The 53,097-nt window shown below is 41.8% G+C and overlaps 1 long non-coding RNA gene across 1 annotated transcript; it reads right to left on the reverse strand.

The window, feature by feature from the left end:
- Positions 1–17,729: 17,729 nt before the first annotated feature.
- On the reverse strand, positions 17,730–49,261 carry LOC139028251 (uncharacterized). The gene is made up of 3 exons (XR_011480450.1): positions 49,013–49,261; positions 48,703–48,909; positions 17,730–19,114 (listed from the first exon to the last, which is right to left on the reverse strand). It is a non-coding gene; the product is annotated as an uncharacterized lncRNA (long non-coding RNA).
- Positions 49,262–53,097: the final 3,836 nt, after the last annotated feature.

Below are 53,097 nucleotides of genomic sequence, written 5' to 3' on the forward strand. Positions count from 1 at the left end.
ATTCTCACTTACAGCAACGACCTGGGGAATAATGACGGGGGAGAGGAGGGGGGGATGAATGAGCCAATTGTAAGCTGGGGATGATTAGTTGACCATGATGGTATGAGAGCCAGATTGGGAATTTAGCCAGGACAACGCGGTTAACACCCCTACTCTTACAATAAGTGCCATGGGATCTTTAGTGACCACAGAGAGTCAGGACACCCGTTTAACGTAACATTCGAAAGACGGCACCCTATACAAGGCAATCATTGCCCTGGGGCATTGGYATATTTTTTTTAAACCAGAGCAAAGGGTGCCTCCTACTGGCCCTCCAACACCACTTCCAGCAGCACCTGGTCTCAATAACAACTTTGAAACATTGTGATCAGAAAGTAGCAATAACAACTGATTTGAGGATTTTTGTCATAACAGAATAAAATACAAATATAAGAATAGGTAGCCCCTTAACTGACACACTATGCCAGCATTTTGAATGAGAAAATAGCTTGACAAATCAATTTATGACTATGTATTTAACAATTTCCTTAATGCTAGGATACATTTACCAATGGCGACAGTTGTTGTACCTCAAGTCAACAAATAAAATGCTCTCGTCCCTCACCTTCTCTTTGTAAGGGACCCTTACAAAAAAATGCTCTCGTCCCTCTTTGTAAGGGAAAATATTCTTCCTACCGTACTTTAAGGAAACAGAAAGAGAGGCAAAGACTGCTTTAAACAGCTCAAGCCACGTGCAGTGACTAAACAACGACACGCCGTCGTTGTTGTTTATTCTTTACATTTCCCCACTGAGCGCTTGCGTGGATGTAACCCCCAAAGTGTTTGGTGCGTGTGTCCCGTGGCAATATTTCAGAGTGTTTGACTGATGGCGCATTGAGGCGGGACAGATGGACGTGCGGTGACAGATTGCCTGTGCCAGGGCCTGACACAAAGCCATTCAGCCCATGGAAATGATAGATGCTGAAGCTAATTTTAAACACCATTAACTAAATTAACGCCGTCAGAGCCGCCGTTTGCTAACTGGGACACAGTTGGTGGGTTAAGATAACACCTGCGGTCACCTCTGCCCGCCTGTGTCTCACAGCCCATCCACATACATTCAATAATGTTAGTATACCATGATCGGTATCCATCATTAAGCATATGTAGTGTTCCGAGACAGACGTTTAGGACGCATTAGGACATAATCGTTTTGGTGTTGGCGACACATTCTTTGTTTGGACAGCTAGCCTCCTATATACTGTATCAGGTTTAATTGCTCCAGCTCTAATGGTGCATGGTATAGAGCAGGTGTTTCTCAATCCCTTCCTGGGGCATAGGTCAGCCTACAGCTCTTCCTCTTACTGAAACAACACGTCTTCAAAATCAAAACTTTTCCATCCCATTCTCGCCACCACTGCAGGTTTGACAGAGTTGATGGTACGCCAACAGCAACCAACGATCTGGGTGCTTGATCCCACTTAACCATAAACGGAGTATGAATTGTTACAATGTCTCTGCACAAAAAAACGCACCCCTTCACGGGTCTATTATGGGCTAAATCTGAGAAGGAGACAGAGAGGGGAAGATACGTATCTTTCTGCTCGACTCTTTCATCACACCATGGATGATAAGAGTTTGAGCCTTTTCACACTATTGAGCAGAGCTAGGGCAAACCGACCAGAGCTGTACTGTGCTGGGCTGGCTGTTTTGACAATAGGTAGAATGTAAAACTATGAAACAGTTATAGCTAATGAATTGAAGTACCATTGATCCTGAGTTTCAGTCTGCTTTTCCAAAACTTTCTGAGTCGGGTATTGATGCTCTCTCTCTCTCTCTCTCTCTCTGCCTTGGGACTCTATGCAAACCAGTTATCCAATGCCTCATTATCCCACAAATCAATGGGCTCTCAGATGTTGATTGGTGTCTGTGACTTTGTTATCCATTCCATGAAAATCCCCATTGGCTTCTGAGGTTGGTCCATGCATGCTAATCTATGATAGAGGAATAGCAAACTGGATGGAAGTACATTGCAGACTATCAGCTTTGAACAGGACCTTATACTTTGCTACTTCTTGATAACATTTGATACAAAGCAGCTTGTATCAAACAAAACTGCAGATGGTGATTGAGTTAGTGTCTTTAGGATGTACTTTTTGACACAGCATATAAAGTCCTTATTAAAGGGTACTTATAGTCGAGTTGTTCAGTAGCATAACCTGGATATTACATTGACTTGGAAGTGTAACTACATTCAACCTTGTGTTAAGGTCACACACAGGCTGCTGATGTTTATTGATGTTGCTAATTTAGTTTCCGTGATGAAGGGACAACCTCCTGTGCTCTGTAGGCAGCTGACAGAGAGGCGGCACTGCATGACAAATGACTGAGACAAAATGTCTGGCAGCTCTGTAATTACTCTCATCTTCCGCTGATTAAAAACAAATATGGCTACTTTAAAGCTAACTTGGGGGCTGATGTTACTCATACGCTTGAGTAAATATTATTACAACCCTGGGTAACCTTAAAGATGCACTCCGGGATCTTAAGCACAATCGATTTTTTAACATAGTGCACACATTGCCAAATTCATATATTCTAGGAATTGCAAAATTCGTAACATATCACACGAATTGGTTGACTTAGTACACAACTTGAGAGTGCATCTGTAAAATGAAATGATAAAAACACAATGGTTTTAAATGGGCATAGCAATAATATACAATATACACCATCACCATAAAGCATAATAATGTACACCATCACCACAACGCATGATAATATACACTATCACCATAAAGAATAATAATATACACCATCACCATAAAGCATAATAATATACACCATCACCATAAGCATTAATAATATAACCACTCACCACAAAGCAAAATAATATACACCATCACCATAAACACATAGTAATATAACCCATCACCATAAAACATAAATATTAACCATCTCCATAAAGCATAATATATTACACCATCACCATAAAACATAATAATATACACCATCTCCATAAAGCATATAATATACACCATCTCCATAAGCATAAATATATACACCATCACCATAAAGCATAATAATGTCACGACTTCGACCGAGGCAGGCTCACCTTCCGTGCGGGTGGCGTTCGGCGGTCGTCGTCACCGGCTTTAGCTGCCCACTGATCTTTTTCTCCCCTCCCTATGTGTTATTGGGTGCACCTGTGTGTATTAGGGTTAATTAGTTGGGCTTATTAGTCACCGGCCCGCACGTTTCTTTGTGCGGGATTGTTTGCTTGTAAGTAGTGGTGTTGATTGTGTGCTACGTGTTTTCTGGACTGTGTTCCTTTTCCCCGTGTCTGGGGTTGGTTAGATAGTACACCCGAGTGTGTTAACAGGGTGGACTAGATGGTCCGTGTTCATTAAAGAACATTTTGTATTTGGCACCTGCTGTTTCCTGCGTGTTGACTCCACACTCCGACACCAGGCCTTACAATTAATATACACCATCACCATAATCATAATAATATACACCATCACCAACAAACATAATAATGTACACCATCACCACAAGCATAATAATATACACCATCACCATAAAACATAATAATATACACCATCACCAAAAGCATAGTAAATAACACCATCACCATAAAACATAATAATATACACCATCTCCAAAAGCATATATATACACCACTCACCATAAAGCATAATAATTCACCATCACCATAAAGCATAATAATTCACCATCACCACAAACATATAATGTACACCATCACCACAAAGCATATATATATCACCATCACCACAAAGCATAATAATATACACCATCACCATAAAGCATAATAATATACACCATCACCATAAAGCAATAGTAATAATACACCATACCATAAAGCATAATAAATATACACCATCACCATAAAACATAATAATATACAGCATCACCATAAAACATAATAATATACACCATCACCATAAAACTATATAATAAACACCATCACCATAAAACATAATAATATACACCATCACCATAAAGCATAATAATAATACACCATCACACAAGCATAATAATATACACCATCACCATAAAAACATAGTAAAATACACCATCACCAATAAAACATAGTAAAATACACCATCTCCATAAAGCATAGTAATATAACATCACCATAAAAACATAATAATATACACCATCAAAATAAAACATAATACTATACACCATCACCATAAAGCAAATACTATCACACATCACCATAAAACATAATAATATACCACATCTCCATAAAACATAATAATATACACCATCACCATAAAGCTAACTATACACCATCTCCATAAAGCATAGTAATATACACCATCTCCATAAGCATAGTAATATACACCATCACCATAAAACATAATAATATACACCATCACCATAAAACATAGTAATATACACCATCACCATAAAACATAATAATATACACCTCACCATAAAGCATAATACTATACACCATCACCATAAAACATAATAATACACCATCACCATAAAGCATAGTAATATACCATCAACACATAAAATAATAATAACACCATCACCATAAAGCATAATACTATACACCATCTCCATAAAGCATAGTAATATACACCATCACCATAAACATAATAATATACACCATCACCATAAAGCATAGTAAATTATACACCATCACCATAAAACATAATAATATACACCCACACATAAAGCAAAATACTATACACCATCTCCATAAAGCATAGTAATATACACCATCACCATAACATAATAATATACACCATCACCATAAAGCATAATACTATACACCATCACCATAAAGCATAGTAATATACACCATCAACATAAAGCATAGACTCAAAATGTTACTGAGGCATTACCCCCTACATGAGTATGCCCATGTATTTTATTGTACAAACATTTTTGTGTACATGACTTTGAGGGAGGTCACAGAACAATAACAAGGAGAAATGCATTCAGGAAATCAATGGCTCCATTGACACCGGCATTATTATGCTACTGTGAATCTGTGGCATTTCATACATCACAGCAATCGATCATGCTGTCTCGAAATAGTGGTGGGTGGCTCGGTGGATGTTGAAGGAGCTCTCACTTCCTCCATAACCAATACATTTTCTATTGCAAAACAGCACTTTCAATGTATTGTTTGAACTGTGTTTAAATACAGCCCCTGGGACAAAAAAGTAATTTATGATTGAATGTGATATTGCCTCCTCATATATTTTTACGATCAATAGCCAAGTCGTATCAAGTGCTTTGCTATTTGTTTGCAGGTTGGCATTTATTGGGATGAATCACGTACTGGAGGCAGATCTGCAGGGTGATCACTAGCTGGCAAAGCCAATAAGTCACAAAATCTGATTTTTAACCTAACCATAACCTTAAATAAAACGCTAATCACACTGCTAACCTTATGCCTAACTCTAACCCAAAATGAAGACCAGACAGCTAATTATTGTTTATCTTATTTTTTTTTATATACAGTAACAGTTAAAAGTTTGGACATACCTACTCTATCCAAGGGTTCTTTATTTTTATATTCCTACATCAAATCAATCAAATGTATTTATAAGCCCTTCTTACATCAGCTGATATCTCAAAGTGCTGTACAGAATCCCAGCCTAAAACCCAAACGCAAGCAATGCAGGTGTAGAAGCACGGTGGCTAGGAAAAACTCCCAGAAAGGCCAAAACTAGGAAGAACCTAGAGAAGAACCGATTAAGAGGGGTGGCCAGTCTTCTTCTGGCTGTGCCGGGTGGAGATTATAACAGAACATGGCCAAGATGTTCAAATGTTCATAGATGACCAGCAGGGTCAAATATAATAATCACAGTATTGTCGAGGGTGCAACAGGTCAGCACCTCAGGAGTAAATGTCAGTTGGCTTTTCATAGCCGATCATTGAGAGTATCTCTACCGCTCCTGCTGTCTCTAGAGAGTTGAAAACAGCAGGTCTGGGACAGGTAGCACGTCCGGTACAAGGTCAGGGTTCATAGCCGCAGGCAGAACAGTTGAAACTGGAGCAGCAGCACGGCCAGGTGGACTGGGGACAGCAAGGAGTCGTCATGCCAGGTAGTCTTGAGGCATGGTCCTAGGGCTCAGGTCCTCCGAGGAGGAAAGAAAGAGAGAGAGAGAATTAGAGAGAGCATACTTAAATTCACACAGGACATACCGATAAGACAGGAGAAATACTCCAGATATAACAGACTGACCCTAGCCCCCCGACACATAAACTACTGCAGCATAAATACTGAAGGCTGAGACAGGAGGGGTCAGGAGACACTGTGGTCCCATCCGATGATACCCCCGGACAGGTCCAAACAGGCAGGATATAACCCAACCCACTTTGCCAAAGCACAGCCCCACACCACTAGAGATATATCTTCAACCACCAACTTACCATCCTGAGACAAGGTCGAGTATAGCACACAAAGATCTCCGCCACGGCACAACCCAAGGGGGGGCGCCAAACCAGACAGGAAGACCACGTCAGTAACTCAACCCACTCAAGTGACGCACCCCTCCTAGGGACGGCATGGAAGAACACCAGTAAGCCAGTGACTTAGCCCCTGTAATAGGGTTAGAGGCAGAGAATCCCAGTGGAGAGAAGGGAACCGGCCAGGCAAAGACAGCAAGGGCGGTTCGTTGCTCCAGTGCCTTTCCGTTGACCTTTACACTCCTGGGCCAGACTACACTCAATCATAGGACCTACTGAAGAGATGAGTCTTCAATAAAGACTTAACTTCTTATGGCTGCAGGGGCAGTATTGAGTAGCTTGGATGAAAGGTGCACAGAGGTTCCCATAGTAAACTGCCTGCTCTTCAGTCCCAGTTGCTAATATATGCATATTATTATTCATATTGGATAGAAAACACTCTGAAGTTTCTAAAACTGTTTGAATTATGTCTGTGAGTATAACAGAACTCATATGGCAGGCAGAAACCTGAGAAGTTCCACTTTCTGTTTGAATTTTTTCTGAAGTGGCAGATATTCCCAACTAGTGAATGTAACGCGCCAATGTAAACTCAGATTTTTTGTTATAAATATGAACTTTATCAAACAAAACATGCATGTATTGTGTAACATGAAGTCCTATGAGTGTCATCTGATGAAGATAATCAAAGGTTAGTTATTCATTTTATCTCTATTTCTGCTTTCTGTGAAAGCTATCTTTCGCTGGAAAAATGGCTGTGCTTATTGTGGTTTGGTGGTGACCTAACATAATCGTTTGTAGTGCTTTCGCTTAAAAGCATATTTGAAATCGGACACTTTGGTGGGATTAACAACAAGATTACCTTTAAAATGYTATYAYARACATGTATGTTTGAGTAATTTTAATTATGAGATTTCTGTTGTTTGAATTTGGCACCCTGCACTTTCACTGGCTGTTGTCATATCGATCCCGGTAGCGGGATACAGCCATAAGAATTAAAGGTTGAGACCGAGTCTGCGTCTCTCACATGGGTAGGCAGACCATTCCATAAAATTCTAGGGACAATTAGGAGGCCTGCGTCTTGTTACCGTAGCGCACGTGTAGGTATGTATGTCAGGACCAAATCGTAAAGATAGGTAGGAGCAAGCTCATGTAATGCTTTGTAGGTTAGCAGTAAAACCTTGAAATCAGCCCTTGCCTTAACAGGAAGCCAGTATAGGGAGGCTAGCACTGGAGTAATATGATCAAATGTTTTGGTTCTAGTCAGGATTCTAGCAGCCGTATTTAGCACTAACTGAAGTTTATTTAGTGCTTTATCCGGGTGGCCGGAAAGTAGAGCATTGCAGTAGTCTAACCTACAAATAACAAAAGCATGGATTCATTTTTCTGCATAATTTTTGGACAGAAAATTTCGGATTTTTGCAATGTTACGTAGATGGAAAAAAGCTGTCCTTGAAACAGTCTTGATATGTTCGTCAAAAGAGAGATCATGGTCAAGAATAACGCCGAACTTGTCACGCCCTGAACATAGTAAGCTGTTTTTTCTCTGTGTTGGTTGGGGCGTGATGGTGACTTGGGTGGGTTATCTAGGTGTATTTTTATGTCTATGGTGGCCTGATATGGTTCCCAATCAGAGGCAGCTGTTTATCGTTGTCTCTGATTGGGGATCATATTTAGGCAGCCATTTCCCTTTTGTGTTTGTGGGATCTTGTCAATGTTTAGTTGCCTGTCTGCACTATTTGTATAGCCTCTCGTTTCGTCCGTTGATTTTGTTGTTTTTGTTAAGTGTTCATTCATTAAAAGAGAATGTACGTATACCACGCTGCGACTTGGTCTCTCTCATACGACGATCGTGACAGACGTCCTTCACAGGTTACTACATGATTCCATATGTGTTATTTCATAGTTTTGATGTCTTCACTATTATTCTACAATGTAGAAAATTGTAAAAAATAAAGAAAAACCATGCAATGAGTAAGTGTGTAAAAACTTTTGACTGGTTCTGTAGCTAATTTTACATTTACGGCTGGCCAATCTAGTTGAAACCACTCAGATCTGCCTCCAGGACAAGATTCATCCCAATAACCGTCAACCTGCTATTTGTGTAGCCACAGACTCACAATGAATACAAATTGATTTGTTTGGTAGACAGCAAACTATGTCTGTCTGCACTCCATTCAAACCACCACAAACTGCATTTTCCCATTCTCTAACTTCAGATGGGCTTCTAACATCCAGCCCGGTTTCAGTTCTGAAAACAGGTATGACAGAATATTAGTACTATGTAGCCTCCACGGTAATTACACTGTACCTGCTTATGTCACTAACTTAAGTAAACACATAGGTATTAGTGACACCTTGGAAAGTGGGATGTTCGGGTTTCTTTGAGTTTGCTTACTCTTTCTTGTAGTTATTTGGATCAAAGTTTAAAAATAAATAAATATAAACTCAGCAAAAAAAGAAATGTCCCTTTTTCAGGATCCTGTCTTTCAAAGATAATTAATAAAAATCCAAATAACTTCACAGATCTTCATTGTAAAGGGTTTAAACACTGTTTCCCATGCTTGTTCAATGAACCATAAACAATTAATGAACACGCACCTGTGGAACGATCGTTAAGACGGTCGTTAACAGCTTACAGACGGTAGGCCATTAAGGTCACAGTTAAGAAAACGTAGGACACTAAAGAGGCCTTTCTACMGACTCTGAAAAACACCAAAAGAAAGATGCCCAGGGTCCCTGCTCATCTGTGTGAATGTGCCTTAGGCATGCTGCAAGGAGGCATGAAGACTGCAGATGTGGCCAGGGCAATAAATTGCAATGTCCGTACTGTGAGATGCCTAATAGGCTGACCACACCGCTCACTTCGCGTGCGCGAGCGTTGCAAAATAAATGTAGAAATCTAGGTTATTCAATTATTGCACCCACACTGCTCGCGCACGTCAACGAGCGTCTGCGTTCGCTACATTTTCAGATATTACACATTTCTAATTTTGGCAGAAAGTCGGTACCATTTGAAGTTAGTGTACTGTTAGCTAGCTAGCAACAGCAAGCTAGCTAAATAGGACAAATTYGCTAGCAAGCTAACTAGCTAAATTTCCATAAATGTTTAATACTTTTCGACCTGTTTCCAAATGAATGTAATTGGTTCAGAGTTTGTTTTGATCTTTTAATCTGCGTGTCGTGATCACGTTTGGTGTAAAATACAAAATACATTTATGGGACAAAATACATTTATGCACGATGGCGCACGATGGCACACACTCGCAGCCGGTTTGGGTTCCGTGTAAGACAGTGCTACAGGGAGACAGGACAGACAGCTGATCGTCCTCGCAGTGGCAGACCACATGTAACAACCCCTCCACAGGATAGGTACATCCGAACATCACACCTGCGGGACAGGTACAGATGGCAACAACAACTGCCTGAGTTACACCAGGAACGCACAATTCCTCCATCAGTGCTCRGACTGTCTGCGATAGGCTGAGAGATGCTGGACTGAGGACTTGTAGGCCTGTTGTAAGGCAGGTCCTCACTGGACATCACTGGCAACAACGTCGCCAGACAGGACTGGCAGAAAGTGCTCTTCACTGACGAGTCATGGTTTTGTCTCACCAGGGGTGATGGTCAAATTTGCATTTATCGTCAAAGGAATGAGCGTTACACCGAGGCCTGTACTCTGAAGTGGGATCGATTTGGAGGTGGAGGGTCCGTCATGGTCTGGGGCGGTATGTCACAGCATCATCGGACTGAGCTTGTTGTCATTGCAGACAATCTCAATGCTGTGCGTTACAGGGAAGACATCCTCCTCCCTCATGTGGTACCCTTCCTGCAGGCTCATCGTGAAATGACCCTCTAGCATGACAATGCCACCAGCCATACTGCTCGTTATGTGCGTGATTTGCTGCAAGACAGGAATGTCAGTGTTCTGCTATGGCCAGCGGAGAGCCCAGATCTCAATCCCATTGAGCACGTCTGGGACCTGTTGGATCGGAGGGTGAAGGCTATTCCCCCCATAAATGTCCGGGAACTTGCAGGTGCATTGGTAGAAGAGTGGGGTAACATCTCACAGCAAGAACTGGCAAATCTGGTGCAGTCCATGAGGAGGAGATGCACTGTAGTACTTATCGCAGCTGGTGGCCACACCAGATACTGACTGTTACTTTAGATTTTGACCCCCCCCCCTTTGTTCAGGGACACATTATTCAATTTCTGTTAGTCACATGTCTGTGGAACTTCTTCAGTTTATGTCTCAGTTGTTGAATCTTGTTATGTTCATACAAATATTTACACATATTAATTTTGCTGAAAATAAATGCAGTAGACAATGAGAGGGCATTTCTTTTTTTGCTGAGTCTCCAGATTACATCTTTAAACTAAGGGCAACCATGGCATCCAAGACAGAGAGATGCGTCCATCCATGATGTATATGGGTAAGATAGTCTAGCTAGCTACATTTTCAGATATTACACATTTCTAATTTTGGCAGAAAGTCGGTATCATTTCAAGTTAGTGTACTGTTAGCTAGCTAGCTAACATTAGCTGGCTGGCTCGCTAGCTAACGTTACGTGTATGATCTTATTATTCGTATCTCAGAGCCATTTGCTTTGCTAGTTATAGCATAATGTTAGCTAGCTTACATTGCACCTGTTTGGTTAGCTACCTGCAGATTCATGCAGGGTAYTAATGTCATGAGTTGGGATTATGTTTCATTGTTTACCTAGCTAGGTAGCTACATGTCTTAACAAAAGACTCCACTATGCAAGTAAACATTTCAATAGAATGTCACTGCGACAACTGTTGATAGACATAGCTGGTAAATTCGCTGTGGCTATCTACTCAGATTTCAGAGTACTCTCGTCTGAGTGTGCCAGAGCGCAGGATAACTGACAAATTTAGAAACGCTCAACACCCGTTGAATATGGCAGGTGTCAGTAAACGTTGCCAAACAGGCGTAACTTGTTGCCAGAAGCACAGTTGCAGTCACCAACGCTCTGGATAACATAAAAACAGCATAACCAGCTCTGCTAGGTCAAGTAAAATGGTCAGTGAGCTGTTCTCTCGTTTGTGTCTGGAAGTAGCTAGCAAGCTAGCCAATGTTAGCCAGTTACAGTGGCTTGCGAAAGTATTCACCCCCTTGGCATTTTTCCTATTTTGTTGCCTTACAACCTGGAATTAAAATAGATTATTTTGGGGGGGTTTGTATCATTTGATTTACACAACAGCAATTACAAATGCAAGTCTATTGGGGTATGTCTCTATAAGCTTGGTACATCTAGCCATTGGGATTTTTTCCCATTCTTCWAGGCAAAACTGCACCAGCTCCTTCAAGTTGGATGGGTTCTGCTGGTGTACAGCAATCTGTAAGTCATACCACAGATTCTCAATTGGATTGAGGTCTGGGCTTTGACTAGGCCATTCCATGTTTCCCCTTAAACCACGTGAGTTTTGCTTTAGCAGTATGCTTAGGGTCATTGTCCTGCTGGAAGGTTAACCTCCGTCCCAGTCTCAAATCTCTGGAAGACTGAAACAGATTTCCCTCAAGAATTTCCCTGTATTTAGCGCCATCCGTCATTCCTTCAATTCTGATCAGTTTCCCAGTCCCTGCCGATGATAAACATCCCCACAGCATGATGCTGCCACCACCATGCTTCACTGTGGGGATGGTGTTCTCAGCGTGATGAGAYGTGTTGGGTTTGCACCAGACGTAGCGTTTTCCTTGATGACCAAAAAGCTACATTTTTATCTCATCTGACCAGAGTACCTTCTTCCATATGTTTGGAGAGTCTGCCATATGCCTTTTGGCAAACACCAAACGTGTTTGCTTAATTTTCTCTTTAAGCACTGGGTTTTTTCTGGCCACTCTGTGGACTGTATGCCTTAAAGTGGTCCTATGGACAGATACTCCAATCTCCGCTGTGGAGCTTTGCAGCTCCTTCAGGGTTATCTTTGGTCTCTTTTGTTGTGGTGCCGTATTCTTTCCATTTTTTAATCATGGATTTACTGGTGCTCTGTGGGATGTTCAAAGTTTAGGATATGTTTTTATAACCCAACCCTGATCTGTACTTCTCCACAACCTTGTTCCTGACCTGTTTGGAGAGCTTCTTGGTCTTAATGGTGCCACTTGCTTGGTGGTGCCCCTTGCTTAGTGGTGTTGCAGACTCTGGGGCCTTTTCAGAACAGGTGTGCATTTTTAAATTATATTTGGTCTCTCTGTTATTTAACTAGGCAAGTCATGGGAGCCAGTTTCATCATAGCACTTGATGATTTTTGTGACTGCACTTGAAGAAACTTTTAAAGTTCTTTAAATGTTCAGCATTGACTGACCTTCATGTCTTAAAGTAATGATGTATTGTTGTTTTTCTTTGCTTATATGAGCTGTTCTTGCAATAATATGGACTTGGTCTTTTACCAAATAGGGCAATATTCTGTATACAACCCCTACCATTTGAGCCAATCAGCACAACTGATTGGCTCAAATGAACTTTTAACAATGCACACCTGTCACATATACTCCCTCTCCGGCCTCTAGGTCATCAGGCTGCTGATTATCCCGCACACCTGTCACCATCGTCTCGCGCACCTGCGCCTCTTGACAATCACTTGGACTCCTTCATCTCCTTGATTATCTTCCCTGTATCTGTCACTCCCCTTGGTTATTTCCTCATGTGTTCTTGATTCTGTTTTCATGTCGGTGCATTATTTGTGTTTCGTGTTTATTTTCTTTATTAAAACACTCACTCCCTGAACTTGCTTCCCGACTCTCAGCACACATCGTTACAACACCTGTTAATTGATATGCATTCCAGGTGACTACATCATGAAGCTGGTTGAGAGAATGCCAAGAGTGTGCATAGCTGTCATCTAGTCAAAGGGTGGCTACTTTGAAGAATCTCAAATATATAATATATTTAGATTTGTTCAACACTTTTTTGGTTACTACATGTTTCCATATGTGTTATCTTCACACCCTGATATATTTCACGTGTCTTTTTGCTTGTCTCCACCCCCTCCAGGTGTTGCCCATCTTCCCATTATCCCCTGTGTATTTATACCTGTGTTCTCTGTTTGTCTGTTGCCAGTTCATCTTGTCTTGTCAGTTCTTACCAGCGTTCTTTCCTGCCTTCCTGTTTCTCTAGTTCTGTTTCCTAGTTTTACCCGGTTCTGACCATTCTGCCTGCCCTGACCCCGAGCCTGCCTGCCTCTGACCTGATCATGAATCTCTGCCTGCCCTCGACCTGCCCTTTGCCTGCCCCGTGTTTCTAATAAATCATCTGAGAACTGTACTATCCGCCTCCCGTGTCTAAATCTGGGTCAAATCCTGAGTCGTGATAGTTATTTCATAGTTTTGATGTTTTCGCTATTATTGTAAAGATAAAGAAATGTTTGACTGGAACTGTATGTATTCATGTTCACTTACAATCCAGATTTTTCAGGGGGTGCCGCAGCACCCTCAGCACCCCTACTTCCTGCGGCTATACTGCTCCTAGAACAGCAACATCAAGATAGTATAGTTATGCTCTTAGAGCAGCAGAATAACCAGTTGACTCCAACGTGTCTTAGACCAGTATAATCAAGTTGAAACAGTTATGTTTTAAGAGCATCCATGCTCCGCTTTTCCTCGTGCTGCTCCTAAAACAGGAACATCAGGATAACATCGTACAGACTGATGTGTCTCCCCTGTTTAAATAAAGGTGAAATAAAATAAAGCATTAGTGGTACACTAAATAAATGTTAAATAAAAACATCATGGAGTGACACATTATTGAGTTCTTCCTCTATACACAAATTCAGTGTTGTAAGGCCATAAGGATGTAGTGACATTACAATGAGATGAACATGACGACACAAAGTATTCACAAATCACCAAACATTTATTTCAAAAGGTACAGTATGTGAAAACTTATGTTAACCAAAAACATGTGCCTTAAAGGCCATGTTAGTCCACTGTATTTAAAGTTGCTCTGACAGCATTTTCAGACCACTACAATGATGCTCTGAGGACAGTATGACTACAGTCTATAATCCTGCCCTGAGGATAGTGGTTTAAGGCTACCTTTCATGGGTGTCGGATTTACTTTGATGTCTTCTCTATTATTCTACAATGTAGAGAATAATAAAAATAAAGAAAATGGATGGTCCGGATGGTGGTCCTGGGTGATTTAGTGGTCCTCGTGGGGGTAGCCCCTCACACCCTTGTTTCCCCTCTGTTGCTCCTGCCCCAAGTCGCTGTTGTGGGGGTAGCCCTTCACCCCCTTGTTGCCACTGTCACGTCCATTCCTACTCCCCCTCTCAACGTCGCCTGTCTACTAACCACCTGTCCTGGCAACACATCCTTACACATAACAGGCAACCTTCATCACGCACACCTGCGCCTCATTAGGCACACCTGGACTTCATTACCTCCCTGATTACTTGCCCTTTATATAGCACTATGTAGTTATCACCCACAAGGCAATATTGGTTATGTTCCCTGGTTTAGACGCTTTTCTTGTTTTGTATTGTTCTATGTTCTTTGTCATTAAACTCACTAACTGCACGTGTTTCCTGCCTCCCTGCATCTACGTTACAGCCCCTCTGTTCCTCCTGCCCCCGACTGAGTTTACTGCTGTGTCTCTTTTTTAAGTTATGCTGCAAATGTTGTTGAAATGCTGGGGGGTCGTCGTTCCCTTTCTATTGGTCGCTGCAGCTATTTGATCCTGTGTCCCTCTCTTTTCCCATGGTYCCACCTGGACACCTCTACTCCTGCGTGGATACCGTGTCTGTCTCCCCTTATCTATCCTTGTCTCTCTAAGTAAAATGTTCTGGTAATTGATGACAGAGTGACAATTTTCAGATGAATCACATGAATCATGCCAAAGTGTCCTGCATGATTATGGCAAAGGGAGTTTTAATGTTGCTGTTTTCCTGGGTGATAGACAACACCTTCCCCCTAACCCTCCCACGTACGCTAGCACACCACAAGCAGAGAGCAGCGCCTCATTTTATTAATCTTTGAATCATACCTTGCAGAAAAGTCTGCTATGGGCTCGGGGTGTCCCATCCAAAATCTTGCTCATTGTCTGGGATGTCATCGCCAACACGTTATGCTAATGCTTAATAAGAGACATGAATGACATTTGAGAGCAAAGCCGTTTTGCATACATACCGGACCCTCTAGGGCAAAGAAGGCATCCTTGACCTATAAAGTCAAATATAATTATGTTAATAGGTTTGATATAAGGTTACAGGAGACCTGTGGCATTTCAAAACACCAATAGCATTTTTGCGCAGGTCTGCTCAATAGTTTAGTCATAGAAGTTGCGTGGCCATAATTTCCCGATGAGGGTGCCAGGCACAGACACCCTCATGATCTGCAGGAATTCTGTTTGAAAACGGTATACAGTAGTTAGTTCCCACAGCAGAACATCAGCATTAGATTACGCTTGGTCTCTCTCTACATTACCCGATGATACAAAATCAGAGGCCGGCAAAAAGTAGTCATTGTCATTCAATAATAAGAGCGGACATGAAAAAAGGGAATGGACATTATCTCTGCCCCAACTATACTGTTTGTCCAGTGCACATCCACTCCTCACCCGTTACACCTATTTAGGGCGACAGGTAGCCTAGCAGTTAGAGCATTGGGCCAACAAGGTGAAAAATCTGTCAATGTGCTCTTGAGCAACGCACTTCACCCTAATTGCTCCAGGGTTGCCGTTGATAATAGCAGACCCCGGCCGGCAGTGACTCCACTCTCCGAGGGTGTCCTCTCCGAGGGTGTCCTCTCCGAGGGTGTCTCAGGGAGAGTGGGATATACAAAAACCACATTTCTAATTCGCACATGCGTAATAATACACACTTGTACATGTCTGAAATAGGACAAATATAAGCACCCACAAAATGATTGTTATTATTACAACACCAAACAGAATACATATCTAACCATCAGAAACAAACAGCTGTCTAATGGCTAATGATTAAAAAAGGCTGCACATTGGTTGTATTTTATCATGCAGAACCATCCATAATCTGTTGTTTGGCAATGGACAAATACATAATGAATACATAAGGAGAATTGTCATTCTACACTACTAAATGAGTATTTCTCTGCAATTTGACATGCATTGTGCAAATTATAGATATTATAATGCAAGGTTTCCCAACTGGCTGCCCGTGGGCTGAATTTGGCACCCGGGTAATTTATTTGGACCCCCAAGTTTTCTGAGCAAAAAATAGAAAATATGTATTTTTTATTGTTGGACATAAAAGACTGTAAAAACAACAACAAATCACACATAATAGAGATATGTGATCGTACACAAACGCAAGCAAGGTTTGAAATGATTGTTTTAGTCAAATATTATATCTGTTTGGGCTTCTGGCAGTCAATTCGCAGTCTACAAATTATTTGAAATTACGTTCCAGCTCCCTGACCATCCGCTCAAGAAAAAATTGTCCCGTGGCTGAATCTAGTTGATGATCCCTGTTATAATACATGTGATAGGCCAGAGTAACAGGCTATAATCAATGTGCGATTTGTGAAAGATACTGTACAGAGGGGGGATCAATTAATAGGCCCTATGTGGTAGGTTATACAGCTGTAAGCAATGATCGGAAGCTTTATCTGCGGATTATATGTATAATTAACAGAAATCCCACACCATCTGCCACAGCTATAGTAGGCAGTAGTTCTTATGTTTTAAATTTATGCTAGTAAGTAATGTATATTGGCCAACAAAATCTCCCACCCACCATTTAAGCAGATACAATTATTATCTCTTGTAATACCAGCAGACATCTGGATGGTGAACTACAAAAAAAGACCATGTGTTAATTAGGGAAAGGGAAGGGAAAGGGGAATAACTAGACAGTTGTACAACTGAATGTATTCAACTGGAATTGCATTTGTCCAAAATATTTAGCTGTGTTCCCCTTGTCAAAAAATCGGAACAGTCAGAATGTCAGTTACTTGAAATGCACGGGCAGGGATGAATTTAATTGTATGGGATTAATTGAATTACAAGTAACATCTACTGACTTGAGGCAGAATAGCGGTTGTCCTGAGGGAACTCTTGGCTCCAGCAAAGCAGTCAGTCTAAATGTAAATAGCTAGCTAATACTTTTGTGCAGTGGTCTGTGACACAGAACTCGATGTCTAGTAACTCACTATCTAGCTGCTAAAAATAACAATTAGTTTTAGAATCAGGTTCACAGAACATGCTACTTCTAGGTAGTTTATTCAATCTAGATTAAGTTATAGCTTGCTAGCTGGCCAGTTAACACGTTTCTAATGCCGCTAGCATCACCATTATCCTTGTCTACTATATATTCATGTGACTGGTAAACATGCTTCTCGGACAAAACTTGCTATCTTGTTACATCGCTAGCTAAGCTAACATTAGCTAGCTAGATTCCCAATGTAGCCTAGCCATACCCCCCCATCCAAAAACAATTAGTTAAATATGCTTCTTCAAAGTAAATCTAGCGAGTTAGCAAGCTCGCAATCAAGAGGAATTGGTTTAATTTATTTATAGAAAAATTCTCATCTGCTTATTGTGATGACGGTCAGACTTGTGAAAAAAACCTAGCGTAAAACATGCCTCTTGACCTTTTCGCAACAACCAATGATAACGCTTCTGCCCTAAGAATAGAGTTCGCTACACTTTATGTCAATCTGCGTTTTGCGAGTGACCAGCATATGCTGGTATGCTGGTGACCAATTTATGCTGGTCACCAGTGTCCAGAACACAGCAAAAGCCTTTGTTGTGTTTTTGCTGGTGACCAGCCTTCGCTGTGTTTTCGTTGGACACCAGCAAGAACACAGCGAAGGCTGGTGTCCAACAAAAACACAGCGAAGGCTGGTGTCCAATGAAAACACAGCGAAGGCTGGTCACCAGCGAAAACACAACAAAGTCTGGTCACCAGCGAAAACACAACGAGGGCTGGCCACCATCCTATGCTGGTCAATTCTGTTTTTTTCCCAGCAGGGGTTATGCGTGCATTTGTAGCCGGTGTGAAATGGCTAACTAGTTCAATCGGTGACGTCACTCGCTCTGAAACCTTGAAGTGGTTGTTTCCCTTGTTCTGCAAGGGCCACAGCTTTTGTGAACTAACAGGTAACAATGTTTTGTGAGTGACTTGTTGTTGTGTTCAGAGGAACCCTGGTTCAAGCCCAGGTTGGGGCAAGGAGAAGCAATACGTTTGCACATACATTTTTACGTATGGGTGGTCCCGGGAATCGAACCTACTATCCTGGCATTGCAATGCTCTACCAACATGCATGATAAGGTTATAAGTGTTTGGTGAAGCCTAAATTTAATATGATTTATGAAGCCTTTATTAAGCAGTGCTTAATTTAATTTAATTTAATTTAAAGCGGGACCGTAATTTCTTCTGGATTGTCTCTGCAGGGTAGTCCATGGGGACCTGGACCAGCAGTTAAAAGTCTATTCACGCTATTAGCACATGCAGTGTGAACACACCATCATTAGAGCAAGCGTTTTGCACAGGTGGTCTTCAACTGCATCCCCGCTTTTAGCAGCCTGTGGCATTTCCACACAGTGGGTGATGATTGCAGCAGACTGCTTTTTAATCTACAACCACTTTTAATCAGTCTCTCACCTTCTTCTCTTTCTCCTTTCCACTTCTTACTTTTCTTCAACCTCACGCTAGTCACTTCCTTGTAGTGGCCAGCCTTCTGCAAKAAAACAACAACATTCAGTGGCAGTTCGTGGTAAACTTGGCCATTTACGTTGTAGACAGCAACAGGGGGAAGTATACTCTATAATAAGGGAAAACATCACCTCATCTAATACCTTCTTCTTGCCATTTCACCTTCCTAGACTGCCTCAGTCTCCGTTATGCATTTCTCTGCAGTTCATTACTCCTCACTTGACTTCAGAATCCTTATGGTTCAACCAAGGGAATGACACATACTCTTTCAAAGACATTCCCCTGTTCATTTCCCCCTCTTCCCTTTGATCTAGAACAGGCCTCAATCCAGGAATGCAATGACAAATCAARGCAAGTCGTGGTAACACCATTCAATACCTTGAAAAGTATGCAAATTGAAATTCAAAGTTATTCAAATCGCTTTTACAGGTAGAGAAGCAGACCCTCTCCGAAAGAGGTGTAGCCTGCTGTGGAATAATGAATGGAGAAATGAGAGGAAAAGAGAGAGATGGAATATCTGTGCACACGGCCACCTGACAAGCACCATCATCCTTACTGAAAGATAATGGGATTTTAAAATGACCTAGAATCATGCATTTCTACCTGAAGTTTCATGCCTGTTCTCCAGCATCCCTAAATGGGAGATCCAACTCAGTGTTCCTAAAAGTAGGAATGTCGAGACAAACAATTTGGATTGTGTTTTACAGCTTGCTGAAATTTCCAATCGTGGTGAATGGTGTCGTGATATCATGTAATGATCATGGCTAGTGAGGATCTCGAAATGATGTGTAAGTATCAACGTGCGTAAGTATCAAAATGAGAATACTAGAAGCGATGGTGTAAAGTGCAGAGAAGTTCAGAAATGAAAGGTGAAAAAACAAAAGACCAATGTGTTATAGGCCCCAATCCTTCCATTCCATAAATGCAGTTGCGTGGTTACACACAAATACATACACACACAAGCACGCAATCAGATACAATTGTATTTGTCACATGCTTCATAAACAACAGGTGTAGACTAAAAGTGAAATGCTTACTTATGGGCAATGCAGAGAGAAATAATAGAAAAATAACACGAGGAATAAATACACAATGAGTAATGATAACTTGGCTGTATACACGGGGTACCAGAACCAAGTCAATGTACAGGCGTATGAGGTAATTGAGGTAGATATGTACATATAGGTAGGGGTAAAGTGACTAAGCAACAGGGTATACTGTATGATAAACAGTAGCAGCGCATATGTGACTTTGAATAAAGTTCAATGCAGAAAAAAAGAAAGTGTCAATGCAGATAGTCCAGGTAGCTATTTGGTTAACTATTTAGCAGTCTTATGACTTGGGTGTAGAAGCAGTTCAGGTTCCTGGTTTCAGAGTTATTGCACCGGTACCGCTTGACCATTTTTAGGGCCTTCCTCTGGAACTGCCTGGTATAGACGTCCACGCAGGGTGGAAGTAACAAATTACAAATACTCTCCTTACTTTCATTGAGTAGCTTTTCTGAGTACTTGTACTTCGAGTATTTTTCAAAGTCAGTCATTTTACTCTTAGGTATGTTTTGAATAAAGTACTGTACTTCGCTACCTTTTTAAAACCATCCGTTACAGAGTACAATTTTGTAGGATATCTATAAGAATACATCATGTGGGCATGGAAAGTTTGCGAGAGCTCATCGGAGACAGACAAAAATTGCTCATCGTTGTTTAGTCAGTGACCAATTCAATCAAATTTCACGCATCGAGCCAATACAGCTCAATCAAATCAAGCTGTGCATACAAACTGAACGATTATGGTCGGAATATTAAAAAAAAGCTAKAAAAAAGTTTAGTTCGAGACATATAGTGAAAGAGAGAAAACGTGTATAAGCGATGTGTGAAAACAATGGAGACGGAGGAGACTGTGACCTGTTCTCCTTCAAGCACAGGAGAGGCAACGCAATGCAAGCTTTGCTTACCCAGGATGGCGGAGGTGGCAGCTTACACTAACTCTGCCTCAAACTTGAGGAACATTGTAGAGGTAAGATAACTAGCTAGCTATAAATGCTAAAACATTTAACTATGGATGGCTTTAGCAGCTAGTATAGCTAGCTATCTAAAAGTATAATTTACGTTAGATACGTTAGCATTAGCCTAGTTGTCCAGTGTGCTAACATTATCAAGCTATCCTTGCAGCTAAGTTAGCTATCTAGTTAGCTACATGGCTAACCCCCACCCGATGATGATAGTTGTTATGGCTAGCACGCCAATGTCGCTATGTGTGGTGGTGGCTAGCTAACTAGCCATGTAAGTTATCTGAGCTAGCTAACAACATTAGGCTAACATCACAGATAAAACAGATATTTCACCCAATGTAAAAATGTGAAGCATCCGGTTGGCGTTCCATTCACTACCAAATATAGTGATGAGAGGAAGCCCAGTGCCTGGCAGTGGGAGAAGATGGAACAAGATGGATTTTGGCCGACATTCTGCATATTTTCTCATCAATGAAACATTTGATCTCCATACAGTTTTCTGTTTCCAAAACTAAAATCTGTAACAATCAGAGGGGACTGAGTTTTGTAGACTACCCTTTGCCAAAATCACAGAAAATGTAGTTGTTTAGAAGGAGTGCAAGGGTGAATGGAGTAATTGCACACGCGCACTTCACAGATTAGGCACACTCTAACGGAAATATGCAAATAAATGCTAGAAGGCGCCAATAGAAACTCACTAGCTCGTGCTTGGCTCTGCCCACCTTGCTTGTTCTGCCCACTATGATTAATTTTATCCCATTGGAAACAACAGGCTATGGTCTACCTTGGGTTAGTTATACAAATCTTTGCTAACATCAACAAGTGAGCTAGAGTGAATTAGCTAGCTAGCTCACGTTAGCGTGCTTGGTGATGACAATATTTAACTTGGGAAAGGCGTGCCGCTAGCGGGACAACTCGACAACATCCGGTGAAATTGCAGAGCGTGAAATTCAAACTACAGTATTATAAATATCTAACTTTCATAAAATCGCAAGTGTAACACATCAAAATAAAGCTTCACTTCTTGTTAATCCAGCCGCTTTGTCAGATTTCAAAAAGGCTTGACGGCGAAAGCACACCATGCAACTATCTGAGGACAGCGCCCCGTAAACAAAACAATGAAAAACACATTTCAACCAGGCAGGTGCGACATGAAAGTCAGAACTAGCGATATAATAAATGCCTTACCTTTGATTATCTTCTTCTGTTGGCACTCCAAAAGGTCCCAGTTACATCACAAATGGTCCTTTTGTTTGATAATGTCCTTCTTTATATCCATAAAAACTCAGTTTAGCTGGCGCGCTTCAGTCAATAATCCACCCAGTTTCCCTCCATCAAAATGCATACAAAATGAATCCCAAACGTTACTAATAAACTTTTCCAAACAAGTCAAACAACGTTTATAATCAAACCTTAGGTACCCTAATARGTAAATAAACTATAAATTTAAGACGGAGAATTGTTATTGTCTTTACCGGAGAAAAATACCAAAGAACGCGCTCTCATTCACGCGCTTGGAAACACTACAACCAAAATGGGATCCACCTAGAAAAACAACAATTTCTGGCTAATTTTTCCAAAAACCAGCCTGAAACTCTTTCTAAAGACTATTGACATCTAGTGGAAGCCACAGGAACTGCAATCTGGGAGGACTTCGCCTTATAATAAAAGTAACAGCCATTGAAAATAGTGATAGGCTGAAAAAAAACATTTTGAATTTTGGGATGGTTTGTCCTCAGTTCTGTTATACTCACAAACATTATTTTAACAGTTTTAGAAATTTTAGAGTGTTTTATATCCAAATCTATGCATATTATATGCATATCCTAGCTTCTGGGCCTGAGTAACAAGCAGTTTACTTTGGGCACGTTTTTCATCCGCACGTCAAAATACTGCCTCCTATCTCAAACAAGTTTTAAAGAGACCTAGGATTTTAAGCTATGTATTGTACTTTGTATGTGTAAATTACAATAACATCAATCTAAAAGCCAGAGACTCTATAAGTCTAACTGTGCATATAACTGTGTGAGTCTACACAATAGGTACAGCTAGACATCGACTAAATTCAACATTAGACAACTTTTCAGGTCTGACAACATCTGACAATCTCACTTCAGTCTCAGAAGCTGAGTATGGAAAATGTGTTTTTGGGCTCAAGTAATGTTACTGATATGATAAACTAAGTTGCCACATAAAGCAGAATTTGCAGAAATATTCAATATGTGTATGTTGTGAATTTGCCACTATACAGGTTTGGTCTACCTGAAGCATCATCTTGACATAATGTCAGAGGATGAGACAGAGTAACAGAGGCAGCATTCATCTGAAATGCAGAATTAATCTTTTCTTCTCATCACTGATGCGCAAAAACGTCACAAGGTACAGGGGAGCTGGATGGGTACCTTGCTTGTGAGTCAGACAAGATGGACTTGCTTCATTCCTTTCCATACATGGAAACTGTCCTTCAAACTGAACACAGGCCTGTCTGCCTCTGCCGCCTGTGAGCGTCTTTTTAGCTAGGTTGGAATGCTCTTCACTGCAAAGCAAGCCAGGATAGACTCGATTCCTTTTAAAATCAGCTCCTACTAAAATTAAACAGCACGTTCAGAGAGAAGTGAAGGCTTTAGAACAGAACTCCTTGGTTTTTGCTCAAGGAACACCACAATACCTAATGTACTCTGTTGTTGCCTCCACAGCTAATTTGACATCAAATAATTTTGTTTCCTACAGAGCTAATTTGATATCAAATCCTTTAGTTATTTCCAGTGTTCCCTGGCACTCCCCATTTGTGACTGAAGAGCTCAAATTGGTCTTATGTCGTAAGATTTGAAATTGTGTTTTTTTWATTTTTACAATGGATAAAAGTAGAGACTCAAAGCTACACAATGTTATATCATATACTACAGTTAAGGAACAATGGGAAAGTAATTCTGCTTTCAAAGTTGATAAACTTGTAAACTCACTTTTGAGAAAAAGTCCTTTGGATGTTTTGGTACTACTACTGGAGAGCCCCTCGTTGTCTACACCCATTCAGCATCATTCACACCCTTTTAAGCTTTAGCCCCACCCATCTCTTTAAGGGTTGATCRGAGCATTCTGTACTAACAACACCGTCAAGCACCCAAGCTAACTTGCTAGCTACTTCCAGACAGAAATTTGAGAACAGCTCACTGAACATTACTCACCCTAGCAGAGCAGGTTAGGCTGTTATGTTATTCAGAGTGTTGGTGAATGCCACTGTGCTGTCATATTGTCTGCTCGTAAATTCAGAGCATTTCACTCTCAGAGCGTTCTGAGCACACACTGGGCACTCTGGACGATGAGTAGGGTTGATCCGAATGTTCTGACCTCACAACGGCAGTCAAGCACCCAAGCTAACTGGCTAACATTGGCTAGCTTGCTAGCTACATCCAGACACAAATGAGAGAACACCCCACTCTGACCATTTTACTCGCCCTAGCAGAGCTAGTTAGGCTATGTTCATGTCATCCAGAGCGTTGATGACTTTAACTGTGCTGCTGGCAAAAATGTTATTACGCTTTTCTGCCGACGTTTACTGACACCGGCCATATTCAACTGACACCGGCCATATTCAACGGGTGTTGAGCATTCGTAAATTCAGCAGTTATTCTGTGCTCTGGTGTACTCAGACGAGAGTGATCATCGGAGTAGATGGCCAGACTGAATTTACGAACGCAACCGAAATGGTTACGTGCATAGTGGAGTCTTTTGTTAAGACATGTAGCTAGCTAGCTAGGTAAACAATTAACTACAATCCCAACTCATGATGTTACTACCCTGCATGAATCTGCATCTGCAGGTATCTAACCAACCAGGTTCAATGTTAGCTAGCTAACATTAGGCTATAACTAGCTAAGCAATGGCTCTGAGATACGAATAATAAGATCATACACATAACTAGCTAGCTAACAGTACACTTTAACTTAAAWWSAAAAGATATTCTGCCAAAATTTGAAATGTGAAATATCTGAAAATGTAGCTAGCTAGACTATCTTACCCCTCAAAAGATAGTCATCATGGATGGACGTGTCTCCTGTCGGATGCCATGGTTGCCCTTAGTTTGAAGATGTAATCCGAAGACAGGTGTTTTCTCCATCTCCTTAGCTATCATACTCGAATTCTACTGATTTCAAAACTRGGTTCTCTAGAAAGTGGAGAGCAACACTTATYGAGTTWAAAWWWTMTTTTAAGTCGCGTTAGACAGGATTACCTAGACCTACTGARCAGCTGAAATAGACAGAAGCGTGCTATATGGCAGATCAATCCAAAATCATCTRTCGCCATGTCCAGCCTACTCATTATCTCAACCYTTCATGGCTAGRGGGATGGTTGCTGACTTTTTCTGTGGCTAAACCAACTAGGCTCGTAATTTAACAATTTTATTCTTATTTACAGATGGCATGCACGTTTGTTATTCAGGCACATGAAAGTTCACATGTTTGGGAAGGCATTTCTGGCAAATTTTTTATTTTTATTTAAAAGAAAAGTTTACATTCAAACAGCTCTCCTGTGAGATAGTGACCCATGAGATAGGCCTAGTTTCCTGAAACGGGTCACATTTGTCCTTGTATGGGTGACTGAGTGAATGAGTGAGGGAATAAGGGAAAGAGTTGGTTTGTGAGTTTATGTTCTTTATTATGTATTTCTTATAATTCATCAATACATTTTAACTGCTTTGAATGTTTAATCTATTTTCAAAAATTAATAGTATTGACAAATCTTTCTTTTTCTATATACAGATGTGCCTTGCTGCAACTCAAACAATAAATTAACTTAGCAATTAACTTGCTGTACATTCATTTCCTCTCTACCTTTATCAATGTATTGCATGGAATAGATCATGTGTACCAACGTTCAGGTAACCTTAAGGTCAATGTTTTTATTTTAAAAAGTAACTAAATGACTGAGTACTTTTTAAATMAGCTACATTTAACTTTTACTTGAGTCCTTTTTTACACCTGTATTTTTACTTCCACTTGAGTAAAATGTCATTAAAGTACCAGTACTTCTACTTCTGTAACATATTTCAGTACTCTATCCACCCCTGCTCACACGCATGCACTCACACACACACACACACTCTCTCTATATGTTTTATCCCTCTCCTAAAATCCCCTAAAAGAAAACTAAAAGTTGCCACACTTGGATAGTAGAGAGGATGGAAAGAGGGTAAAAGTGGAGTCTTTATTCCGCAGTCAGCCAAAACCTCAAGCACATAGGCTGTGTTCCGTTGGCTCAGCTTCAGTCTTCCAACAGATGGGTTTTTATTACACTGTTTCATGTTCAGCAGTGCCAGACTGGCCCAATGAACTGGCATCCTCTCCAACCCCTCTAGCCAAACCCTCTAGGGGATTAATGTGTCGTTTGAAAAACAAGGGCCTATGTGATGTGCCAAGCTCTAAAAATTAATCACGGGAAAGGAGATATGGTATGCTGCGGTATGGCCCAGCTTTCTAAAAAACATAAAAAAGGAACGGCAGTTGCAGAGGCCAAAGTCTTGAAATCAAGAAATCAATAGTTTTTTCCACTCCAGGTGTAACTTTTTTTTCAGGAACACATGGCTCCAAACTCCAATGGTAGGCTATGAGTAGTTATTGCATGCAAGAAGTTCTGCTCTACTCTTGTGAATTAAGACGTTTATTTTTTATTCTGCTGGCAGAATAGCTCTCTATTTTACCATGTTGAAGACTTTCTCAAAAATCTCTATTTGACCACGTGTGATTATATTATAGGATTTCTTTGTAGGATTTTATTTCTGTTATGTACTGTAAAACCTACAAGCTCTCACAGTCTCATGTCAGAGTTAGACATGTTTCTCAAAATTCTAATTTCAAATATCAAATTTCAAAGTGTTTAAGGTTAAGTTTAAGTATTAACTCCGAATTTTTAAGGTTAGGGCTAAGTTTAGGCATTAACTCCAAATCCTTAAGATGAGGTATTAACTACAAATGGTTAAAGTAAGGGTTAAGGTTCGGGATAGGCTTAAAACTAAAATATCACAAACAACTTTCTATCTCTAGATTCGAATATGCAACCTTTGGAATCAGAGGCAGATGCTTCTGATTACAAAGGTTGCCTTTTTGAATCCAGCGATAGAAAGTTGTTTTTGATAATTTTCGTTTTTAAGTCTATACCAAACCTTTACCCTTACCTTAACCAAAAATATCAAAAACATCTTTCTATCACTGGATTCAAACATGCAACCTTTGGAATCAGAGGCAGACGCTTAATCCGCCATCCACGTCTATTTGCATTTGAAACCTTTGGAGTCAGAGGCAGATGCTTACGCCCATCTGCCATCCTCGTCCACAACGCCCTAGCAAAACTGAAACCTACTTGAAGGTAACAGCGTTCACGGTTGCCCCTAGTGGTCGGTTTCCACATCATCTCCCAACGTACCTCAGACATGGATAGACGTCGAATACTGACTTATATCACGGGTGACCTGGCTGTGTTAATCAACAAATGATGAAGCCTGGCTGTGGCAAAGGTAATCTTTCCAGTGTCTGCTGTCAGCTGTATGTGGGCAGGCTTAATGAACACAACCATGGCTGAGGGCAAAAACAGGAGGTACAGAGACATGAGGCACCATTAGCATGGAGAGTCTTTGCTGTCCACCCACTCAAAGCCCTTCTGCTTCTGAGTCATACTTTCTGATCCAATAGCACTTTGATAGACACATTTCATGCAGATCGGTGGGGATTTGTGATTTCAGTATCTGGACGGCTACATTTGCACTTACACACTCACACACACACACATTCACACAACCACACGCGCAGCATTCATCAAGAGATTGTGCGTATACACGTGTCGCTGTCCAAGTGCTGAATGTATGTGTATCGTATGTGTATGTCACTGTCCAGCTGCTGAAATTACAGTCACTTCTCTCTTGGCTGGCTGTGTGATCTCATGCAGCTCCTCTCTGTTACAGAGTTGGCAGTGGTAGCCCCACTAGGGACAGTTTGTCCACATCTAACAGGGACATTGCACTTGGCATTTCTCAGGTCCCGTAATTCTGAGGTCCTGTAACAGTGGGACACAGTGCTTTCTCTTCAGGATGAAAGTAGTAGGTTGCTGAGCTCATTATGGGTGAAAGGCCCCAGGTTGGGAGTGGGAGGCCCCGGTGCACAACTGAGCAAGAGGACAAGTACATTAGAGTGTCTAGTTTGAGAAAGTCCTCAACTGGCAGCTTCATTAAATAGTACCCGCAAAACACCAGTCTCAACGTCAACAGTGGAGAGGCTACTCTGAGAAATGAAGGCAATTCTGTTAGTCTGCATAAATGCATGCAATGCTTTATTATAAAGGTGATTTTTTTCTGCCCTTCAATACTCCCTACTCAAAAAAACTTCCCACGGTTATGACGCTAACCACTGGCCAAACCATTTGACTAGAAATCTTGAATGTAGGGCAAACAGTTTACGACTATATAAATGCTTACACATCATGTTGTTTGCTTCAATGTGTCACTTTTTCTCAATGGGAGGAACTTTATGAAAGGCAATCTTCTAAATAAGGTTATTTCCATAGAGTGAGAGTGATGGAGGAAAGAGAAACGCTATACAGACAACCTGAAAACAATCCTCAAAAGATGCAACACACACTGAACTGGGAGTAACTAGGTAATGGAAATAACCATCTGTGTCATGCCCTGACCTTAGAGAGCTTTTTTATTTCTCTATTTGGTAAAGTCGGGGTGTGATTTGGGTGGGCATTCTAGTTTTTCTATTTCTTTGTTGGCTGGGTATTGTTCCCAATCAGAGGCAGCTGTCTATCGTTGTCTCTGATTGTGGATCATACTTAGACAGCCTTTTTTCCACCTTTAGTTTGTGGGATCTTGTTTGTGTGTAGTTGCTTTCTGCACTGCATGTAGCTTTACGTTCGTTTTTGTATTTTGTTGTTTTTTCGGTGTCATTTAATTTAGGAGAATAAGAACAATCCAAAATGTATTTTTGAAACTCTCGCTAAGCTAACTAAAAAGCAGTGATAAATTCATGAACTTCTTTGACGAAAAGATTATGATTATTAGAAAGCAAATTACGGATTCCTCTTTAAATCTGCGTATTTCTCCAAAACTCAGTTATCCTGAGTATGCACAACACTGCCAGGACCTAGGATCAAGGGAGACACTCAAGTTTTTTAGTACTATATCTCTTGACACATTGATGAAAATAGTAATGGCCTCTAAACTTTCAAGATGCATACTGGACCCTATTCCAACTAAACTACTGAAAGAGCTGCTTCCTGTACTTCGCCCTCCTATGTTGAACATAATAAACGGCTCCCTATCCACATGATGTGTACCAAACTCACTTAAAATGGCAGTAATAAAGCCTCTCTTGAAATAGCCAAACCTTGACCCAGAAAATGTAAAAAACTATCGGCCTATATCGAATCTCCCATTTCTCTCCCCAAAAAATGAAAAAGCTGTTGCGCAGCAACTCATTGCCTTCCTGAAGACAAACAATGTATATGAAATGCTTCAGTCTGGTTTTAGACCCCATCATAGCACTGAGACTGCACTCGTGAAAGTGGTAAATTACCTTCTAATGGCGTCAGACCGAGGCTCTGCATCTGTCCTTGTGCTCCTAGACCTTAGCGCTGCTTTTGATACCGTCGATCACCACATTCTTTTGGAGAGATTGGAAACCCAAATTAGTCTACACGGACAAGTTCTGGCCTGGTTTAGATCTTATTTGACGGAAAGATATCAGTTTGTCTCTGTGGATGGTTTGTCCTCTGACAAATCAACTGTACATTTCGGTGTTCCTCAAGGTTCCATTTTAGGACCACTATTGTTTCACTATAAATTTTACCTCTTGGTGATGTCATTCGGAAACACAATGTTACTTCATGTTTTCGGACGATACACAGCTGTACATTTCGATGAAAACATGGTGAAGCCCCCAAAATTGCCCTCCTTGAAGCCTGTGGTTCAGACGTAAGGAAGTGGAATGGCGGAAAATGTTTTACTTTTAAACTCGGACAAAACAGAGATGCCTAGTCTAGGTCCCAAGAAACAAAGAGATCTTCTGTTGAATCTGACAATTAATCTTGATCGATTGTACAGTCATCTCAAATAAAACTGTTGAAGGACCTTGGCGTTACTCTGAACCATGATCTCTCTTTTGACGAACATATCAAGACTGTTTCAAGGACAGCTTTTTTCCATCTACGTAACATTGCAAAAATCAGACACTTCTGTCCAAAAATTATGCAGAAAAATGTATGCATGCTTTTGTCACTTTCTAGATTAGACTACTGCATATGCTCTACTTTCCGGCTTCCCGGATAAAGCACTAAATATACTTCAGTTATTGCTAAACGGCTGCTAGACATCTTAACTATAACCCAAAATATGATCATATTACTTCCAGTGCTAGCCTCTCTACACTGGCTTCCTGTTAAGCTCGGCTGATTTCAAGGTTTTACTGCTAACTACAAAGCATTACTGGGCTTGCTCCTATCTTTGCGATTTGGTCCTGCCGTACATACCTACACGTAGCTATGGTCACAGCCGCAGCCTCCTTATTGTCCTAGATTTCTAAGCAACGGCTGGAGGCAGGGCTTTTCTCCTATAGAGCTCCATTTTTATGGAATGGTCTGCCTATTCATGTGAGAGACACGACACGGTCTCGACCTTAAGTCTTTATTGAAGTCTCATCTCTTCAGTAGGTCCTATGATTGAGTGTAGTCTGGCCCAGGGTATGAAGGTGACGGAAAGGCACTGGAGCGACAAACCACCCTTGTTGTCTCTGCCTGGCCTTTTCCCCTCTCTCCACTGGGATTCTCTTCCTCTATCCCTATTACAGGGGCTGAGTCACTGGCTTACTGGTTGCTCTTCCATGCCGTCCCTAGGAGGGGTGCGTCACTTGAGTGGGTTGAGTCACTGACGTGATCTTCCGTCTGGGTTGGCGCCTCACCTTGGGTTCGTGCCGTGGGGGATTGTTTGTGGACTATACTCGGCCATGTCTCAGGGTAGTAAGAATGTGATTGAAGATATCCCTCTAGTGGTGTGAGGCTGTGCTTTGGCAAAGTGGGTGGGTATATATCCTGCCTGGTTGGCCCTGACCGGGGGTATCGTCAGACGGGTCCAGTGTCTCCGACCCTCCTGTCTCAGCATCCAGTAATTATGCTGCAATAGTTTGTGTTGGGGGGCTAGGGTCAGTCTGTTATATCTGGAGTATTTCTCCTGTGTCTTATCCGGTTCCTGTGTGAATTGCAGTATGCTCTTCTCCTCTGCTCTCTCTCTCTTCTCTCTCTCTTCGTCTCTTCTCTCTCTCTCTCTCTTCTCTCTCTCTCTCTCTCTCTCTCTCTCTCTCTCTCTTCTCTCCTCTCTCTCTCTCTCCTCTCTCTCCTCTCTCTCTCTCTCTCTCTCTCTCTCTCTCTCTCTCTCTCTCTCTCTCTCTCTCTTCCTTCTCTCCCTCTCTCTCTTCTCTCTCTCTCTCCTCTCTCCTCTCTCTCTCTCTCTTCTCCTCTCTCTCTCCCTCTCTCCTCTCTCGTCCTCTCTCTCTCTCTCTCTCTTTCTTTCTTTCTTTCTTTCTTTCTTTCTCTCTTCGCTTGGAGAACCTGAGCCCTAGGACCATGCCTCACGACTACATGGCCTGATGACTTCTTGCTGTCTTCAGTCCACCTGGTTGTGCTGATGCTCCAGTTTCAACTGTTCTACCTGTGGGTATGGAACCCTGACCTGTTCGCCGGATGTGCTACCTTGTCCCGGACCTGCTGTTTTCGACTCTCTCTACCGCACCTGCTGTCTCTAACTCTGAATGATCAGCTATGAAAAGCCAACTGACATTTTCTCCTGAGGTGCTGATCTGTTGCACCCTCTACAACCACTGTGATTATTATTATTATTTGACCCTGCTGAACGTTTGAACATCTTGGCCATGTACTGTTATAATCGCCAACCGGCACAGCCAGAAAAGGACTGGCCACCCCTCAGAGCCTGGTTCCTTTCTAGGTTTCTTCCTAGGTTCTCGCCTTCCTAGGGAGTTTTTCCTAGCCACCGTGCTTCTACATCTGCATTGCTTGCTGTTTGGGGTTTTAGGCTGGGTTTCTGTCTAGCTCTTTGTGACATRGGCTGATGTAAAAAGGGCTTTATAAATACATTTGATTAATTTGATTGATTGATCACACCTCCTRCTCCATGCTTCACGCTGGGAACCACACATGCAGAGATCATCTGTTCACCTACTCTGCGTCTCACAAAGTCACGGTGGTTGGAATCAAAAATCTCKAATTTGGACTCATCAGATCAAAGGACAGATTTCCACCTGTTTAATGTCCATTGCTTGTGTTTCTTGGCCMAAGCAAGTCTCTTCTTCTTATCGGTGTCTTTTAGTAGTTGTTTCTTTGCAGCAATTCAACCATGAAGGCCTGATTCACGTAGTCTCCTCTGAACAGTTGATGTTGAGAGGTGTCTGTTACTTGAACTGTATGCAAAGAAATTTTGGACTGCAATCTGAGGTGCAGTTAACTCTAATGTTCTTATCCTCTGCAGCAGAGGTAACTCTGAGTCTTCCTTTCCTATCCTCATGAGAGTCAATTTCCTCATAGCGCTTGATGTTTTTTGCGACTGCACTTGAATAAACTCTAAGTTCTTGAAATTTTCCAGATTGACTGACCTTCATATCTTAAAGTAATGATCTACTGTCATTTCTCTTTGCTTATTTGAGCTGCTCTTGCCATAAAATGGACTTGGTCTTTTACCAAATAGGGCTATCTTCTGTATACCACCCCTACTTTGTCACAACACAACTGATTGGCTCAAATGCATTTAGGAAAGAAATTCCACAAATTAACAATTAACAAGGCACACCTGTTAATTGAAATGCATTCCAGGTGACTACCTCATGAAACTGGTTGAGAGATTGCCTAGAGTGTGCAAAGCTGTCATCAAGGCAAAGGGTGGCTACTTTGAAGAATCTCAAATATAAAATATATTCTGTTTTGTTTAACACTTTTTTGGTTACTAAATTTGGTTACTAAATGTGTGTTATTTCATTTTTTTATATTTTTTTATAGTAAAAATAAAGAAAAACCCTGAGTAGGTGTGTCCAAACTTTTGACTGGTACTGTATATATAAGGTGATTAAACTGAAAATATATAAGGTGAGGCTCTCCATACTTATTAGTTGGTAATTTAACATATTTGCTGCTACTTCACTCAATAGGTTTTCCAAGTGTCCCTTCCTAACTGTTTTCCATTCCCTGAGACCAACCAAGTATTCCCAGATTTTCATAAAACACATACTCATTTGGTCTCTTGTTTCTGCGATGCAAAGGAGTAGCCTATAGTCATGTTTGACAATTGACAATGTATTATTGACCCCCCCCCCCCCCCCGCCAATACACACTCACAATCCCTACCCTAACCCTATCTAATCAAACAAATGATTCACCTAAGATGCTGTTTACTTTCATTGTTAAGGGACAAAAGCCTTCAAGACATTTTCAACAATTGTTTTTATGATAAATATTTTATATTGTCACACCCTGATCTGCTTCACCTGTCTTGTGCTTGTCTCCACCCCCCTTCAGGTGTCACCCATTTTCCCCATTATCCCCTGTGTATTTATAKCTGTGTTTTCTGTTTGTCTGTTGCCAGTTCATCTTGTCTTGTCAAGCCTACCAGAGTGTTTTTCCTGTACTCCTGTTTCTCTCTTGCCCCTGTTTTTCTAGTTTTTCCCGTTTTGACAACTCTGCCTGCCTTGACCCTGAGCCTGCCTGCCGTTCTGTACCTTACTGACTCTGCCCTGCATTATCGACCTCTGCCTGCCCTTGACCTGTTGTCTGCCTGCCCCCGGTTTTGTTAATAAACATCTATGATTCAAACTGTCTGCATCTGGGTCTTATCCTGAGTTCTGATAGTATAAACTGGCTATGACTGACCCAGCGGACTCGGACCAGCTCCGCAACGCCATCTCCTCCCAGAGATCCACAATTGGGAGTCACGAGGAGTTACTTCGAGGTCATATGGAAGGATTCAAGACCTTGGCGGATTGCCATGACCGTGCCTTGAATACATTGCTGGAGCAATTCCGCGGATTATCTGTTAGGCAGCCGGCCACAACAGTAACCTCCCAGCCCCTCAATAACCCTGCTGTCAGCACCACGTCTCAACAGGCCACCCCGGCTTCCCAAGAACACCGCTTACCACCTCCGGAATGCTTCTCTGGAGAGTCAGAAACCTGTCGGGTGTTTCTCTCTCAGTGTTCCTTCCTCTTCAAGCTACAGCCCTCGTCCTTCCCCTCTGACGGCTCGAAGATAGCGTATCTCACAACGCTGATGTCCAGGAGGGCTCTTGCCTGGGCTACGGAGGTGTGGGAACAACACTCTGCCATGTGCTCCAGTCTGGAGGAGTTCGTGGCTGAGGTGAAAAAGGTTTTCGATTTTCCGTTGTCTGGGAGAGAGGCTGCCCGGAAGTTACTCCAGCTTCGTCAAGACTCCCGGCGGACTATGCAGTTGCTTTCCTCACATTGGCTGCCGAGAGTGCCTGGAACCCGGAATCCCTGTTTGACACGTTCCTTCATGGATTATCGGAGGGGGTTAAAGGAAAGCTCGCTGCCCGGGAGCTACCTACGGATCTCAACTCGCTCATCGCCTTGACCATCCAGATCGATAAGCAGCTACGGGAATGTAGGAGGGAGAGGAAGTCTGATTCCGGTCCCACTCGCTCGTCCAAGGATCCCACCTTGCCTCTGAGGTTACCAGAGTCCCCCCGGGAGTTTCCAACGTCTGCCGACTCGCCTCTTCCAGAGCCGATGCAACTCGGCAGAGCTTGGCTGTCTCCAGCCGAACTTGTAAGCAGACTTAACACCAYGAGTTGTCTGTATTGCAGGACTACCGGTCATGACATGTCTACCTGTCCATTTAAATACCAGGTTCATCAGTAGGTACGAGTACTCTGGTGGGCCATATCCAACAGGTCCTCCAGCGTCTCCTGGAGAACCAGGTTTTTGTCAAAGCAGAAAAATGTGAATTCTATTGCTCCATCATCTCCTTCCTTGGATACATCATCGCTGCTGGTAATGTGCAGATGGATCCCAGAAAGGTGAGAGCGGTGGTTGATTGGCCCCAACCCATGTCCAGAGTGCAGCTGAAGCGCTTCTTAAGATTTGCCCATTTCTATCACCATTTTATCCGGGGTTACAGCACCCTGGCTTTCCACCTTTCAGCACCCCCCTATCCCAAGGTCCCGTTCATGTGGTCCCCAGCTGCTGACCGGGCGTCCCTAGACCTTAAACACCGCTTCACCACAGCTAACCGGATGTTTGTCCCAGACGCTGCCCGCTGCCTGGTCCTGGAATGGCCTCACTCCTCCAGAGAGTTCTGATATATATAACACTTAACAATCACAGTTCTATTTTGCATTATTGTAACTTGTGGCCCCCCCCCCAAAAAAAAATGATGAACAAAAATAGTTATCTAATAAAACACTTAACCAAACTTGCAAGCCCCGACTCTGATGAGTATGTGGATGTACCTTCAAAACTCATTTCAACAGAATGACAACTGCAGGCTCTTTTTCTCACTCTGGAATTTCTTTGCCTCCAAGGATTATAGTGTCCATTTTAGGAAATTTCCTCACCTCACATGTTGAGCTTATTTATCCATTTCAGTGGCAATTCTAGCATTTGGGGCAAACTGAATCATTTTTTTTAGATGCATGCCAGCGAAGCCACTACACAACACAACACTTAACAATACATTACATGCACTATGACGGTGTCAAACGGTGCCCACAAACTGTTAGGCACTACAGAAAGCTGTCCCGACAGCGGAGCTTTCCTTTCAGCACCCTGGAGTGAATCCTTACCACCGCTACACCTGGCTATCAGGGGAGCCTCGTCTGACAGTGATACAGTTCATTCAGACTAATTTACAAACCATAGCTGATATGGCTAACTTGCTTAAATAAATATGGCTTCTACTGACTCATTGTGGATTTGTGTAACTCGATAAGAACTGCATTCTCCTTCAATAATAACGAATGCCGACATGAGTTTTGACCTTTGAACCATACACAAACAGGATTACCATTTATGTTCAGTAAATTKATATTATTTGTTCTTATGTCATTAACACTTAGCTCTCAGTATAAGCAAGTGCACGCAAACGAGCAGCGACGAGGCAGGCCTATTTGTTTAGCACTTTAGAAATCGACAGCGACATCAATTCAGATAGATGTTGAGGCCTTAGCTTTACTCTTCTTTAAGTCACCACAGAGAGAGAGAGATATAGAGCAGACACAGCATTTAGCCTACCGTTTGATGTATTTAATTATGTCGTCTAAAAAGGAAGGACAGCGCATTGCGCAAACAAAACATCCCTCACAATATGAACTGGAAATATATGGATCTGTTACTGAGATGTTCTATTTCTAATTGWTCTTCATATCACAAGGATTGAAAATGATTTGCTAGCAGATTGTCGACGTGATTCATGACTTGACATGATCAGTCCAATCAAAGCTACGGGAGATATACTGAGGACAGTTTTTATGTACTTTCTGTGGATTTATCAATGCTCAACCACAGATAGAACCTTACAAATGYCATTGCTTCAGTATTTTAATGTTTGCTACTGATTATTTGCGAGGATTTGTACTGAGCCTGAACCCATWAGTGACCCATACAAATTAATGCATTTATCATGCGTATTTCATGTTGTTATTTGAAAATACTTGGAATAGTTTTGAACACTTTTTCTTAATCCAGAAGTCTGAGGATCAGTTTGCCTTCAAGGAATTTAATTCAGTGCTTGACGCAGATCCCGGGATTCTTAATCTGTATTGACAATGACGTCAATGCAAAAAAATTATCACTCAGACACTTGCCTGTTACTTTTTCCTCAACTAGGACAGAGTTTCTCTCTATTTGGGTGACTCCTTTTAGTGCTTAGCACTCTGTGTTTACACGACCCGTCACATCTGTTTACTACTGAGACTTCAGTGGAGAGAGAAAACAGTTCCTCTGAAGGTATACAGCAAATGTGCTGAGAGGTGGAGGTTCGGGATTTAGCTGGGAGCTGAGATGTGAGAAACTCAACATATGTGAGTGGCATTTTAAGAGACGGCCACGCTAAGACGATCCAGAGGAAGGAATAAAGCACTTTCTTCCTTGTCAATCAATCAATCAATCAATCAATCAATCAATCAATCAATAACACAGTCTTCTGAAAGGAGTATACAGTGGGGCAAAAAAGTATTTAGTCAGCCACCAATTGTGCAAGTTCTCCCACTTAAAAAGATGAGAGAGGCCTGTAATTTTCATCATAGGTAGACATCAACTATGACAGACAAAATGAGAAGAAAAAAAATCCAGAAATATCACATTTAGGATTTTTTTATGAATTATTTGCAAATTATGGTGGAAAAAAAGTATTTGGTCACCTACAAACAAGCAAGATTTCTGGCTCTGACAGACCTGTAACTTCTTCTTTAGAGGCTCCTCTGTCCTCCACTCATTACCTGTATTAATGCACCTGTTTGACACTGTTATCAGTATAAAAGACACCTGTCCACAACCTCAAACAGTCACACTCCAAACTCCACTATGGCCAAGACCAAAGAGCTGTCAAAGGACACCAGAAACAAAATTGTAGACCTGCACCAGGCTGGGAAGACTGAATTTGCAATAGGTAAGCAGCTTGGTTTGAAGAAATCAACTGTGGGAGCAAATTATTAGGAAATGGAAGACATACAAGACCACTGACAATCTCCCTCGGTCTGGGGCTCCACGCAAGATTTCACCCCGTGGGGTCAAAATGATCACAAGAACGGTGAGCAAAATCCCAGACCACACGGGGGACCTAGTGAATTGACCTGCAGAGAGCTGGGACCAAAGTAACAAAGCCTACATCAGTAACACACTACGCCGCCAGGGACTCAAATCCTGCAGTGCCAGACGTGTCCCCCTGCTTAAGCCAGTACATGTCCAGGCCCGTCTGAAGTTTGCTAGAGAGCATTTGGATGATCAGAAGAAGATTGGGAGAATGTCATATGGTCAGATGAAACCAAAATATAACTTTTTGGTAAAAACTCAACTCGTCGTGTTTGGAGGACAAAGAATGCTGAGTTGCATCCAAAGAACACCATACCTACTGTGAAGCATGGGGGTGGAAACATCATGCTTTGGGGCTGTTTTTCTTGCAAGGGACCAGGACGACTGATCCGTGTAAAGGAAATAATGATGGGGCCATGTATCGTGAGATTTTGATGTGAAAACCTCCTTCCATCAGCAAGGGCATTGAAGATGAAACGTGGCTGGGTCTTTCAGCATGAAAATGATCCCAAACACACAGCCCGGGCAACGAAGGAGTGGTTCGTAAGAAGCATTTCAAGGTCCTGGAGTGGCCTAGCCAGTCTCCAGATCTCAACCCCATAGAAATCTTTGGAGGGAGTTGAAAGTCCGTGTTGCCCAGCAACAGCCCAAAACATCACTGCTCTAGAGGAGATCTGCATGGAGGAATGGGCCAAAATACCAGCAACCAGTGTGTGAAAACCTTGTGAAGACTTACAGAAAACATTTGACCTCTGTCATTGCCAACAAAGGGTATATAACAAAGTAAATTTTTATTGACCAAATACTTATTTTCCACCATAATTTGCAAATAAATTCATAAAAAATCATACAATGTGATTTTCTGGATTTTTTTTCTCATTTTGTCTGTCATAGTTGAAGTGTACCTATGATAAAATTACAGGCCTCTCTCATCTTTTTAAGGGGAGAACTTGCACAATTGGTGGCTGACTAAATACTTTTTTGCCCCACTGTATATCTACCCTTACCACTGTCAATTGATTACAGTTGATTGGGCTTGAGGTCAATTCCTTAACTCTGACAGTTCAGAATTTGATTATGCATTAGGAAATGCTTAGGCCAATTATTTTCAATGAGGGCTGCTTCAATTCAGCATCTCAGTCATTTACTGTGATCATGTAAGTCATCATCAATGGTCACAGGGGACATACTGTATCTAATAATGTTGTTAATGATTCGCTGACAGGGGATACCAGTAATAGTTAAACACCACAGCTTTACTTTTAAGCTATGGCATCAGAAAGGATGAAGGATGGCGATACCCTGGTTAGCTTTTCATCCCTGGTTTCCACAGAAACGGAACACCCTTCAGCACACAATGAGCTAACCCTCAGGTACACAGAGGGCCTAATAGAGGACTGAACAATAGGCTCACTTTGGTAATTATGCCTTGGACCTCTAGCAGGAGCTCCTGCCAGGTGGGAAGCCAGAGATATATCTCCATATTTTTCTCAGTAATGAAATAAAGCTATTTCCTCACTGCATGAGGGCTCAGATAAACAAAAGCCAGTGGTCTGGAAGGGGTGAATGGGAGAAAGGGGTGACTAAATCAACGGGTGAAATACACTGAGTTTACAAAACATGCACCAGGTTCACCAGGTGAATCCAGGTGAAAGCTATGATCCCTTATTGGATTTCACTTGTTAAATCTACTTCAATCAGTGTAGATGAAGGGGAGGAGACAGGTTAAATAAGGATTTTTAAGCCTTGAGACAATTGAGACATGGATTGTGTGTGTGTCATTCAGAGGGTGAATCGGCAAGAGAATATTTAAGTATTTAAGGGCCTTTGAACAGGGTTATGGTAGTAGGTGCCAGGCACACCGGTTAGTGTCGAGAACTGCAACGCTGCTGGGTTTTTCATGCTCAACAGTTTCCTGTAAAGAAAATACAGGCAACTTGACTTGATTGTGGGAAGCATTGGAGTCAACATGGGCCAGTATCCCTGTGGAACACTTTCGCAACCTTGTAGAATCCATGCCCTGACTAATTTAGGCTGTTCTGAGGGGGGTGAAAATCAATATTAGGAAGTTGTTCCTAATGTTTTMAAGATGGACATGATATCAGTTCTGCTGCCATGTACAAAGCTTTTCAGAAAGCTATCCCAAAAGATAGTGATAAAGGTCACAGAACTTATCATATGCGTGGATGAATATCATAATCTGCCCATTAGTATCCATATAAGCTCTAATGAACTACCAACAAGTGTCCTGATGATACCTGCATGCATCATAGCAGCATGTCCACATCYTGTTTATGTATGCTGTCACGCCCTGGCCTTAGTTATCTTTGTTCTCTTTATTATTTTGGTTAGGTCAGGGTGTGACGAGGGTGGTTTGTGTGTTTTTGTCTCGTCTAGGGTGATTGTACTGTCTAGMTTTTTTTTGTAGATTTATGGGGTTGTGTTCATTCTAGGTGTTTAGGTAAGTCTATGGTTGCCTAGATTGGTTCTCAATTAGAGGCAGGTGTTTATCGTTGTCTCTGATTGGGAACCATATTTAGGCAGCCATGTTCTTTGGGTATTTTGTGGGTGATTGTTTCCTGTGTCAGTGCCACACYGGACTGTTTCGGTTTGTTCACGTTTATTGTTTTGTATTTGTGTTCATTGGTCCGATCCTTGCTACACCTCTTCAGAGMWAGAAGAGGATGACAGCCGTTACATATGCAAGCATTTAACAGGCAGAATMAAGATTTTATTTGATATGGCTCTCTGAAAGCCGGGATCCACTTCTTTGCTTTCCACGAAGTAAAAKATCCCTTTCTAAAGATATCAGCACTAGCTGTTTCCCTCCTTGTGAACTTAAATTCTGCCCTTTTTATGCAAGTATCGTAAAACTCTTGAATTATGGATGCCCCCGCACAGTGTTTGCATTGGAATTGCACACGGTGGCCATAAAAACGCCAGAGCTGTGACAACACCATTAGCACAGATGAGCGTCAGGAGGTAAAACACTTAGGTGATCCATCCCAAGGACCCACTGCCCTGTAGACAGCCAGATTAGCCTTAGCCACGTCGCAGCTATAATGACCTGCCAGGGGCACTAATTCATTTCACAGCGCATCAGCACTCTCCCTGGCACTGATACCATCTCGGCAGGGAAGCAGTCACAGGAAGAGACACTGAACTAGGGGTGACCCTAGCATGTTTTTATTTCAACTTTATTTTGACAGGGAGTCACGCTGAGTCATGCTGAGACCATGGTCTCCTTTACAGATGAGCCCACATCAATATACACTATACACATCAATTTACACATCTATACACATCAATGTTCACTGTACACATCAATATACACATCAATATTCCAAAGCGAAACACAATCACAGAAAACAAATACATTCTTCAGTTAAAAGGTCCTCAATCAGCCTTTTGAATTGCTCTAGAGGTACCAATTCGTCCCAATTTTAGAGAGCCAAATGGGAGATTATTCCACAAGGAAGGCGCAACAAAACTAGCAGATTTACCCAACTCAGTGGAGATCGAAGGGATTTCCGAAGTTAGCTATTCCTGAGACCGGGTTTAGTATCTCGTACGTCTATAACTTAACAATGAAGTAAGGTACAACCTACTTTCTGATACATTAAGATCAGTGGTGTACTATAGCCTATCGCCCTTGCAGGGCGAATTTTAGTATGCTAAATCTTGGTGGGGCAAACTCCCTTTTTTGGGGGGGATGTATGCCAGAAAAGCCACTACACAACACAACACTAAAACAATAGATTAATTGTACTATAACGACGGACAAACGGTGCCCACTACTGTTAGGGCCTATATAAAGCTCACCCACAGCCAGAGCTTTGTTTTCAGCACCATGGAGAATCCTTACCACCGCTAACCTGGCTTTCGCGGAGCCTTGTCTGGCAGCGACACAATTCATTCAGCTCATTTACTGCCTTTAAAAAAACATACCTGATATGGCTGACTTGCTTAAACAAATGTGGTTTCTACTGACAATTGAGATGTTCAAACTATGGCATAAAGTGACGACGAGCGAATAAACTCAATCTGAAATTTCGATTAAGACACTTAATGAGCGAGCTAGGACGGATGTAGTCCACATAACTATTTTTTTTAACACCTCGAAATCTACACGACGAAGAATTCAGAACATAAGCCGTTCTTACAGTGTTCTTCCCTGTACACCAAGTCAGAACCGTAGGATAAATAAAGGGGCATATAGAAGCAGACAATGAAAGCTCTTACAATATTAATGATTACATTTCTCTAAAACAGGTATAGGCTACATGTGCACCACCAAGTCAGAACAGTAGGTGAAATTAAGGCTTTCTACACAGCATACACTTAGTAATTACTTTCTTAGCTCCAGTATACATTAATTCATTGGCAGCAGCATACAATACATTTCTTGGACTGTTGGTGCTGTGCTACTTGAGCAGAAAGGTGGCGCAGCGGTCCTTCGTGGGAACATTTTTTATCAAAAGTTAGGCATTCTCTGGATTTATGGTGCTTTCAAGACAACTGGGAACTCTGGAGAAAAAAAACAAGGTCAAATCATGATGACGTCAGGGATCTTCAGGTCGTAACTCTAGAAAGAGGCCCACAGTTCCCAACTTAAATTCCGAGTTGGATGACCGTTCAAATAGTATTTTCCCAGTAGTTCCAGTTGACTTGAACTCACTGAAGTCGACTTCCCAGTTCAGAGTTAACAGTTGTTTTGAGCGCTACAGAATCATGCTGGATTGGACAGAATGGCCAATGTTGAATGTTTATCATTAAGCTTATCAAAAAGACCCTTAAACCCAGACTTGGACCACACAGCCACCACTGAATAGCTAGTAGTGATTGCTTTGCAATACTTACAGTTAGCCATCGATTCTTCCAACCACTCATTGTTGAATTTGCGATTTCAACTTTGTGTAATGTTTATGTCCAATGTCCGACGTAGCACCAATAAGTTTTTATCTATAATTTCTCTCTCAATATGACAAGGATTAAAATAATTTGCCAGTAGATTGTCACTTGATTCATGATGACTGCTAGCTAGGATTTGGGAAGTATGATGTCCAATCAAAGCTACTGTAGATATATCGTGATTTTACATCATTTTATCTGTGGCCTTTTTGGATGGGCACTTCTAATGTAACTCTATGGCAGCACCCAAGGGTCTTGAGTGTTTCGAGCTCTACCTTAATTTGGAGTGTGCACGCAGTGTCCCCATGAGTTGACCAGAACATCTGAGGGACAATCACGGCGCAACTAGAGAACATTACCAACCTCTATTTTCTGTTGGCTGCCTCACCACCACAGAAAGCACTGAGCTAGGCTGAAACACCTGCATTTTGGAGCTGCCTTACTCAAGAAAGCAAAAAAGAGACCATGTTTGTACGTGGCTTTAGTAACTCAYTTATTTAGTATTAKATGTTTTACTTTGTTTGCAAACTGATGTGACACGTATTAATGCCTAAATYACATGCAAAAAAGGCAATCACCCCCCAAAAATGTGGGGCTCAAAACAGGTGGGGCAGGGTCGCCACTGTTGCAAGTCCTTTTCTTCTATAGTTTTACATTGACCAATGTGGTGAGGTTGTCTTCAAAAACAGATGCTGCTTTGCYTGTTAGCTTCTGCCAGATTGTCACGTTCGTTTAGAGATGGAATGGACCAAGGTGCAGCGTGGTAGGCGTACATTTAACTTTTATTTCAGTTGGAAAATAGGATGATCGAGCAGCAGTAAGGGCTCTTCGATACTGCACGGTACTGTCTTTCCAAGCTATTCGGAAGACTTCCAGTTTAGTYTAGCGCCACTTCCGTTCCAATTTTCTGGAAGCTTGCCTCAGGGCTCGGGTATTTTCTGTAMACAAGGGAGCTAGTTTCTTATGACGAATGTTTTTTGTTTTTAGGGGTGCGACTGCATCTAGGGTAGTACGCAAGGTTAAATGTAACTCCTCAGTAAGGTTGTTAACCGATTTTTGTACTCTGTCCTTGGGTAGGTGGAGGGAGTCAGGAAGGGCATCTAGGAATCTTTAGGTTATCCAAGAATTTATAGCACGGCTTTTGATGATCCTTGATCAGGGTCTGAGCAGATTATTTGTTGCGATTACAAACGTAATAAAATGGTGGCCGATAGTCCAGGATTATGAGGAAAAACATTAAGATCCACAATATTTATTCCACGGGACAAAACTAGGTCCAGAGTATGACTGTGSRAGTGAGTAYGTCCYGAGACATGTTGGACAAAACCCACTGAGTCGATAATGGCTCCGAAAGCCTTTTGGAGTGGGTCTGTGGACTTTTCCATGTGAATATTAAAAGTCACCGAAAAATGTGAATATTATCTGCCATTATCTGCCAAGGTCCGAAAGGAATACAGTGAACTCAGTGAGGAGTGCTGTATACGGCCCAGGAGGCCTGTAAACAGTAGCTGTAAAAAGTGATTGAGTAGGCTGCATAGATTTCATGACTAGAAGCTCAAAAGACAAAAACGCAGTCATTTTTTTTGTTGGTCATTTGAAATTTGCTATTGTAAATGTTAGCAACACCTCCGCCTTTGTGGGATGCGCGGGGATATGGTCACTAGTGTAACCTGGAGGAGAGGCCTCATTTAACACAATATATTCAACAGGKTTAAGCCATGTTTCAGTCAGGCCAATCACATCAAGATTATGATCAGTGATTAGTTKATTGACTATGACTGCTTAGGAAGTGAGGGAGTATTCGTATTTTGAGATGTGAAATATCACAATCTCTTTCAATAATGACAGGAATGGAGGAGGTCTTTATTCRAGTGAGATMGCTAAGGCGAACACCGCCATGTTTAGTTTTGCCCAACCTAGATCGAGGCACAGACACGGTCTCAATGGGGATAGCTGAGCTGACTACACTGACTGTYCTCGTGGCAGACTCCTCTAAGCTGGCAGGCTGGCTAACAGCCTGCTGCCTGGCCRGCACCCTATCTTATTGTGGAACTAGAGGAGTTAGAMCCCTGTCTATGTTCATAGATAAGATGAGAGCGAGTCCATCACTCCTCAGCAGGCCAGACTTGGTCCTGTTTGTGGGTGAGTCCCAGAAAGAGGGCCAGTTATCTACAAATTCTATSTTTTGGGAGGGGCAGAAAACATRTTTCAACCAGCGATTGAGTTGTGAGATTCTGCTGTAGAGCTCATCACTCCCCTTAACTGMGAGCAGGCCAGAGACAATTACTCGATGACGACACATCTTTCTAGCTGATTTACATGCTGAAGCTATGTTGCGCTTCGTGACCTTTGACTGTTTCATCCTAACATCYTTGGTGCCGACGTGGATAACAATATCCCTATACTCTCTWCACTCGCCAGTTTAAGCCTTAACGAGCACCATCTTCAGATTAGCCTTAACGTCGGTAGCCRTGRCCCCTGGGAAACGGTGTAMGATCGCTGGATGATTCTTTTTAAGTCTAATTCTGTGGTTAATGGAGTCYCCAATGACTAGGGTTTTCAATTTGTCAGAGCTAATGGTGGGAAGCTTTGGCGTCTCAGACCCCGTAACGGGTGGAGGAGAGACCAGAGAAGGCTCGGCCTCTGACTCCGACTCTTTGCTTAAATGGGGAGTACCGGTTGAAAGTTTCTGTCGGCTGAATGAGCGACACCAGTTGAGCATTCCTACAGCATTTCCTTTCAGAAGCCATGAGAAAATTGTCTGGCTGCGGGGACTATGAGAGGGGATTTATACTACTATCTGTACTTATTGGTGGCACAGACGCTGTTTCATCCTTTCCTACACTTAAATTACCCTTGCCTAACGATTGTGTCTGAAGCTGGGCTTGCAGCACGGCTATCCTCACCATAAGGCGATCGTTCTCCTGTATAGCGACTACAATTAGAAGGCATAAGTGTTAATGTTACTACTTAGCTTCAGCTGGTGGAGGTCCTGTAGAACCATGTCCAGATAAAGCGCCCGGGTGAAAAAGGTGAATGAAAAAAGTTGAGCATGGGAAAAAATGTAAATATAAAACGGTAATTAAAAAGTAAAAACCGTAGAAGTTGGCAGGTAGCTAAGTAACATTAGCGACAAAGAGCACAGCAGCACGTAAACAAGTCCACAAGTTGTGACCGCAAATAATGTGCCACGTGATGGTGTGGGGGTGCTTGGCTGGGGATACTGTCAGTGATTTATTTAGAATTCAAGGCACACTTCACCAGCATGGCTACCACATCATTCTGCAGCGATACGCCATCCCATCTGGTTTGCGCTTAGTGGGACTATTATTTGTTTTTCAACAGGACAATGACCCAAAACGCACCTCCGGGCTGTGTAAGGGCTATTTGACRAACAAGGAGAATGATGGAGTGCTGCATCAGATGACCTYGCCTCCACAATCACCTGACCRCAACCCAATTGAGATGGTTTGGGATGAATTGGACAGCAGAGTGAAGGGAAAACGGCCAACAAGTGCTCAGCATATGTGGGAACTCCTTAAAGACTGTTGGAAAAGCATTCCTCATGAACCTGGTGGAGAYAATGCCAAGAGTGTGCAAAGCTGTCATCAATGCAAAGGGTGGCTACTTTCAAGAATCTCAAATATAAAATAGATTTTGATTTGTTTAACACTTATTTGGTTACTACATGATTCCATATGTGTTATTTCATAGTTTTGATGTCTTCACTATTAGGAACACACTCCATTAGGTATATCTCTCTGGTCACCCCCAAAGCCAATTCCTCCTTTGGCCGCTTCTCCTTACAGTTCTCTGCTGCCAATGACTGGAACGAACTACAAAAATCTCTGAAACTGGATACACTTATCTCCCTCACTAGCTTTAAGCACCAGCTGTCAGAGCAGCTCACAGATTACTGCACCTGTACATAGCCCATCTATAATTTAGCCCAAACAACTACCTCTTCCCCTACTGTATTTATTTATTTATTTTGCTCCTTTGCACCCCAGCATTTCTATTTCTACTTTGCACATTCTTCCACTGCAAATCTACCATTCCAGTGTTTTACTTGCTATATTGTATTTACTTCGCCACCATGGCCTTTTTTTGCCTTTCCCTCCCTTATCTCACCTCATTTGCTCACATTGTATATAGACTTATTTTTCTACTGTATTATTGACTGTATGTTTGTTTTACTCCATGTGTAACTCTGTGTTGTTGTATGTGTCGAACTGCTTTGCTTTATCTTGGCCAGGTCYCAATTGTAAATGAGAACTTGTTCTCAACTTGCCTACCTGGTTAAATAAAGGTGAAATAAAATTAAATAAATACAATTCTACAATGTAGAAAATAGTAAAAAGAAAGAAAAACCCTGGAATGAGTAGGTGTGTCCAAACATTTGACTGGTACTGTATATATTCAGTCTAATACGGCTATTTACTTACCTTCGTAGCTCTTTGTCAGAAGCTTTTTTAACTGTCCTCTCCAAGTTTAGCTGGAATTTAGACTGAAAMGATTTGACAAATGTGATTGGTTGACATTGGCCTACGTGCCTTGCCTTGCGTAGAATATCAGATCTCAACGATTGGATAAGTGTTTAACATCACCAGTGCAATGTGACCACAAACAGAGATCTAAATATAATGATGAGATGACAATTTCTCCGCCCTAACAATGGGAGTCGTTGTCCCAAAAGCTGGAAGGCAGGCGAAAAGCATAGGTCCAAAATATGCCCATGGAAAAGCATTGGATTTTGGACAGATGATGGCGAGTGAAACCTCTCGCGTTGCCTCTTCCTCTCTGCTGCAAAAGAGACAGGTCAGAATGCCTGACTGAAATACGGAACTAATATAATTTTTGGCTAAATTAGTGATGTTAGAATTGTTTGATGAAATGCGGGACATGATTGTTTGGTTGCGGTAAGTGTTAAAGGGCCAAAATGCGGGACTGTTCCACACAATACAAGACATGTGGTCACCCTAACCATGTCCCTTATTTGATATGGTTCCCATATGCTTTTCCACCAAGTTTAGATTTGTAAACGAATAGAAAATAGAAGTGGGAGACTATTGCGAGCACTGCTCCAGATCACCTGATATCCTCCACAAGGGGTGAGAGAAGCATTTCGCTACACCTGCAATAACATCTGCTAAACATGTGTATGTGACCAATAACATTTGATTTGATTTGAAGGGGGAGAGGGACAGAAGAGACAGAAGAGTGAGAGAGCCCCCAATAAATAAATAAATATATCAGTCAATATATTTTCTCTGTGATTTCTTTTTTCCCGTCAACCGTTCCATCGCATCTTAACTTCTTTGGGGTAGGGGGCAGTATTTTCACGTACGGATGAAAAGCGTGCCCAGAGTAAACGGCCTGCTACTCAGCCATAGAAGCTAGAATACGAGTCAAACTAAACTGTCTTATCGTACAGCAGAGCAGAGCATGTGTCTGACTCCAACCCCACACAACTGAATTGATAAAAGCATAAATCATGAGCGCACCGCTTACGAAACAGAGCTGAGAGCTCTCCATGCCGAATCGGGCCGGTTCCYCCCAAACTAAATCCAGCAAAGTCACATCACCAGAACCTCCAACCAAAGCATGGCACACAATCATTAGAAATAATTGCTCAAGAAACCACACCACTGCACAACAACTGCGTTCAAGAAGAGAAAAAGCACATTTGACACAGTTTCAGTAGCCAATGCCATACTATCCACAAGCTATTGTGAATGGAGCACAAGAGTAGCCAACACATTAATATTGCAACATTATGACATTTTATAACACAGCAAAACCCAATTAAAGCATCCCCAAAAGGCATTTAATATAGAATATTAACTGCATGATGGTAGCTTATTAAACCATTGGTCTTACCTCACTGCTGGGCCAGGTGTGCCAGCAGTCATAAAACATCAATAGTGGCCTCGCACTGTGGTGCTGACAAAGGCCCTCATTAGGGCTTGTGTCCAGCATTTTACAGTGAATATGTATAAGGGACAGCTGTGTCAGCCTTTTCTCCTGCTCATTGTGCTGCATATCCATGTCTTTAGGTGGCGAAGGGTGAACGMCCTCTCCGTGGACCTGACGGAGATCAAAAGACAGAGGCACAGTTGGATTAGGGTTTCTACTTCTCTGAAGAGACCTCTCGTTTGTGGGTGAAGTTGGGCCAGAGTTGAATCAACACCTGGGACAGTGATGGATTGGCTATTTTTTCTCCCAACACGTGGAGTTGGGAGATGGTGGAGGTGAAGGGAGTCAAGCGACTGTGCATCCAGTTGAGTCATTTTGCTGCGTCAATGAGGGTTTTCTCACGTCTTGCTGACATTCCTAGCCCTTCCTGGTCAAGTCTTCTCTCTACTTCTGATTGCACCAGATCCACCGCTTCAAAGACCTCGCGTCTCSACCTGAGTTCCACTTTTTCTGGATCCACCATTTCGGTCTCCATTGCGTGGTGATAGCCGGCTGGGTTAACTCCTAGCCTACAGGAAGGAATGAACCGGAAACGTTCAATCTCGTGGAGGTGCATTGTCAATGATTGGTTGTAGCCTAGAGTTTGAAAATTTTATTTTTGTAAATTTATTTTTGTAAATATCCCATGTTTTTTCTCTTTCCCCTACCCTATTTATATCAATAATGCAACGGAAATGTTAAACACTTTTTATTGCAACAACACATTCTTACAGTTTTGCCACTTCACCACAAGCGGTGCTGCCACACCCCCAGGACCCCTACTTCCCGCAGCAACAGTATGGTTAGAATACAAAAAAACAAGTATTTCAAAGAACTCAATAGCATTTTCACTAGTTAATGTTACTGTAGGCGGTCTGCTGCCATGTGCTCAGGTGTGGAGTGCAAAGGAACAGCGGTTATTCTTGGGAAAAGTGATATTTAGAAATAGTTAGTTATTTGGCAAATATAAGTGTTTAGTAAACCTCAGAATCCACTCTCTGATACTATATAGAGCAACTAAAATAATTAACTGCATGTGACTCTGTAGTAGGATTTGAAAAAGTAACTTTTTGGCATTTTGGCGAAACTGCTTATAACACAAATTATGTCCGCGATATCAAAATTCTAACAACATACATGTGTTAAATAGACTTATTAAGGAAGGGTCAAGGATGGAGCGGGGCACAGATATGTCAATGTCAAATTCACATGCAGTCAAAATTACTSCCTCAGCACCGTTGGCTCCCTTAATTGTACACCTAGTCTCCATTTCCACACTGTACCACCTCCCCTTATGTGTCAGCCCAGCCAAGGTCAAAGGGAGATGGGAGAGTGCTGCCCAAATTGATAACGTTTGTCGCGTAGTGAGAGTTGAGTGGAGACGAACGGATTCGGCTCAGTCAGTTCATTTCAGTTCAGTCAGTCCTTCTGATGAGCCCTTCCCAGCTAGCTAGTTTATGCTTGTGGCTAAAACTTCAGCGAAAATTAGACACTTGTCTGCCGAAGTTGGAATTATTCAATTTTTATCTGAGTGATTATTCATATATTTTTTTACAAAAATATATTAAATATGCGAAGGACACGGTACCCTGTTGTTGTGTTTGTTGGCTTGCAGTGCAAACTCTCCCCATTGAGCAGTGTAGACTTTCTCACGGTGACATCCAGATGGTTACAACCAGGGACGTCGCTAGGCCTATTTTAGGACGGCTTTAGCATCTTAACTTCTTTGGGGTAGGGGGCAGTATTTTCACGTCCGGATGAAAAGCGTGCCCAGAGTAAACGGCCTGCTACTCAGCCATAGAAGCTAGAATATGCATATTATTAGTAGATTTGGATAGAAAACACTCTGACGTTTCTAAAACTGTTTGAATGATGTCTGTGAGTATAACAGAACTCATATGGCAGGCAAAAACCTGAGAAAAAATCCAACCCGGAAGTGGGAAATCTGAGGTTGGTCGATTTTCAACTCAGCCCTTATTGAAGATACAGTGGGATATTGGTCATGTTGCACTTCCTAAGGCCTCTACTAGATGTCAACAGTCTTTAGAGCCTTGTCTGATGCTTCTACTGTGAAGTGGGGCCGAATGAGAGGGAATTGAGTAAGGGCTACCATGAGCTGAACATGCGCTGACCATGCGCGTTCATGTGAGAGTGAGCTCTGTTCCATCGCACTTCTGAAGACAAAGGAATTCTCCGGTTGGAACATTATTGAAGAATTATGTTAAAAACATCCTAAAGATTGATTCAATACTTCGTTTGTCATGTTTCTACTGACTGTATATAACTTTTTTTACTTTTTGTCTGTACTTTCCGCTGGACTTGCACCCGCGTTGTGAGTTTTGAAAGTGCACTGAACGCTAGAACAACAACAAGGAATTTGGACATAAATTATGGACATTATCGAACAAAACAAACATTTAACGTGGAACTGGGATTCCTGGGAGTGCATTCTGATGAAGATCATCAAAGGTAAGTGAATGTTTATAATGTTATTTCTGACTTCTGTTGACTGCACAATATGGCAGATATATTTTTGTCTTGATTGGGCTCTGAGCGCCGACCTCAGATTATTGCATGGTTTGCTTTTTCCGTAAAGCTTTTTTGAAATCTGACACAGCGGTTGCATTAAGGAGAAGTGTATCTAAAGTTCCATGCATAACACTTGTATTTTCATCAACATTTATAATGAGTATTTCTGTAAATTGATGTGGCTCTCTGCAAAATAACCGGATGTTTTGGAACTACTGAACGTAATGCACCAATGAATATAAATATGAACTTTACCGAACACAACATACATGTATTGTGTAACATGAAGTCCTATGAGTGTCATCTGATGAAGATCATCAAAGGTTAGTGATTCATTTTATCTATATTTCTGCTTTTTGTGAATCCTCTCTTTGTCTGGAAAAATGGCTGTGTTATTCTGTGAATAGGCACTCACCTAACATAATCGTTTGGTTTGCTTTCGTTGTAAAGCCTTTTTGAAATCGGACACTGTGGCTGGATTTACAACAAGTGTATCTTTAAAATGGTGTAAAATACATGTATGTTTGAGGAATTTTAATTATGGGATTTCTGTTGTTTTGAATTTGGCGCCCTGCAGTTTCACTGGCTGTTGACGAGGTGGGATGCTACCGTCCCACGTACCCGAGAGAGGTTAAACTGCTTACCGGGCAGGCACTAGGACTTGGGGGAGGCTGCTGCTGCAGAGGCTGCTGCACACGCTAGTGACAGTTAGGGCTACTTGTATCTAACATTTTGGTTAACGTTAGCTACTGCTGTGGTTTGAGACTGCTAGCTAACAGTAAACTGACAGGAAAAGGCTCTGACAGTACGGATTCATGCAGATAGGCTACGATGTGAATTTGTGGTAAGTTAGAACAGAGAGAGAGAGACAGAGTATTCACTACTATAGACTTTGGTCATATTCAAAGCTTTGTTAACCAATACGTGTTTATGTGAGGCTGCCTTTAAGTTATAGCGTAACAGATGTTTTTGCGAGCTAGCTAACGGTAACGGTGTTTTCTTTAAATTCGACATAAGTTATGTGGCGATGATATCTAGTTAACGTTGCATTTAATGTAGTTTTGCTATCTGTGCCAGGCTATAAATGAGACAGATGACGTAACATCATGCACATATCTGTTCATACTCAATTGCTTTCAATCAGTAGGCCATTGCAAAACAATTATCAGTAGGTCATGTGTAGAAAAGGTGACATAGTGTTGATCACAATGTCATTGTATTATCCTCAATTTCTCTACTGTAGGCTAGCTAACGACTTCACMTTAGATGGATATACYGAAATTCTTCAGGAGAGGCAGTGCCAGCAGCTCTGCCGAAGGCCAATCCGGTGAGAYATTAAGATTTTACCAGTTCAAACAAACAAATTAAAACTTAAACTGATTAATCACCTATTAATCACGCCTTGAGTAAATATGAGTTTAATAACAATACATGTCAGAACACAGCAGACAAGAATGAGGGAAAGAAGCTGGAGGCTGTCAGGGCTGAGGGAGCATGTCTGATGAAGGTTAGTGATAAAAAAAAATGCAAGTAGATGTTTAAGCTTTCAATTAAATTTGTACATCATATGAAGGCATATGTCTTACTTTGTTAGGCATACATAAATAATGTTCATAATATCTTAAAGGGTCATGCAGAAAGAGAGGCTTCTATGCAAGGCAGAGATCAACATACGAGCTGTATAAGTGAGAGAGAGCAAGCATGCCCAGAGAAAGAGGGACAGCAAAAAGATCCAGAGAGAGGGGGACAACAAACAGATCCAGAGAGAGGGACAACAAACAGATCCAGAGA

Source organism: Salvelinus sp. IW2-2015, linkage group LG1, assembly GCF_002910315.2.
Source record: "Salvelinus sp. IW2-2015 linkage group LG1, ASM291031v2, whole genome shotgun sequence".
Classification (NCBI taxonomy): Eukaryota; Metazoa; Chordata; class Actinopteri; order Salmoniformes; family Salmonidae; genus Salvelinus; species Salvelinus sp. IW2-2015.